Source organism: Meles meles, chromosome 7 (genome assembly GCF_922984935.1).
Source record: "Meles meles chromosome 7, mMelMel3.1 paternal haplotype, whole genome shotgun sequence".
Lineage (NCBI taxonomy): Eukaryota > Metazoa > Chordata > Mammalia > Carnivora > Mustelidae > Meles > Meles meles.
The window spans coordinates 91,245,777-91,309,651 of NC_060072.1; the positions used below are offsets into that span (position 1 = coordinate 91,245,777).

Below are 63,875 nucleotides of genomic sequence, written 5' to 3' on the forward strand. Positions count from 1 at the left end.
GTACCCTACAAAAGCTTGTAGGTACCCTTCTGCTCCGCACAAAAAAGGTTCCCTGCATTTCAGGTCCTACAGAGGCTGGGGCATAGGGGTTTGGGAGTGCATACTGGGGCCTTCATCCAACATCCTCCAATGTAACACGGGAAGCAAAAGAGAGACAGAGGCCGAAATATAGGACAGTGGTCTCCCCTCCCTGAAGACCCCTCCCCCTTCCTCATATTTCTAAGGAATTTTTCTGGTCCCTGTGGATAATTCTAGCCTCAGTATTCCCAGGGAAGGGTGATGAGGGAAGGGGGACATGTCTCAGGCTGGGAGAGATCCCAGAGGTCAGGGTCAGATGGGGGCAGGATGTCCCGGGGGCAGGGGAATTGGGACTATGGGAATCAGGGGTGACAGGAAATCTCGCAGATCTGGCAGAGCAGTATCCCCACAGGAGACTCCCCCAGAGGAGCTGTCTGGAAGGGCCCTGAGGTATGCCGCAGCCCAGACCCTGCCCGCCGGCTGTGGACCAGGGCCACCACTAAGGCCTGATGCCAAGCCACTCAGGCTGACTGAAGGAGAGGTGAGAACCGGTTCTCCCAGGCAATAAGCAAGGAGAAAAGATACAAAGTGGAGCCCATACAAGGAGAAACGAAATGGGAAGGGGACGCAGGCACAACTCCCCAGATAACTGTCCTTATCTGTGCTGCATGTGAATTAAGCTCCCACCTACTTAATGTTCTCCACTGCCCAAAGCAGCCTGCAACGTTAATTCTTTCTTCCATATAGCTAAACTGAGGGTGCCAGAGGCCAAGGAAGGGGTCTAAGATCACGCTTATCTGTCTAGACCTGACACCAGTCTGCTTTCTCCCGGGGAGGGAAACTCTCTGGATCCCGGCATCGAACCGCTGTTGAATTAGATACCCCCCCCCACCCCCCAGCTTCCTACATCTGGGCCGAAAGGAGCCATCCATGCACCTAACCTGAGGAAAACACAATATTTTAGACTACGGAGGTCTAAACTCCTCATGGGACAAGTGGAAAACTGGGGAGAAGGTAAGCTGCTTGTCCGGGATCAAAGAGCCGCGAAGAGTCAGAACAGGGACCTGATCCAGTTCAGATGGATGCTGTTCCCTGGGGCCAGGTCCTCGGCGATTTATACACACAGATGCCAGGCACCGTGTTGGGACATGGGAAGTAAAGAGGAATACAGACAGGCCCTGCCTAGAGAGGCTCAGAAGTGAGGATGGAGGCCCCTCACATCCTAACCAATAGAAAGATTTCTCCTTCGAACATCAGAAACCAACCTAAAAAATAAGTTGCTGTAAGTGGAGGCAATCAAAAAGGCCTCCTGGAGGAAGCAAGCTTAACCCAGTAGAGATGTGAATGGGAAGAGGGCATGGCCCCTGGGGAGCCAGGCAGGAAGTGTACGTGACCTGGATTTCTTTTTTTTTTTCTTTTAATATTTTATTTCTTTATTTGACAGAGAGAGTGAGATCACAAGTAGGCAGAGAGGCAGGCAGAGAGGGGGAAGCAGGCTCCCCACTGAGCAGAGAGTGCAATGCAGGGCTCGATCCCATGACCTGAACTGAAAGCAGAGGCCTAACCCACTGAGCCACCCAGGCACCCCAAGTGACCTGGATTTCTTTAGGAAAATACTCCTGTGGAGGATTATGGGAGGTCAGGTTAGAACCAGATCAGAGAAGGCCTCAAATGCTAAGCTAGGGAGTCTGAACCTTACCCCATGGGCAGCGGGGAGTCATGAAAAGTTTTCATCTGGGGTAAGAGGGGGACCCACGCAAGGGGGTTTATTCGGAAATTTGCCCTAGAAGCAGCTTCCAGGGCAGACTGCCTGAAAGAAAGCCTGAGACACCAGGAGCACTGGAGCAAGGACCCATGTGCTGGCTCTAGGGGTGTGTGTATTGTGCGTGGTGTGTGTGTGTGCATGCACGCGCATGCCCACATCTACACATAAGCGTGATGCTAAGATCAGGAAAGTCTGGTTTCACAAAACCACGCCAGTCCACTTGACGGGAGAGATGACAGAGCACCAGCTCCCTGTCTCTTCTGTCTCCTTCTCATAACCACCCTGAATGGACAAGAGCATTGCACCCCAGCGTGCACATGAAAAGAACCCTCCTAGAAGCAGAGACACACACCTAGGACCAGAACGAGCCTCTCCCCACCTGACATTTCCCCCAAATCTCCCGCCAGTAGTGAAGGACACCCAGGGCTGACCATCCAGCAGCCCATGAGCTCAGAAAGACAGTGAGTCAGTTGGGGGGGCGGAGTGTGGGGGCACTGCTGAGGACAGTTCAACCAAGACCCACATAAACTCAGAGAGGAGGGGAAAGCATCCTGGAGAGGCAGAAGAAGAGATGGGAGAACCATTTGGAAGAGAGGTCCCTGGGGGGCATTAGGAGCCCATGTGCTCCTAACCTTCCTGCTCACTAACCTCCTCACTACAGGCACTGACTGATGTAAGGAAGAGCCCTCCCTTACTGGGAGAGCTGTTTTATTTTGTCCTCCTGTGGGAGCTAGAGTGCCAAGGGGCTCAGCCAAGAGCCCCTCAAGAATGGGGGGATTGTAAGTAATGAATCCTGGTGGGGTCATCATTGTTGTGACCCACAGAACGTTCATTAGCAATGATCACAGCCACACCATTACACCCACTGGTGCCAACACCAGCTCTCTGCTGATGTTCCCTGGTTTCCCTTCTTTTTATTCATTTTTTTTTAAGATTTTATTTATTTATTTGACAGACAGAGATCACAAGTAGGCAGAGAAGCAGGCAGAAAGAGAGAGAGGAGGAAGCAGGCTCCCCGCCAAGCAGAGAGCCTGATGCGGGGCTCGATCCCAGGACACTGAGATCATGACCTGAGCTGAAGGCAGAGGCTTTAACCCACTGAGCCACCCAGGCGCCCCTTTATTCATTTATTTTTATTTGTTCTTTACTTTTTAAGGCATTCCTTTCTCCTCTTTTTAAAGTTTATTTATTTTAAAGATTTTATTTATTTATTTGTTTATTTGAGAGAGCATAAGCAGGGGGAGGGCCGAGGGAGAAGGTGACACAGAATTTTAAGCACTCTCCGCACTGAGCGTAGAGCCCCCCCATAGGGGGGCTCCATCTCACCACCTGGAGATCATGACCTGAGCTGAAACCAAGAGTCGATGCCTCACCAACTGAGCCACCCAGGCACCCCTATTTATTTATTTCTAAGTAATCTCTATGCCCAATGTGGGGCTCGAACTCATTGACCCTGCAATCAAACGTTGCATGCTCTACCAACTGAGCCAGCCAGGCACCCCATTGGTTTCCCTTCTTAAAACCCATGGAGATTCCAGGGCACCTGGGTGGCTCAGTGGGTTAAAGCCTCTGCCTTTGGCTCAGGTCACGATTTCAGGGTCCTGGGATGGAGCCCTGCATCTGACTCTCTGCTCAGCGGGGAGCCTGCTTCCTCCTCTCTCTCTGCTTGCCTCTCTGCCTACTTGTGATCTCTCTGTCAAATAAATAAAATCTTTAAAAAAAAAAACATGGAGATTCCTATGGAGATTTCTAGGATCTGGGAGGCAGCACAAATCTTGTAGGGGTCCCACCCATTCGTAACCATCTGTTTGCCCATCTCCAGTCTGGGCATCGAACCCACAGGTCACCCATTGCCCTGTTAAATTACTGAAGACAAATACCTGCCCCTTAAGTCCTTGGTGGCCCTGTGGAGAAGGCTGGAGGAGCTCTTTCATCTTCACAGTCGCCAGCTCTTCCCCATTCTTCCCCAGGCAAGCCCAGACATACACAGCCTCCCACGCTGCTCTGCGGACCATCTCTTTGAACATCCGGTTCAGGGTCACCCGCCAGACCCTACCCCACCACTGCAGGATCATTCCATGGTCTCCCTCAAGCCCTGGGGCTTGAACTCCAGCCTGCTTCCACACTTACTTGCTGGGAGCCTCCCACCAGGCAAGAAAAGGATGATCTGATTTGCCTGCCTTCTAAGAAGTCCTCCAAACTTCTACTTCCGCCTGTCTTTTGCTCAAGTGTATCTTATCCCGGACTATCAGGAAGTTCCCCTTCACATTTAACCTGAATCTTGCCCTCAGTGGAAAGGACTCAGAGAAAGGTCATTTATTCAAAGTCCTAGCTCAGCTTTCTGGGTCACTGGTAGTGTGCTTTCCTTCCCTCCATCAGCCTTCCAGAAGCACGCCCCCGACTCCAAACCCCAGGCTAGGGCCCCAGCACCCCATTACCCAGAGCAGTTCAGGGGAGGCCCGCCTCCAGTCCAGGCTCTAGCTCAGGATGTCAGCCTTGGCCCCAGTGGATCAAGGGGGGGGGAGCCGTAGTACAGCCCAGCCCCCACCCCCCGTCTGGAGAAGGAGGTAATTAGGAGCTGCTCAGTCCCTGTCCCCCAACAGGTACAGCTGAGCGGCTGCATCCATCATCCCGGCAGCTGCCAGAGAGGGGGAGGGTCACGTGGCTGGGCAGGACCAACGGGAGGGCGGGGGAGGTGGCGGGGCTGGGGATTGGCTGCTGGGCAGCGGGAGAGTGGAGAGCTGTAGGGGATAACCTGAGAATGACCTTGTGGGGACTTTAGCCCCCAGTCTCTGGTCCTCCCTAGACGCCCCCAGCTCCTAACCTACGGCCCACCAGTAGCCCTCACCTTGCCATTCCCTCTCTCCTTTCAGTGCCACTTCTCTAGGGTGCATGGGCCCCTCGGACTCATTTTGTTTAAAGGAAAAAGGCCTCTTGCGTGCTTAATAGGTTTGAAGGAGAGAGTGGGGGAGGGGTCGCGGAAGAGGGAGTTGAGGTCTGGCCTAAATAAGGGCTGGTGACTCTATGAGAAACCCTGCGGGAAAGTTAGGGTTCTGGGAGAGAAAGGAAAAGAGGGAGGAAGGGAGGGGACCGTGTTTGGATGGAAGTGTTGGTGCAGGTGCGTTTTCCTCTAATTGCCTGCTTTGGTGCCAGGGAGTGAAGGAGTGTGTGCTGGCAGCCCCATGCCTGGCGCATCTCGTGGGGGCGCAGCCTGGGACGTGTTCTGCATACTTGCATTGACCTGGGTAAATTACCACAAGCTGCAGTACACTTGAGCAGAGATGGGCATGTTGACCTTGACCTTCCTTCTGTGTGTGTGTGTGTGTGTGTGTGTGTGTGTGTGTGTGTGAGCGTGCGTGCGCGCGCACAGAGGCTCACGCTTGTACACATGCAGTTGTACGAAGCACACTGACACGGGGCTCTCACCTGGGCTGTTTCTGACCAAAGAGGGGAACCCCACGACTTGCCTGTGCCTGGGACCCCCTCCTTGCTTTTTGCAGCTGAGGAGCAGGAACACCCCCCCCACACACACACACACACACACATACCCTAAGAACCATAGGTCAGGGTGGCAGCTGGCAGGAGAAAAGAGGAGGGGCAGCTTCTCCAACACCTGTGAAGGTTCTTCGTTATATATGCAAATGTTCTCATTAGAGATGCAGAGCGCTTCCCGGAGCTAATCGCTGCCGGAGCCGAGTCTCTGTGGCACCGCTGAGCAGAAGGGGACTGCGGGCTGGCAGGGATGGTGGGGCCAGGACCGCTGCCCTCTAGCTGAGCAGTGCCAGGGCCCTCATTCCTCCAAATCCCTCCTGGGTTGTCCTGGAGGGGCGGGTAGTGAGCCCACGGTCAGAGCGAAGGCCCAGGGCAGGCATGGCTGTATAATCAGCCTACCACAGCTCTGGCACTTGGATCTGCCTGGCGGGTGGGCGGGCCTGAGGCGGGCGGGGGGGGGGGGGGGGGGGGGGGGGGGCTGGGGAGGTGGGGGGCGGGCCAGGGGGCTGGGGCGTCACCCCCACCCTGGATCAGGCTTCCCAGCAGGTCCTTGGAGGAGGGCTGTGGTCAAATGCACCCTCCCCCACCCCCACCTCTCCACTCAACCAAGCCCAAGAGGCCTGGAAACTCTTGACCTTGGAGCCGGGACCCTAGTGGACACTACTGGCCCAGCCTGACATGGACCACCACACAGTCTGCTTCCTAGGCCTCCGCTCTTCCTTCTGCTGCCTCTCTGGGAAAAACAGTTTCTTTGTCGTCTTTTCCTGTCACCTCAAACAGAGAGAAAGGGGCCTGATTCTAGTAGCTGCTGCCTCTCAGCCCATTGGACACCCATTGACAGAGCAGCCATTCCTTGGGGCTGCCTGGGGCTTTTTCAACCTCACTGCCACCAACGCAGCACCAGGGACAAACACAAACAAGCACACACAGTCAACTCACACACATCCTCAGAAACATACAGACAATCATGCTCCTCCTCACTGGGGCACACACTGCCCTGTTTATCCTAACTTGCCCTCAGACACACACCCACACTTCAACAGTCTTGCCAGCCTCTGCTGTCCTTGAGCCCACATGTCACCCCATTTTGGGGACACAGTCCACAGAGACCTCCCCTACCCTACCCCCCACCTCTCCTTTCTTCACTTCTCCCTCCCCTTCCCACCCTCCTCCCTGGGCACCCGTTTGCCAGGGTTATTTATAGAAGCAAGCGATAAATTCAGTGTGTTTCTCGGCGCGCAAAGCTATAAATAATGGCACAGATCATTAAACCCCGAGAGCAGGCCCAGCCGCCCCACAAACAAGATGAAGTACAAACCACCACGTGAGAGGGAGAGCGGGAGGCACAAGGCAGAGCCCCAGACCCACGGCCAGTGGGCTCCAGCCTGCACCCTGCAGCCTAGTCCCTGTGAACTTGGGCCTCCAAGGGGCCTGCCTGGGTGGGTGCTTGGGGAGGGGAGAGAGTGGAGCAGGGTTGGGCTTGTGGGCTAGTAGATGGAGCTCACCCCCACCGGACTGCCACACCCTCCACTCCCCCTTTCACCCTCTGGCCCACTTCCCCACCCTTTGCTTCTCTTTCCACCTCCCTCTCACTAGGTTTTCCTCTCTCCTGTATTTTCTCCTCCCAGATAGCTCCTCTTTCCACCTCTCCCTTCATCTCTCTATTCTTCCTCTTTCCTTTACCTTCAGCCCTTCACCTCTCCCTCTCCACCCACTGTTCTCCCCAGCCCTTCCTCCCCTCACCCCAAGTCCCCAGGCTCCAGGAGGGGCCCTGATCCCACCAAGGAGCCCTCAGAGGCAGAAAGTCCCCTGTCAGCAGAACGCTGAAACTGGCTGCTGATTCAGTGTCTGTAATCTCCCAGGCGGAGGCAGCCATGGCAGGGGGGCAGGGAGGGGGACAGCGAAGATGGATGAGGAGTAGAAGAACAAAATGGCATGGACACCGGGGACAGGCTCCAGGCTGAGAGGGGCTCCAGGGAGTGGAACTGGAGCCCCAAGCTTCAGCCCAACCCTGGTCAGTCAAGTGACAGAAGTACTTTCTGGGTACAGAGATGGTGCCATGGGAAAGATAAGGCATATGGGAAGGAGCAGAGGGGACCAGGCAGGGACAGCAGGGAAAAGACACTGGAGGAATCAGAGAAAGAGGGGTCAGAAGGAAGCCAGGAAAAACAGGGGCAGTGATAGAGGGATGACCCTACCCAGTCCCACCTATCCCAGGCCAATATGGACATCTGAGCAGCCATATTGTGCTCCTGAGTCTGGGCCATGGTGTGGAAGGTTTGCAGGTCCTGACCACAGCTCCCACAACCCTCCCTCCTTCATTTTTAGGAAGTACCTCTCCCCTTTGGGGTTGACCCAACCTGACTCAAGCCTATTTTGTGGAGGTCTCCCTCACTCAGCCCCCGCTCAGGTCACCTACAACCTGGTGTCTTTCCCTCCTTCTCACTGGGAAGTTCTTACCACTCCCTGTTTCAGTTTGAGCCGCTCTCTCGGGAGGGCAGAACCTGGGTCCAATGTGCACGAAACAGGGTCCCAGAACACCCAGCAATGTTCTACTCTTTGAAGCCTAGTCAACCCCAGGGACCATAGGCAGATCTGTCCCGCTCCCATGATGTCAGGCAAGTAGACTTCAGATGGGACAGCAGGGATCAGGTTCCACAGCGACCAGAACCTGCTGGTGCTGAGGGTAGGGAGATGGCAGGACGGGGCAGTTACAGCTTCCAACAGTGAAGGGGGAACCCCATGGGCCAGAGCAAGGTGCAGCCCGGCCTTGGGGCCAGCAGTGGATAACAGAGCCTTGGAACCTTCCCTGGCCGTCCCTGCCCTCCATACCCCATGGCCAAAGCGGCCATCTGCTCCCACTCGCTCCCCTGTCGGCCGCTATGATGCAGAGCTCGGTTATTTGCCGGGGGATTTATAGTAGGAGCCAGGACAGCAGCTAAATCCCCCAGCCACTGAGGTAAATCAGCTGCTGCGATGGGCCGGAACGAGGGAGCTGTCAGGCTGGGAAGCGGCACAGCAGGGCTGGAGAGGAAAACACTTGTCCCTGCTCCCCGGGGGCAGCAACCAATAAATCCCCTCAGGCACCGATTAAGGCCGTGGCCTGACCAGATCTGGAGAGCTGTCCGTGCTGCTGGCAGAGGTAACACCACAGCAGGCAGTGCCCATGGACACGGGCGGCAGCCCAGGGGAGGGCTGATCACAAGAACCTCCCAGAACAGCTGGGCTGGCAGCAATGGGTGGGAGACCAAAGCTGGCCTTCCCGAGAGCTGGGTGAAGCAGGATGACAGCTTAGGCGGGCAGGTTTTCTAGAGCCGAACACCTGGGCTCAGATCCTGGCTCTGCCACTTATGAACTGTGTGACTGTGGGGCAAGGTACTTCCTTCCCTGTGCCTCAGTTTCCTCACATGTGAAATGTGGATGCCAATAGGAGCTGCTTTGCAGTCATCATGGTGAGGACCTGAGGTGACAGGGGCTGTTAGTGGCGCCATCACATGGAATAGACTCATTTTTTTTTAAGATTTTATTTATTTGACAGAGATTGAGATCACAAGTAGGCAGAGCAGTAGGCAGAGAGAAAGGGGGAAGCAGGCTCCCCACTGAGCAGAGAGTCTGATGAGGGGTTCAATCCCAGAACCCCGAGACCATGACCTGAGCTGAAGGCAGAGGCTTAACCCACTGAGCCACCCAGGTGCCCCATGGCTCTTGAGGTAGTTTAGATCTGGCCTCCTGCAGAGAAAGGAGAAGGGGCCAAATGACATTTGGAGTTATCTGGGGATGCCAGGATACTGTTTAAAGAGAGAGAGCTCTCAGGGGGCGCCTGGGTGGCCCAGTCGGTTAAGCATCAGGATCCTGATTTTGACCCAGGTCATGTTTTTGGGCTCCTGGGATGGAGCCTCACCTTGGGCTCCGTGCTCAGCAGGAAGTCTGCTTGAGATTCTCTTCCTCTCCCTCTGCCTTTCCCAACTCCCTCTGCTTCTCTCTAAAATAAATAAATAGGTGTGCCTGGGTCGCTCAGTCGTTAAGCGTCTGCCTTCAGCTCTGGTCACGATCCCAGGGTCCTGGGATCAAGCCCTGCGTCGGGCTCTCGGCTCAGCGGGCTCCCTGCTTCTCCCTCTCCCACTCCCCCTGCTTGTGTTCCCTCTCTTGCTGTGTCTCTCCCTGTCAAATAAATAAATAAAATCTTTAAAAAAAAAAAAAGTAAATTAAATAAATAAATAAATCTTTAAGGAGGGCTCTCTGAAGCTCACTGGACAGGAACATGAGAACAGTCTCCCAGGGGCCAGTATTGATTCCTGTGGCTAAGAGCACAGGCTCCCTAGTCAGGTTTGCATTCAAGTTCTAACACTTACCACCTGTGAGACCTTCAGCAACTTATTTAACTTCTCTATACCTGGCTGTCCTCATCTGTAAAATGGGGATAATAATAATACCTCACAGGGCTATTGAGAGGATTACACAACACGGAAATTCATACATTAATTGCCTTGTCCGTAGGAGGTGCTCATTATATTTTAGTCTTGTTCTTACTATCATTTTAGCAAGTGAATGAGGGCCACACAGTGAACCCTAAATCCAAGCAGTGAAGCTGACAGGGAGAGGAATGCGGGGCTCATGGGGGTGAAGGCTGGAGGTAGGGGCAGGGGCGTGAAGAAGGAGAAAGGGAAGAGGAAGATAGAAGCAGGCAGGAAAGATGGGAGACTTGGGGGCAGAAAGAGAAGAGTGAATGGCGCAGAGATGAGGTAACGGAAGAGCTGGTGGGGGGAGGCTATAGGGAGAGGAACTGACGGCAGATGGGGGTGTAGGATTGGATCTGAAGGACAATGAATGGAACCTCAGAGCAGGAGTCAGCTGTGTGGGAGGGCGCTGTAGGGAGTACTAAGGGGAAAGAGAAATGAGAAGAAATGTCTAGGACAGAAGGGAGAAGAGAGGAGACCAGAGTCCAGGCTGAGAGACAAAGGAGGAAGAGCCCGATGTGGAAAAGCAGCGAGCCAGAGCTGGTGCAGCTCGTCATGCAAACGTGATTCCAGGCGCCTCCAAACCCCGCATTCCCCCTTCATTTTCAGCTTGGCTTCCTCCTGGTCCCCCTCCTGCACCCGTCCTGTCAGCCTCTACCTTCTCCCCCCAGGGCAGATGAGGCAGCAGGGAGGGTGAGGGGCTTGGACTCTGCTCACCAGGGGGCGAGAAGGGGAGAAAGGAAACTGTCCCCAAAACAGAACAGAACCCAGGGGTCCATGCCTCCTTATGAGGCTCCCCCTCATCAGCAGTGGAAAGAACTGCAGGAGTGGAATACTAATAATAGTAGCTAAATCATTAGCACTTTACTATTTACAAAGTGTTTACAAGCCCTGAGTCTCACAACAACCCTTGTGATGTAGGCAATATTACCCCATTTGTTATTATCATTAACAAGCAAGTATATAAGGCTTACTACCCGTTAAGTACTTCACCCATGTTAACCCTCTGGTTTCTGGCAACAGCCCTATTAGCCCCATTTCACAGATGACAAGCTGAGGCCCAGATCCTATGTCCCTCCACCTTTGTCTCACCTCTGATCTCTCCTCTTTGCTTCACCCATTTTCTAATTCTCTCCTCTTCTCTTGTCTTCCCTCAATTCCCCTCTTCCGATCATGCTTCCTCACCAAACTTCAAACTGGATTTCTGAATGCTCTCTAGGCATCCCACCACCACCAACCCCCCCAACCCTGCCCTGTGACCAGCAGGACCCCTTGCGACTGCAGCAGATCAGCAACCCCTTTGTTTGGGGATCCGCCGTAGCAACCAAAAAGAAATCACAGTGACTGAAGTGAAATGTGACAACATCTTCAGAGATGCTGTTTTTTCCCACCCCACATTCCTGCCCAAAAGATCTGAGATAATCTACCATCCCAGACACAGATATAACAGAACATCAAAACACCCATGAAAGAGTAAGGAGAAACAAGGGGGAGGTAAGAATGTTCTGGGAAAGGAAACCTAAGGATGGAGACTTACCCAGGGGAACCTAAATTTAGCAGTCAGTGTCCTAATAGTGAAAATGAATGAAACAGGTTGTGGCCTAAAACCTCCTTGCCTACACCAGAAGTTCCTTCATGTGTTTATTGATCATGTATTGAGCACCTACTGGGTGCTGCACAGCAACGTTGTGATCGACACCAAGAACACAGACCTCTCTCATCACCCTACAAGGTGGAGATTGTGCCTGAGATGCGCAGGGCACAACTGCTCTAGGAGACTCAGCTAAAGGAGCTCAAGGGCAGGGGAGAATGTAAAGGTCAGAGGTCCTGGGACCCAGGGAGAGGCAGGGCCCGTAGGACGCTGTCCCAGAGCTGAGAAACGGCTGAGGTATGTCCAACACTGGGACAGGTTTCTTGCCCCCCTCCCAGCCCTCTCACCCCCCCCCCCAACTCCTGAGTCGCCTGTTTGGGACGAAGTCCCTGCCTCCCCATCTACCTATCTCTGCCTGTGTAAGAACACATGTGAAACTTACAAGTTGGTTCTTAGGAAGGCTGACACCTGGCCTGGCTAGCGCTGGAGGTTCTTAAGCAGGAAAGCCTCCAAGCATACGGCACTAGTGACATGCCCAGGGACACCCACTCCAAGCCTTGAAACACTCTGAGGGCATGGTGAGTGGTTGATGAGACAAAAGACTTTAGCACATTCCTGGGTGAGTGTGTGTGTGGGGGGGGGGGTGTCCAAGCGTTCACTAGCATGGACCAGCCACGCTGTTACCTCCTCAGCTGCCATGAAAAACTGACCTTAACTTTCCGGCCCTCTCCCTTTCCTGAAACAGTTTGTCCTTATCAGGGTCTCCTGCTTAAAAGAACTGGAGTTAAGGGAGAAGTTCAGAAAACTTCCCACACTGCAAAATTAGCTTGTCCCCACAATGGGGGAGGAAGGGACCACCCCCAGCTCTTCCCAAACCCAGACACCACCCTCTCACCTTCAAAGCCTGACTGAGCCTCCAGTGAGTGCAGACAGACTAACATGACAACACACAGAGATGGGTCCCTCCCAGGTAGGTCAGAGGAACCAATAGGAGGAAAAGCTTTCCAGGAAGCATGTCTTTCAATACACAGATCTCATGGCTCCCTAATGCATAGAGATTAAATCTGCAGTCACACAAAAGTACTGATTCTTCAGATGGGCATTTAAAGCCAATTAAACCCCTTGGTGCAGACCTAGAAGAGGCCCTACAGCTTCTCCTTCCTCTGTCACTCACCCTCTCCCTGCTGCTGGTCCCCTTATGGCTCAAGGAACCTACATGCTTCCAGCCCATTTGGCCTGGATTGCCCTCTCTACCAGTTCCTGGGGCCCCCAGATGCTCATCAAAGCTCTCCCCCATCTTTCTCCAAGACCAATTTCAAATTAGCGTCTCTTGCTCATGCAAGTTGTCTTCCTCTCCACTAGCTGGGCCTCCCAGCTCTGGTTCACTCGCGGGCCTGGTGCTGAGAGGCAGTCTGGGTAATATTTGTGGAATTGAACAAAAACTCCAATCCTGTTCTCTGCCTAGCTTTCTTTTCTGTGAATCATGGAGTTCTCAGAAGTAGAGAGAAATGCAGGGACACAGGGTGGCAGCTGTCTCCAGAGCCCCATTCCCCCAAGTCAGGGCTGGGGCCTCCGGGAGACAAAGGCTGTGCGGGAGATGCTGCAGAGCCTCTGGGCTTCTGGAGGCTGTTGGGATGCAGGCTTCTGAGAGGCTTTGGGGGTCTGAACCAGTGGCGGTGGCCTTCCTTTTTCCTTTGGCTTCTCTTTCACTATCTCTGTCTTTCCCAATCTTCATCATTCTTTTAGATGGGGTGCTGTTGGGCTGCAGGCTTCTGAGAGGCTTTGGGGGTCTGAACCAGTGGCGGTGGCCTTCCTTTTTCCTTTGGCTTCTCTTTCACTATCTCTGTCACTATCTCTGTCTTTCCCAATCTTCATCATTCTTTTAGATGGGGTGCTCCTTCCATCTGAGAGACACCTCCCCTTAGAGCCTTGTTACTCAAAATGTGATCTGAGAACCAGCAGCATCAGCATCCCTGGAAACGTGCTAGAAATCAAACTTCCAGACCCCAGCCTAGATCTGGTCAGCCCAATTCTCCAGCTTAACAAGATCCCCAGATGGTTCGTGCACACATTAAAGTTTGAAAGCACTAGTTTAAAACACCACAAAGGCCAGGCCAGGGACCCAGCAGGAAAGCTGAATGCTTAAGACATCAATTCAGTCATTCCTTTATCCTTTCAGTAAATATTTAATAAGCACCCACTGGGTGCGAAGTGCTGTGCTAGGCACTGGGGATAAAATGGGGAGTGATTCAGACCCAGGTGCCCAGGCTAGAGAGGATGAGATCAGTGTTTCCCCATCTGGTTGCTCCAGCCCAGATGGAGTGGGAGGGAGGCCTGGGTCAGGAACAAGGGTGCCTTCAACAGGAGAATCTAAGAGTCCGATGTTCCTGGGAGAGGCTTCTCATCCCCCAATCCAAAGAGTCAGTTGGTGAGACAGAAGGGAAGGTGCTATGAGAATGAGGGAGAATGCTGAGTACAAAGAAAGAGAGAAGATGGAAATGAGGAAAAGTGGGTCTCAGACAAATCCCTTGCATGCTCCCAGCCACTTTAGAGACACCCGCCATCTTACTTCTCAACCTCTCCATTGAGTGCCCCTCTAGGAGAGTACGACACCCCATCCCCACTGCAGGTGGATGGCCTCCCACAAAGGGGTCCTCAGGGCTCTCATGAAGGGGGAAGACAGCCCCAGCCCCTCTAGCACCCTCTACCCCAGGAGCCAAGAGGGGAGAGGTGAGGTCACACACTGGGCAGGTGGACTGGTTTGAAGGGCGCAGGACTAGTAAGAAGCACACAGACTTAGGAGATGGGCTGGGGGCTTCAGGGCAGAGACGGCCAGTGGAGAATGTGCAGGGGGATAAGCAGGAGGCCTGTCAGGGACCTGTCACGGTCAGCAGTGCACATGGGACAAAGAGTGTCTGGCTAGGACTGTTCAAGTAGAGATTAGGAAATGTGGTCAGATGTGGGATATACTTGGTGATAAGGCTGACAGAACTTGCATATGGACTAAGTATGAGAGATGAGGGAAAGAGAGCTAAAGATGCCCGACCCTTAGGTGTGGGGCCTGAGCTACCTAGTGGTAGGGTAATCCATGGTGATCTGGGGATACTTCTAAAAGAAAGTGTTGGAGCAGGGTTGGAGGGAAGGAAAGACCTAGGGCATAGAGTGGGGGAAAAGGAGAGACCATGTTGGGGAGTCATAAGGAATGAAAGTGAAGAGATAGGCAAAGAATGGGAAAATTAGTCAGGGGACCTTAGTTCAAGCTCCTGAGGGAAAAACTTCCATCATCTGTTTCTCCTGGGGCCCTCAGAGTCCTCCATTGCTGTTCTGCATAGCAGAATCGGACCCTCAGTAAATATTAGTTGAGTAAACACGTTGCTGAGATGTGGTCCAAAAGGCAGCATGGGGAGGTATAGAGAGTGCTCAATTATGTCTCAGGAGCCCTGGCCACCTACTGACACAGGGACCTTAGACGAGACACTGTCCTCAGGGCTTCAGTTTCCCTACTGGCAAACCAGTAAAGGCAAACCAAGATCAAGTCCTTTCTCACCCCAATTCTTTTTCCCTAGCTCTGAGATCAGAATGCTGAGCTTCGGCAGCTCTCATTAGTCTCTGAGCAGGGGTGGGCTGAAGTGGCGGGTCTGGCTGGTGTGTGGGGTTTGGAGGGGAATACAGTCAACACCCAGCGAGTGAGTTGGGACTACCTAGATACAGGCCAGTGACAGGCTGCCCACCCCACCCCCAAATCTTTCTTACTGTGATGTCTCAGCATTTGGGGGGGAATTTTTGTTTTGCTTTTTTTGCAACTCCACAACTTTTAAATATTGAAATTCTTGGACTTAGTCATTGGATGTCCTCTATTTCCTAACTGCGTTCACTCCTCAGAGCATCTCCTTCAGTGTCACTGATGCCTCCCAAGTTTGTGTCTCCAGCCTGACTCACTTCCCTATTGAACTCCAGCCCTGGGTATCCATCTTCCCACCAGAGACCTCGGCTCGGTATGTTTAACAGGCAGCTCAAACCTATCACAGCCCACATGGACCCCCTCCCAAAGCCAGCGCCTCCTGAGGTTGTCTCCATGTCAGTTCGTGGTAGTGACTCCCTGCTTTTAGTCACTCAGGCCAGATCCCCAGCCTCACCCTGACTCCATTCTCTCTCACACACCCCCCATCTGGCCCATCAGCAAATTCCTTGGCTCTCTCTGCAAAGTATAACCAGATCGTGACTCCCTGGTCCCTACATGGTCTGGCTCCCCTTAGCTCTTGGACCCATCACCTAGTCTCTTCTCTTACTCCCTCTGCTCTGCGGCATCAGCCTCACTGCTGTTCCTCCAACATGCCACACGTGCTCTCATCAGGGCCTTCGCCATTGCTGCTCCCTTTGTCAGGAATCCTCTTCCTCCAGAAATCAGCATGGGCACATAGCATCTGGTAAATGGCAGGCTCCATATGCTGAGAGGCCCGAGCAGGGATCAGAAAAGAGAGCGGAGAGGAAGAGGAGACAACCGAGTCTGGTGCCGCCCAAGAAACAAAATGGCTGGTCTTGCTTGCTCTGTCTTCCTCCTTAGAGGGGAACAGCCCCTCTCTGGTTCCTCATAAAGGACCCCACTCTCCGGCTGACCCTCAGAAGGGCAGAAAACTTTGATAACATCACTTCTTTCTGGTACTCTGTGGACCTCCAGACGCCAAATGTGGCAGTCCTCTCTGCCCCGCCCCTAATGGGTGTAGGGAGGAAGGGATCTCCTCTGGTCATTCACTCGTGACTCCCTATTTCCACCACCATCCAGTAGGGCCTGGGCCCATCAAGCCCCACCCCTTACCCTACGCTCCGCTCCCCTCCTCTGCCCCTTCTTGCTGCTCCCAGTCACCAACCCCCCAATTAGCACCCATGTGGAAGTAGGCTGAGGGGTGGAGGCTGGACTGGGGAGGCTACAGGGCCCAGCCACAGGCCCCTTGAGTCGAGGGGAGGGCAAGTGAGCTGGAGGAGACGGCTGTGCGAGTGGGAGGGTGCAGAGGCCACAGGGGCAAGGAAACCGAAGCTGTGAGAGGGCACTGGCCAGGAGGAGGGGGTCACAGTCCGAGGCAGAAATATGGGAGAGAAGCAAAAGGTGACCGAAGGCAGGAGCCGGAGACACGAGGTGCAACGGGGAGTCAGACACCCAGAGCGAGAGGCAGACTTCGGGCAAGGCCGAGGGGGAGTCCGAGACAGCCCCGCGGAGCGAGAGCAGGGAGCCAGGGGCGGCCAGCGAGGGAGGGAGGGCAGACGGGCGGGCGGCCCCGAGCAGCCAGACAAAGAGAGGCGCGGCAAGCCGAGGGGAGCGGCGCAGGGGAGCGGCGCGCGCGGACGGAGCAGAAGGCCGGAGAACCGGCGCGGGGCGGGGGGGGGGGGGGGGGCGCCGGGGGAAGGGGACGGGGGACGGGAGCGGAGGCGGCGGCGCGGGCCCGGGGGGCGGGGGGAGCCGAGGCGGCGGCGCGGGCGCGGGCGGGCGCAGCGGGGCGGGGCGGGCGCCGGGAGCCGGCTCGTAAAAACCGCGCCGAGCGGGGAAATTGCCGCCAGAATCGCTGAGCTCCACAAAACGCCGCCCGCACGGCCCGCCGCCGCGCCCGCTCCAATCTCCAGCCTCATCGCCGCGCGGGCTGGTTATGCATTTAAATGTTATTTAATTGGATTGCGGAGGAGCTGGGGGCCAGAGCGGCCCCCCGCCCCCGCCCCGCACGCTCCGCACGCCCAGGCTGCTCGCCTCCTCCGCAAATCTGTTTTCCGAGTCACAGATTGCAGCGCACCCCCCCCCCCCCCGCGTCTGGGCTCCCTCTCCCGTCCCCCGCCCCGCCACAAACGGAGCCAGAGGACACTCAGAACAAGTCCCCTGAAGAGGCACGGAAGAGACACACAAAGACATGACAGCAGCAAAAACGGGTCACACCAAATGACACAGGTGTCCCTCTGGAAGGTTAAAAAATGCCAAGACAAAAAAGACCCCATGGATCACAAAAGTACACAAATGTACTGAGTACACTGGAAACCCACACTCCAGAGCGAACACATCACCCTACCCCTTGGAACTGTAAGTGACACTACTGCACACAGGAGCAAGACAAGTGCTGAGTGACCTGCCAGGGTGACTCACAACTCTCCTCAAAGAGGGGTAAGACCCTCCTCAAACACACATTCACTCTCTCACTCAGTGTGTGATCACACCCCTAATCGCTTGACTGTGTGTCTTTCCAGGGGTGGAAGGCAAACCCTTCCTCCAGAGACATCTCCTTCTCTCAGGCCACAGTAGAAAGCATCACAAGATGGAGTCCTGAGAGGTAACTGCATCAGTCATCAAATTTCTTAAAATTGAACCAAGAAACAAACAAATCTGAGCCCAAGTTACAACAGGTAGGCTTGAGGGTAGACACTGGGAAGGCCTTCCTAAAAACACAGGAAGTTGGAGATAGCAAGAGGTGAAGCTGGGCATGTGTATGAGGCTGGACTTCTTTCCTAACAATAGGAAACCCATTTTTGCAGCCTGGACTAGGAGTTAGCACCATCAAGGTAGACGGAAGGACGGAATGACCGGCTGAGCATGTCCTCTGCACACTCCCAACCAGCAGACAGGAAATTGCTGGCCTGAAATGATCAGGGTCAAGCTGCTTCAATTAATGAAAATGGAAATGGCAACCCGGCTTGGCACAGGCCACTGTGAAGGACTGTTCTGGGCTCTCAGCCACCCCCTCTACAAGCCAGGCCTAGAGACTGAAATGGGGCAGAGATCCTTGAGCAGGATCTAGGGGCAGAAGAAGGGCCAAGAAGATATGCAGGAACATTCTATTACCGTTGTTTTGTTCTGCTTTGGACAGAATAAGGGTCAAAAGAAGGAGGGAGAGAAAAAAGGGAGAGAAACTCCCCCAAAATACACTACAATTCAACCTTGACTGGTAAGCTTGGGCTGAGGCCAGGCTAGCATTAAGGCCTCTGAAGAAGAAAGCAATTCAACTTCCCCTTAAGCAATTTATTTCTGCATCACCTGATGGTCATAGCTGGGAAGTTTATCCATGTGTCTAACCTCAGTGTCTCAGACTTCACTTGAAATTGTTTCCTTCTTTAGGGCATTAAGAAAAAATAGAAACCAAAACAGCTGACCTACATCCTCTTAAACAAGAATATCTGAAAAGTCAAGGGATACCTGTGTGGCTCAGTCAGTTAAGCATCTGCCTTTGGCTCAGGTCATGATCCCAAGGTCCTGGGATCATGAGGGATCATGATTGAGTCCCTCATCAGGCTCCTAGCTCAGCAGGGAGTCTGCTTCTTCTTCTCCCTGCCGCTTCTGCCTTCTCTCTCTGTCAAATAAATAAATAAAATCTTAAAAAAAAAAAAAAAGAATATTTGAAGAGTCGAGACTGAGACTTAGTCTAGCTGGGCTGCAATCACCTTCATTCCACTCATGTTCTCTGCCCAGCTATGCCCAGGCTGGGGTTCTGGTCTTTTTTGCTCCAGCACCTGGACATCCCCTGACACAACCTCTTGCAGTTTTCCATCCCAAAGTTTCATGGAACAAGAGATCAAATTAGAGTCTCCCACAGAGCTACACCCAGCCCGGAGTGGTGCCAGTTCCTTGCCTCCAGCCTCTCCCCTCATCATGTTTCTTATTCCCTTGCAGTTGGGGCTGAGAAATTCCTGGAGATCTGCCATCGGGTCCCCTCGGCAGAGGCAGCAAGACAGCAAGGGATGTGGGAACGCTGCAGTCACCGCCCTCCCTCACAGGCACTCGCACCTCCTGTCCACACTCGGAGGGCTAATCATTTCCTCAGTCCCTGTGCCCAGAGCACTGTGTTTAGAAGTTGCTCACAACACGTTTTCCTTTTCATTATAATTTTATGCCTGCATCTCCCAGCACTGGGCAGTGAGCAACATGAGGACAATGACAGAGGTCATCGCATTCACCTCTGTCACTCCCTACAGAGCCTGGCATGGGGACTGGCACAGAGCCCTCATAAATAAATGCTTGTTGAATTGAGAAAGGAAAGTGAAAGACCACGCAGTGGTCAAACCCAAGACTCCATCTTCTTTTACATCATCCTGTTTCAGCAAGAAAAAAAAGAGTAGGAGGAGTCTTTTTCTTTCTCAACACAAGTCTAGCCTTCCATCTCAGAAGCACCCCAACCCAAGCATAGCTTGGCTTCTACCGCCGCATACGTGTCCACGTGGCCGTGTGTGTGCATGTGCCTCCATCAGTATAAGCCTCCGTCACTCCTCTGAACCAGAATTTCAATCACCATCACTGGGCAAAAGCAACAAACTCGGGACACTTGTGGTACTGGGACAGGCACCCTAGGGTAGATCTCCAAGGCCAGATTCATGCATTACTTGCAGAGTCGTCCTGAAGCCTTCCTTTGTGCCAGGTATTGGGTTACCTACTGGGGAAGGGAGTAGAAGGGACACTTTCCTGGCCCTTGAGGCACCCACTGCAATCCTGCCTTAACCTTGGCTGCGCATCCGTGGCACGAAGAGGGAAAAGAGATAAGAGGCTGCATTGTAGACCTCCCAAATCAAAATCTGGGGATTTTAAAGGGGAACTCAGACAGTTGCCTTTTTTTTAAAACCTCTACAGGTAATTCCATTTCACGGGCAGGGCTGTAAGCCACTGATCTCTTGATCAATGCTGCCCCAGAGAATTTTCTGCAAAGATGAAATGTTCCATATCTGTGGTGTATGTGTGGCTATTGAGAACTTGAGATATGGCTAGTGACTGAGGAACTGAATTTTTAAATTTTACTTCATTAACTTAAAACTTTTTTTAAAAGATTTTATTTGTGAGAGAGTGGAGTGGAAGGGAGGGAAGAGCTGAGTAGGGAACCGATGTGGGGCTGGATCCCTGGGGACTCTGAAATCATGACCTGAGCCAAAGTCAGAAGCTTAACTGAATGAGCCCCCCAGGTGCCCCATTAACTTAAACCGCCACACACGGCTAGTGGCTACTCTTGTCAGACTGCAAAACTCTAGATAATCCCAAAGCACTTCAATTTGGCTTTAAAATATTTCTCACAATATTGCTTTGTTGCGGTTAAAGTCTCCGTTTCCTTTGGCTCAGTAGAAAACAGTGAGCTTCCCCTCCTTAAAGACATTTCATCTGCACTGAAAAAAACTGTTCTAGAATGAATTGGAGGACATGGGTGGCCAGTCAGGTGGCCCTCTCAGGTAGCTGAGCCACTCCACCACCCTACCCCCCTAGACTGGAAGAAAGGTACTCCTGAGTAACCTTTTGTTACCAGCTGACATAGGTTGGGGACACGAAAATCACTGACATGACCTGAGATGCCTGTTATGAGCCAAATTGTGTCTCCAAATTCATGTTAGAACCCTAACTCCCGTGAATTTATTTGGAGAAAGGGCCTTTAAAGAGGTAACTGAGGGGCGCCTGTGTGGCTCCGCCAGTTAAGCGTCTGCCTTTGGCTCAGGTCATGATCTGAGGGTCCTGAGATGGGGGCCTTAGTCAGGCTCCCTGATCGGCGGTGAGTCTGCTTCTCCCTCTCCCTCTGCAGCTCCCTCTGCTCGTGCGCTCTCTCACACACATTCTCAAATAAATAAATAATGAAATAAAGAGGTAACTGAGGTTAAATGAGGTCGTAAGGGTGGAGCCCTACTCCAATGACGGATGTCCTTGTAAGAAAAGAGGCAGCAGGGCGCCTGGGTGGCTCAGTGGGTTAAGCCACTGCCTTCGGCTCAGGTCATGATCTCGGGGTCCTGGGATCGAGTCCCGCATCGGGCTCTCTGCTCAGCAGGGAGCCTGCTTCCTCCTCTCTCTCTGCCTGCCTCTCTACTTGTGATCTCTCTCTGTCAAATAAATAAATAAAATCTTTAAAAAAAAAAAAAAAGAAAAGAAAAGAGGCAGCAGGGAGACACACGCAAAGAAAAGGCCATGGGAAGACTCGGTGAGAGGGCAGCTGCTGTCTGCAAGCCAAGGAGAGAGGCTTCAGGAGAAACCAAGCCTTCTGGGAGCTGCATCTTGGACTCCCAGCCTCAAGAGTGAGAACGCTGAGAAAATAAGCATGTTTAAGCTAACCGGTCTGTGGTATTTTTGTTAGGGCAGCCCTGGCAAACTACTATAGTGCCCTTAGGAAAAGGCAGGCCCAGAACCCTACTCAGCCTTTGTGGACAAGATGTACCCCAAAAAGCAAGGACGACCGCTCTACTAGAAGCCAGATCCAGCACTATGTCGGCACCTAAGTCTTCAAGCCACCACCCTGGTCATGACTGTTCTAGTGCCCCTATGCACTGCCCAGCCCTACCCCAGCTCATGAGTCTTGCCCCCAATTCCAGGCTCTCACCTAGACCATGCTGTCCCACCAGGACACCTTCCCTATAATCACCTCCCTGTTCCCTTGCTGACCCCACTGCACCTACCCTGCGTCCTACGAGGCCTGTTCCTTCATCCCCGTCTGTTGGGTGTTCTAAGTATGTGTGATCTGTGCATCTCACTTTCCCCAATGGACTTCCAGTGCTCAAAGATTGGTCTAGCATTCAAGATCCTTCAGAAGATGGCTCCGACTTACCTCTCTCTAGCTTTTCCTCCCAACCGGGCAAAGTCAGCTCATCTACTCACCACCCCTTGAATATAACAATGTTCTCCCGAACTCCCAGTCTCTAAGGCCACCGGAAATGCCACCTCCTCCAGAAAGCCTTCTCCACCTCGGCTAAATACAGAGGGGCACAATGGCTTCCCTCCCTGTGCACCTAGCCCAGGGTCTCAGCCAAGGCCCTGCACCACAGGACAGGAACAGCTCAGCACCATGGCCCTGACAGCAGAGAGAAGAGGAGTCTAACCTGTTGGGGGAAGGGGGGGTGGGGGGGTGAAGTCTCAATGCCATTCCGATGCTAACTCCCCAGAGTCAGCACACTCTCCACAGGTCTAAGGGGACTGTCCCTAATAAGACCTCCCTCACTTCAGGTGCCAGCTGCAAGTTCAGGGGTCCCCAGGCTATCTGTACCTCTAACGGGCTACAATTCAGGAGTTCCCATGATGCCCTCAGGTTCAGTAATTCACTCGAATGACAGAACTCAGAAAAGCACTTTCTTAGAACCACGGTTTTGTTACACGGGATACCGATCAGGAGCAGCCCAAGAGATACAAAGAGGCAGGGATCTGAAAGGGTTCCAAACCTAGCCACTAGTCCCAACTTCCCCACCGAAACGGGACAGAGCGCCCCACACCCATTGTGTTCACCACCCAGGAGGCTCGCCAAAGTTTGTGTCCAGGGTTTCATTACATAGCTATTAATGATTGAAATCACTGACACCCATGGTTGAATTCGATCTCCAGCCCCCAGTTCAAGCTGGTATCACCTGGCTCATAGCCCCAATCCTCCAATCTAACAGTTGGCCTTTATGGCATAGGCCCCCGCCAGAGTCAACTTCAGCATAAACTCAGGTGTGTGGTCTGAGCGGCCCTCCGTGCATAACAAGGACCCTCCTATCACTTGGGAAATTCCAAGGATTTAGACACTTGCCTCCCAGGAATCAACTGACAAAAGCCAGTTAAATTCTTTATCATACAAATGATAAAGGGGGACACTTCCACTAAGAAAATGGTTTATTTTTAAGTTTATCATATATATATGTGTGTGTGTGTGTGTGTGTTTAAATTAATCTCTACACCCAATATAGGGCTCCAACTCGCAACCCTGATATGAGTCTCATGCTCCTCTGAGCCAGCCAGGCTCACCTATACTAAAAATCTTTTTCATTTTGGAAGCTGTCCTGTCCCAGGAGCTAGAGTCCAATCATGTGTTCCTCATTAAAGTCGCAAGACCTACTCTATTCCCAACTTGAGTCACCTTTCCAGTCCTATTGAAGGGCACACAAACCAGTCATCCTACAGACATAAGAAATGAGTTAGACAGAAATAGCGTGCTCCCATCCACTCATCGCCTGCTCCCCACAGGGCCCTGAGTAGCAGACAAACCTCTGAGACACTTAAGCTCTGGTAAGACCATGAGAGTTCTTTTTTTCATCATCTCCCTAGAGACCCACAAGAACCCTTTGCAAACAGTGAAGAGGTAAGAGAAGGGAAAATCTAAACTAACCCTCCCATCTCGGACATGCAAGAGGGGGGAAAAAGGACCCACACAAAGGATTTAGGAGACTTTTTTCTTATTTATTTATTTATTTGAGAGAGAGTGCGTGAGTGGGGGTAGGGGTAGGGGCAGAGGGATACGAGAAGGGAGAGCCAGACTCCCTGCTGAGTGGGGCATCTGAGCGATGATGACCTGAGAGATCATGACCGCACCGAAGGCAACCACCTAACTGGCTGAGCCACCTAGGCGCCCGGTTTGAGAGTTTTTAATGCTCGGACTGAAAAATCACAGGCTGGGTTTTTCATAAAGTTATCGGTCCACCTGTAGCAGGACAAGGATCCACCGCTCACCCAGCAAGGTCTTCGGAGTGGGGGTGCTCCCCCTGTAGTGTGGTACAGTGACACCCCAATCCCAATCAAGAGGCAAAAAAGCAAGAAGCAGGAGCCCCCAACTGCCAGGCACGATGCAAGGCACTTTCAAGTGTTATCTCACTTAACCCCCACCAGCCCAGGTGGCAGGGAGCCCCATTTTACAGACGAGGATCCCAAGGCTTGGAGAGGTTCATCAAATTGGTCCAAAGTCATAAAGATGACAAAGTCATGAAGTCTCAAAGCCAACATGAAGAAAGCCAGTCTTCTGGTCTTCCCCACTCGGCCACGCTGAATCCTTTCTCTGATTCAGCTTCCGCTCCCGGAAGAAGTTCACTCGTTAACACCCACAGCCCTCCATTTGTCCTGGTCCCTGTGAGGAAAAGGCTCAACTTGAAGGCAGCTGTTCTAAGAGGACAGGTGAGGATCCTGGCAGGCTCTTCTCTCAAACACAGCAAACACAGCCTCAGAAGTCACTGCTCAGGCCACTCACAGCTGACCGGAGGCTCCCCAGGACACGGTGAGGTAGAGCAGTCTACAGACGCCAAGCCTCCGTGCAGCCGGTTACCGCAGGGGCAACGCTCAAAGAAGGTGAAGGATGCAGGGAGTAGTGTCAAAACTGCCACGGCAGGTCCCAGCAATCAGGGAGCCCAGAAGGAGCCTGTGGCTCCAGTCTAGGCGGGGCACAGTCCTCTGCTTGCCCCGGGATGACCTGGGGGCCTGGAAAACCTCCTGTGCTGGGCTACAGGGGCCCTCACTTTGTTAGCAGCGGCAGCAGCCCCAGCTCATTCAGTCTCTCTGTGGCTGCTGCCTCCCATCCCCTGTTGGCCTGGGGGCTCCGAGGTGAGGGATGCAGGAGCCCCTCCACCTGCACTTCAGGCATCAGGCCTGCCAGAGCCCGTCGCGCCCGCTGCTCTGCCAGCCGCCCCACACCCACCACCAGCCGCACCCCCAGCAGCTGCACCTGTCGGCAGAGGGCCGCTTCACAGGCCCCAAGAAGCTGTTCTCGCTGCCTGGCAGGTAGCTCAGCAGGCGTGAGGTTGCGCCCACTGGCAGTCAAGAAGAGCAAAGGACACAGATTGTGGACAAAACAGCGACGGAAGAAGACCTCAGGCTGTCCACAGAAGTTCCGGAAAAAGCCCCAGAACCGGGCACCGCTCACCTCTGACTGAGGGCACTCTAGTCCCAGCACTGGTCGCTTCGGGTGCTCCTGGGGCGGGGTCAACACAGGTCCCCCAATGCCCAACCAGTCCCGGACTATACTCACTTCCCCAAAGGGCACCTGCCAGAGGGGGGAAGAGACAGGAGGGTTTCAGTCTGAAGATCGGACACCTGGGTTCTGCACCAGCTGACCCCTCCATACCCACCATGAAGTTCCAGCCTGGACACCCCACCCCCACTCCCACCACTTTCACCTAAGGCCTGAGACAAGGATGACTCTGGCCCTACAATTTGATCCTGCCCATCCTTCCAGTTTTTTATTGTGGACTGTGGTGCAGAAGAATCTGTTTGCTTCTATCCCCACCTGCCTTTGGAACCACATCCAGAGAGTATATGGGACTACCTGGCCCTCCACAGGATGTGATGGGTGGTACTGGGGCAGACAGATGGTCTGAGACAGAAAGACAGCAAGGGTTAGAGGAGGCACAAGGACAGGACTGACCAGCGCTCTCTGGGTGCCCTCTCAGCCCGGAGCCTCAAGCTGTCATTTCCATCGATCATCATTGATCACCTTTCATCCCCCAGTTGGGGTCAATAAAAGCGATTGAGCCTCCTGCCCTGAAGCCTCATCCCCTCCCCCATCTGCCAAGCACCCCCACTGAGGGGCATTCACTCATCCCCAGGTCTGAAAAGAAAGCAGGCAGGCCCCCAGAGCAGGCTCTGTTCTGAGCCTCTCCTCAGCTCAGACACAGAAGCAGGTAAAAGCTCTGCACCTCTCCCACACCCACCTCCATCAGGCAGTCTCCCTGAGGACCCGGTATTCCCGGTCCCTCTCTGACCACAACCACACTCCAGGGAAAGAGGAGATCCGGCAAGGTATGGATGGGGCCAGCGGAAGGAAGGGCTCGCAGAGGCAATTAGTGGACAGCTCACAGGGGAAACGGAACTACCATTAATGTGCTTGGTTAACTCTGGGCAGCGGGGCCTGGAGAGTGTCTGAGACCACAGGAGCCAGCGTGTGTACTGGGAGGGGCCAAGGGGGCCCGGCCCCACATGCGTCCACAGCCAGGCACATGCTCCTCCCCCACCGCACCCACAGCCAAATATCCACCTCGGAGCCTCCCCCTCCCCATCCAGGGGAAGCCAAACCCTTTACCCCAGTCTGGGCCATGCCAAAGGGTCCGGGGTTCATGCCCAGGAAGAGCACTTCCTTGGGGCCCTGGCAGTAGCGGGTCACATAGCTGCGGTGTGGTTCCCACGCATACTCCACAGGATTGTAGATGATGCCCACGGGCTCCGAGAACTGTAGCTGGCTCAGCTCAGCATTGAGCCGCAGCTCCTCCTCCAGGAAGCCCTCAGCCAAGCTTCGAGGGCAAGGCTGGAGATCCATCAGGGTACTGGCAGGCTCATGGAGGGGCCCCGGTGGAGAAGCCTGGGGCACAGCCACGTCACTGCCACCTGGAAAAAAGAGATGGACAGAGGCTCCATCAGCCTTCAGCCGGAGAGTGAGAGGGATCCAGACTGGCCAGGGCTAAACTTTCCAGGGCGCAGAGGAGACTGTCAGTCACCCCCCACGCTCTAGGTCTGACAGAGCTCATCTCAGTTCTTGGTAGTGAAGGGCTCTTCCATTTCCCGCTTCAAGCATCCCTCCTCTTCCTATGTCACCTGATGAGAATAACCCATCATTCCCCCCACTCCAAACCTCCTTTCCATCAGGTATAAGCCTTGAGTCACTAGTTCCTAGGCCATGCCAAGCATATGGGAGGTTTTCAATATATATTTACCAGTGGCAAACTTTCCGCACCTCTAATGTCATCCTTAATAAAACAAGCTCAGCCAGGATGGGCTGTGTCCTGGAAACCAATGTGCTGAAGAATGAGATGCAGGTGCACAGCCAGAGCCCAGAGACTAATTACAGAAGGCTAATTACAATTGCTTCCAGGTGGTGAGCAATTGCTCTGTGCCAAGTACACCTCATTGATCCTTGTAACAACCCCATGAGGCGAGTGTTATTGCTCCCATGTTACAGGTGAGAAGACTGAGGCTTAGTAAGATCAAGCAACTTGCCCAGGGTCACGCAAGTAATGAAGCCAGGATATGAACCCAAACTCTCTGACTCAAGGCCATGCTCTTAACCACCCACCTCATCTTGCCTGAGATGATTCAATCAGCCACCCTGCAAATCCAACACCCCCACCACCACCACCCACAAGCCCAGCCCAACTTCTTGCCCACATTCAAGAATCCTCAGTGCAGGATGATTACTGGACTCAGAATAGACCCTTATAAGCTATGTAACCATGGTCAGAGCCTCAGGTTTTCTCATCCAAATACTCAGAATAATAATATCCATTCAATAATAGCAATACAAAGGATAGAATCAGATTTAACACACAAGTGAGGGCTGGGAGGCAAGAAGGAAGTGGAGAAGCAGAAGAGAAAGAAGGAAGAAGTGGGGAGGAGGCAGAGGGAGCACTCCAGCAAGTTCTATAGCCTACAAAGACCGTTCCTTCTAATCTTCCTCCTCACAATTCCCATGCAAACCCAGTGTTCCAGTCTGACACTTACACTCTTTCAAAAATGCCTTTCCCACCCCAACTCCCAAAACTCTGCACATGCCATTTCTTCAAACCCAACCAAATACACTCCTTGAGCCAACCAGGACTGTGACTCCTCTGCCTCTACACACACCATTCGAGATGCGGCTCCAATGATCCCACTGGTAAAGCCTGCCCTCCTTAGGACATTGCAGCACTGTTGAAACTTCCCAGCCCCATCCCACACAGGAGTAGGGCTGGACTGAGACCTGGGAATCTGTATTTCAAACAAAATTCCTCAGGTGACTGTGATGATTGATGAAAGTTCAAACCACTGCATGTCACCATGGTTCATGGCTTCTTCCTGAATTCACACCTTGCCTCCCTAGACTTAAGATCAGAAGCCGGGTCCCATTCAACTTCTCTCTGTTATCTTTGAGGTCCTGGCTTTTATTAGGTAGTCAACAAATACCCACTCAACTCTGTCCATCCTACCTTTTTCAGTCCTCTTTAAAAGGACCTTCTAGGGGTGCCTGGGTGGCTCAGTGGGTTAAGCCCCTGCCTTTGGCTCAGGTCATGATCCTAGGGTCCTGGGATGGAGCCCCACATCCAGCTCTCTGCTCAGCGGGGAGCCTGCTTCCTCCTCTCTCTCTGCCTGCTTCTCTGCCTACTTGTGATCTCTGTCAAATAAATAAGTAAAATCTTTAAAAACAAAATAAAATAAATAAAATGACCTTCTACCGGGGCACCGGGTAGCTCAGTTGATTAAGTGACTGCCTCTAGCTCAGGTCATAATCCCGAGTCCCAGGATTGAGTCCCACATCAGGCTCCCAGCTCCATGGGGAGTCTGCTTCTCCCTCTGATCTTCTCCTCTCATGTGCTCTCTCAAATAAATAAATAAATAAAACGACCTTCTACCAAGGAGTTTTTCCTGATGGACTCCTCTCCATTTCTACAGCCCAAGTTCACTCAAGGCTCAGCTGCCCACTTTGCACTCCAATCGTTTCCGAGGGTTTGCCAGGCTCTGAGTGTGTTCCCATCATGTCTGGGCCTCCCATGGGGCAGGGATCAAGGTTCTTCTCCCTCACGAGACCTCAGAGTTGACAGAACAGCTTGATCCATCAATCTGTTCTCGGACCCTGGCTTAGGGGAAGTGGGAGAGAAAAAATATCAGGGCCAAACTTGGAAACCCTTCCCCAGACTGATCCCAAAGTCTTTTACTGTTTTGTCCTGATGGCTAACCAGGGCCAAATGGGCTCAAACAAAAGCCAAGAAAGAAGCCATGTAGAACTCAAATATCTCTGGAGCCCTTGCTGTGCACATCCCCATGTAGTGCCCATGTTAGGGGACTCGCTGCTCCAGCTCAGGGACTTCTCTCAAGTCTTAGGTTGAGCTGTGCTGGAGATAGCAAGGCTGCAGGGTACAAAAAAAGAAAGATAAGGCTTTATTTGCAGCGTTCCAGTTTCAAACCTAATCTAAGAGCAAAAGACACAGTCTGGGTGTCAACCAAATCCACTTTTTTTTTTTTTTTAAGATTTTATTTCTTTATTTGACAGAGAGGGAGAGATCACAAGTAGGCAGAGAGGCAGGCAGAGAGAAAGGGGAAAGCAGGCTCCCCGCTGAGCAGAGAGCCCATGTGGGGCTCCATCCAAGGACCCTGAGACCATGACCCGAGCTGAAGGCAGAGACTTAACCCACTGAGCTACCGCGGCGCCCCCCAAATCCACTTTTAATTCTGGTTTTATCTCTAAGTTTCTCTTAAACAAATCATTTAACTCTCCTCTCTCTGAAATGAAAACCACAAATTCAATCCAACCTACGACCAACTGTTAACTCTTTTTTTTCCCCAATATTTATGAGTCTTTTCCATGGTAGGCACTGTGGTCGTCTCTGGACGAGGAAGAAATCCAAAATAAGTAAAATGTAGGACAGGCTCATAAACTACCGAGAGAGGACACATAAACAACTGCAATACACTGTGGCTTGAGCTTTAACTTCCAAAACAATACACTATGAGAACCCAAAGGAGGAACCTGAAAGTCCTATCTAAAGCCACGAAGAACCAAAGACTTAAGAAACGTAGATATATTATAAATTACAGTGTCATACTAAATGCAAAGAAAGCTCAGCGTGATCCAGCAATAAGTTTGGCCATCTAGGGTCTCTGACGCTAAGTTCAGTAAGAGAAGAAGGAATCAAAGACACTATCCACTCCCCTTGGAGGAAGTCAAGGAATCGACAGGGACAATCAGCAAATCCTCAAACTAACAGCAGTAGTAGTAGAACTTGGATTTTAAAACACCACTTATCCCTCCTACGGGTTCTGGGAGGGTCACCGGCTAAGGGTCCGTAGGATATCTCCGCGCCCGCCCTCGGGCTCCGCCCGACGGGAAAACCACGTCGCCGCAGGCTCTCCGGGCCGGTTCCGTGGGCTCGACTCTTCCTCTGCCGGGGCAAGCCCCAGACAGAGCAAAGATCCCCAAAGCACAAACATTCCGACTCCCAGCCTGACACCGCCCGGCAAGCCTGAGAGGCTCATCCCTGCCCCTCAGGACCCCAGGTTCCCAGGCTCCTACTTCCTCACCTGGTTCAGCTCTCTATCCGGTTTCCGGTTCCCTTCCCCGCCCCCGGGCTCGGAGGACAGTGGGAGTCGTAGTCTACTTTGTTTATGGAAAGAGATTGGCGTAGCCGCGGCAACTTCCGCCGGAAATACTTAAATCCCCGGAAGGCTCGTTAAATTAGCCCTAAGTGACTCTGGGGAATGTAGTATATCTCTTATATCAGGGCATAAAAACCAAGAAAGTTTTCAGGGAGGCCAGGCTCAGTAAGGATCACGAAGGCCCTGGTTTCTAGCCCTAAAGGGCAACACCCTTCCAAAAATTAATCGACAAGACTTGTCCGAACAGGATTGCGAACCAAAGAACTTCAACCATCCCCAATCTCAAAACTCACCCGAGAGTATTAACAGTGGTTAAAAGACCATTTCTAGTCCTCCCGCTACCCCACAGATAAGAGATCTCTCTTTTGCAGCCCTCCAAGGACTGTATCTAAAACATCTACAGAGGGGCGCCTGGGTGGCTCAGTGGGTTAAGGCCCTGCCTTCAGTTCAGGTCATGATCCCAGGATTCTGGGATCAAGTACCGCATTGGGCTCTCTGCTCGGCGGGGAGCCTGTTTCCCCCACCCTCTCTGCCTACTTGTGATCTCTCTCTGTCAGATAAATTAATAAAATCTTTAAAAAATAATAAAATAATAATAATAATAAAACAACCACAGAGGCACTTTTGGAATCTCCTAACAATTCTTTACTGATGGTTTTGAGACTCTTCTATCTCCCATTACTGCCAAGCCTATGTCTCCATGGCTTTCACATTTGACTTCTCTCCCTCCTCTGCCATGCAATCTACCCACCCCTATAATCTCCCATCCTTCCCAATCCTTCCCCTCAAATATTCCCTGAATATTCCTAATCTCATGGCTGCACCTAATAATCCATTACCTCCCAACTCCCCAATCCAAAACAATGTCCAGAGCTGTCCCACTCCTAATTTTGTTCTTTATTTTTTTTAAGATTTTGTTTATTTATTTGACAGAGAGAGAGAGAGCACAAGCAAGAGGAGCAGCAGAGGGAGAGGCAGACTCCCTGCTGAGCAGAGAGCCCGATGTGGGGTAGGCTCCAGGACCTGAGCTGAAAGCAGACGGCCAAAGACTGAGCCACCCAGGCACCCCCACTTTTGTTCTTGTCCTCCATCTCAGTATATTCTGTGTCCTAACTATAAGGTTTTCATTGTACTGGAAACTCCGTAAGGCTGATTGCCTTCTGGATATGGCCCACCTCCTGCACACCTCAGCACAGCCATTCCTGAGATCTGGAAGAAGCAAGGTCTCCCTACAGGTGGTAAAGAAGGAGACCAGTAGACCCTAGAACAGTAAAAGGTGAGAAAACAAGGATGCTACCCCCTCGCCAACCTTTCCCTGGCCTCCTACCAACAGACAAAAGCAGCATGGGCTTTAGGGAAATGTGAGCAACAACCCTCTGACACCAAAGGTAGAAACCAACCCCACCTTTGCCAAACTTTGGAAACAGACTTAATCATCCACCTCACAAAGTCTGTTATTTCCTGAGCTTTTGGTTGTGCCAGATTCTTTCCCTTTTTGTGTCTTTGTCTCTCACCACCTATGTAAATGTATCTCTACCCTTACTCTCTAACTATGGGGAGTTTTGTTTTGTTTTGTCTTTTAAGTAGGCTCCATGCCCAGTGTGAAGCCCAACATGGGCCTTGAACTCACAACCCTGAGATCAAACCTGAGCTAAAACCAAGAGTCTGATGCTTAACTGACTGAGCCAGTATAGCTTTTTCTCTGTATCTATGTATCTGTCCCCCTCTGTGTAGAACTACCCTGTGCCTCTGCTTCTTTCTCTGAAATGTCTGAAATAAGAGTATCCCAGGCTTCTAGAACTGACTGACCTCTCAGGTTCTTCTGTCTTCATAAATCTATGCATTTGTATGTTGCCAAACAAAAATAGGCTGGCGGGGACCCACACTGTGCTATCATCTTATTACTTAAATTCTAGGGGCCTCACCATCCCTTGGACAGCCCTTCTGCCCACCCTACCCCTCTGCCACTTGCTTGCCAACCACTTCCAGCTTATCACCATGGCAGCCCCTCCAATTTCCAAGTCTGCTTCTGATAAGAAAGTAATGAGGGAAATGTGTGGCAGGCAAGCAGAGATCCTCCAGGACCCTAACTCCCAATGTCAGCTTCCAGGAAGAATTAGATAACTGTGTCTGTCCCCATTACCCCATTTATCCCAGGAACCCAGAGATAGGAGGTCTGAACATAGGGAGAAACTGAGTCTTGGGCAACCCCACAGTGAGTCCCTGCAGTTGACCCCAGAAGGATCTGGGAGCCTTCTCTGTCTATGATGCCTCCCCACCTGGTCAGTCCTTCTGAGGGAAGATGGAAGTGAGAAACCCTGCAGTGGGAGTGCTTAGAAACAGAGACCCATAAATTTTCAAGAGGTAGAGCCTGAGAGAAGAAACTTGGGCTAGGGTGGAGCCCTCCCAACCTGTCTGGCCTATGTCCCAGGCTCCTAGCCCTCTGGGAAATCTCCAAAAGCTGGCTGACTGTCATTTATGGATAGAACTTATGGGGTAGGAACAGAAGAAGACCTGTGGCCTGAACAGAGCCTAGAGAGTTGGGTCACTCCTTTGGGGCTAGCTGGGCCTGGGTCAGGGCCCTCTGCTGCCCACTAGGCTGCTCCTGGGGCCGGAGCTCAGGCGGGAAGGGGTTAACCTGAGGGCTTGTTTTCCGTCGGTTTCGGCGAACTCCTGAGGCTGTGTTGGGCCATGAGCGCCATCTATCGGCCTCTGGTGATCCTAGCTCTGACTCCAGGCTCACCGGCTCTTAGAAGGATCTATCCGCCCTGCCCCTGCCTCCATGCTCTCAGAGTAGGGAGGGGAGTTGTCCAGCTGCAGGGCTCGGGTGCAGAAAATAGATATTGGGGATTGGAAAAGGTGAGGGCCATGTTTCCCTCTCCCCAAGTACCAGACGTGACCCTTGGTAGCTCCTGCCACCTCTGCCCTAGGGAACCCCAAAGGGCTTCTGGTGTTTGCCTTTCAGTGGCCATATCCCCAAGCTCCACTATGATGCTGGGCACTTTCCCTCTCTCAGCCCAGTAAACATTAAAAGAGCAACGGAGAGGAGAGGTGGCGTAGCGGAGGCCTTTAGAACATGGTCTTGGGACTCAGACGGCCTGAATTTGAATCCAGCTTTGCCACTTACTAGCAGTGACCTTGGACACGTTACTTAACTTCTCTGTGCCTCAGTTAGCTCAGTTGTAAAATGGGATTATCACTGTAAACCATCTCTTCTTTTGTGGTAATTAAATGACTTAATTACATGGTGCTCAGTAGAGTGCCTAGCTCAGAATGGTAGCTCCCTAAAGGTTAGTTATTGTTGTTATAACCATGTGTCAGGGTCTCAGGCAGACGCTAGTCTGAGAACCCAAGATCCATACCACAGAACCACATCACTCACACACACACACACACACACACACACACACACACACAGAGGACAAGACTGGGCACACATCCCTGGAGATTTCCACAAAGACAGTGACCCAAATGGGCAAGTCTAGGGGCCGGAAGTTTAGGATTACAAGAGAAGTAAACTACTTTTCAGGTCTCCAAGATCAGCAGGAAATTGGATAAGAGGGTCAGAGAAAGAAAGAACTCGAGGTAAAGATGTAGGAAGGAAAAGCACTAAGAAAGAGGTATTAACAGGCCCTTAAAAGGACCCTGATTTCTCCCCAGCCCAGTGGGGAGGGAACTCATAGAGGGAGAAGGCTATCTGCAGGTCCCACACGTCCCGCTCCCCACTCCCTCCCAGAACTGGAGAACCAGGAAAGCCCGGCTGGTGCAACCTTCCATGTCTTAACACATTTAGTCATGTCCCTGTCCCTGTGTCTCCTGTATCTCTGCCTTCCTCTGCCCCACTGGCAAATGGGTACAGAGGATACTTCTCCAAGGGGTAAGATGAGAGGCAACATGACAGCCTCTCAGAGGAGACAGAAATGTATAGCCGGAGGGGTCCCTGGCCAGCCTTACCACTCCCAGCCCTTCCAGCAGCCCAGACCAGCTTTACGGATTGATGGCCACTTAACTGAAGGCGGGTGACAGCTTCCAAGTCTCTCCAGCTCGGGTGTTCTCCCATTCCTGGGGCTCGGATGACTGGGTCCCCAGGAGAGGAGCAGGACAGGCTGGATGGTCTGATTTGCATCGCTTACTTGGGAAGCAATTATCGGAGGAGCTGTCAGCTCAGCACGGCACTCTCTTCACTAATCGGATTTCACCAGGGCCCCAGGCTGGGGGGCGCCGAGTAATTTGGCTTGATGCAGTGGTGGGAGATGTCGGGGCCGGGAGGCCGGACAATTCGTCTGAGCGGCGTTCGAGTTGTCCAGAGCAATTCTCCTGAGGAGACCACACAGATATCAGATGGACAGCCAGCCAAGGGGCCTGGCCTGATCCCCAAGGCCTCCAGCAGGACTGGGGGCCAAGTGGGAGGAGCCTCTCCCACGGGTGGAGCCAAAGAGGAGTCAAGAGTCTGGGAGAAGGGCTGCATAGAAGGGAACCAAAGATACCTGCTTCCAGCCTGCCCAGCACCCAGGCCCTGCACTGCCCTGCACTCCCAGTGTACCAGCACAGAGCGGGGACTTGACGGAGGATGAGTCCTCCCAGCCTTGCTTCTCCCACTGCAGTGTTCCCAGACCACACTTCCCCTGCCCTTGTCTCTGGCTCTGTCACTTGCCTGCCTTCTCTTGTCCCCGCAGCCCTTGTGAGCCTGTCCCCTCCTTCCACCCATGCTACCCAGCTCCCTCTGTCCCCAGGTTCACACTGGACAGCTGACCCCTCTCTCAGCCTATGGCTCCCATTTCACACCTTTCAGAGCAGTGATAAGGATGATGACAGTAACGAACCCTGACTGAGCTCTCCTCCCACACCCACCATGCTAAGTACTTCCTGTGGGCTCACGGTTCTGCTCCCCAGAGTAGCACTGTGAGGGCCAGACTCCATGTCCCCATGACTGACGAGGACACTACTGCTGATTAGACACCCCAAAGGAGGGAGCACACCTGGGCTTTGCCTCCTGAGCTACCTGGGCACTGCTGACCCGTGTCTGGTGTACAAGGAATGTCTGTTGACTGGATCAAGGATGGAATGAGTGATTTGCCCTATTCTGCACTCCTGGCTGGCCTCCGGGTGACACCTGCATGCCTGATCTGGCCTCCCCATGCTCTCATACCCTGATCCCCCATTGTCACCTCAGCCTGACCTGCCTCACACCTCTCCACACGCTCCATTCTGGCATGTGCTGGAAAGCAGCACTGACTCCTTCTCTCCTGCCTTTGCGCAGTGGCCCATTTTGTCTCCTTTGCCCAGAATGTGCTGCCACTGGATAAGTTCCTCTCACTCCCCAAGGCCCACTCAAATGCTGCCTCACCTTAGAAGCGTTCTCTGATCCTCCCGCTGCTTGCACCTCCCTGGGGACCCTTGTCACCAACTGGCAAGCGGTTCACCTGTTCCTAAAATGCTTTATGGCCCCTGCCAGATCATTCCGAGAGGTCAGCACTCAGTCTCCTCTCTCTGAGCATAGGCCCACTGCCTTGTACCTCTTAGGTGCTCAATGAATATCTGTTGAAAACAAGAGTATCTGCTCTTTTTTGTTGTTGTTGTTGTTTATGTCATTTAGAGATGCTCCTACAGTGGGTTGAAAGGAGCACTCAACTTTCAAGGAAACTTGGAGTTGGGGGCTTGGCAGTTGCCAGCAGTCCGACCTTAGGAAGATCATTACCCCTTGGAACCTCAGACCAATCGTTTCATTCGTCACCTGGAAGAGAGGGTGACAAAGCCTACCACAAAGGACATGCGACACATCCTCCTCTGACCAGCTCAGAGTCTGTCTGCAAAGCTATGGAGATCTGTCTCTCTCCATCTTTCTGCCTCACGATTGAGCCTCTGCCTCTCTGACCCCCGACAATTCAGGCACAACCCAGGACTCCGACCACTCAGCTCCCTCAGGGTCACCAGGCCTGTCATTTTTCCTGATATTACCATTCCTAGGGGTGACCCCACCCTTCTGCCGAAAGCCCAGAGGGCCACCAAGCCTCACCTTGACTTCCTCACACCCCCCCTTGACAACTAAGACCTTGAGTCGTCTCTCTGAAAATATTAATAATAAAGAAACAAGGCACTGGGCATGCAACTGGATGCAAATTGGCCCCAATTCTCAGTCTGAGAAATAGAATGCCTGAGCTGCGGACCCAGAGAAATCCTGTGCTCGTTTGCATGCTATTTGCATTATATTTACATGCGATCAATTTCATGTTCAAATGCACAATCCTCCCTCCCCAGTTTTTCTCCCCCAGGGCCCCCCTCAGCCTCTGGCCCCCATCACTTCCCCCAGCCCCTACTCCACTTCCCCTAGCGCCTATCACAACCCTCCTCGTCCTTTTCCTTCTTCCTGCCAAGGTCCCCAGTGCCCCCTCCCAGCCCCCTCCAAGTCTTCCTCCCAGCTCCCTCCGGACCAGCAAGGACCCACTTGCCCCACACCCAGAATAGGTTCCTGGGGTCTTACCCCTTAGTTCAGGAGGGGCATCCCTGCCTGCCCCCTCCCGCCCTGAGACAGGCGGGCGCAGCAGACAGCAAGCGTGTCTCTCAGCAAATCCCAGCCCCATTCAGCCTGGTGATTAATGGCGCTGCCCTCCCCATGAACCTGCCTTTAATACTGAGGAAGTTATGAAACCGCTATACATCAGCAGCTCCAGCCCCGCTGCCCCCACCCGCCTCCTCCTTGCCTCCACCCCCCACCCTCCAGCTCCCTCTTCAAAATCTCATTTGGGCTCCTGCCGCCTGGGCCCACCCCTCCGATGGCCTTTGCTGGGGGGAGGGGGTGTCTGCCCCTGCTGCCATCCCTGGTGAAGACCCTCATCTCATTTTCCCTTCCTCTCTCCCCCTGCTCCGCCCTCTCTCCCTGCCCACCCCCCCACGGCTGCATCTCCGGACCCATTTAGAATTGCTGACATTTTATCTGCATTACATACATCACTCCGTCCCCAGCAGCCATCTCTCATGGATTGGGGAGGGGGGTGGTCCTGAGCTTGGGAAGATGGTGGGAAATAGGGTGGAGGTGGGGAAAATAGATAGCACTTCCTCCACACCCTTTTCCCTTGGGGCCCTCTCCCCAGCCACCTGGGCAATTACGAAGCTGGGAACTTCCATAGCTGGTGTCAGAGATTGGTAGGTATGAGAGACACCTCATGCAAGCCCCCCTATCTTACACCGTTAAAAGACATTTTCTTAGACTATATGGACTGGGAAGGTCATGTTGCCCATCTCCCTTCCATGGGGCTCTTCCATAGGAGATTATGAAGGTGGTTGCTAGATCGTTGAGCTGACCTGTTGTAATGTTTCCACACCTCCCTTTTGGGAAGTCCCTTTGGATATCTAACCACTGTGTCTCATGCTGCAGTCATTATTTTTTCCTTGCTTTGTCCTTAGAAGGTTGGAAAGCAGTATTGTCTCCCCAATGAATTAACCCCTTTGTTCTAATGCCTGAGCAATCATAAATATGGTCACCCACCCACACTCCTGGTTCTCATATACATTATAGGAGGCAGAAGATGGGGCCATCCCAGAAAGGAGGGAATTGAGACCCAAATTCCAGAGGAGGAAGAAAAGTAAGAACGATCCCAGTGAGGAATTTTCTCTCCCTGAAGAGAGAGACAAGGCAGAGGGCCATGACAGACAGAGAGGTCTGGACCAACAGACAGACAGCAGAGAGGGGTAGGAAGGAGAAGCCCAGAGAGAGACAGGCAGACAAAGAGACAAACAAACAAAGAACTAGACAGACAAAGGGACCGTCAGCCAGGGACAGGCCGACAGGCCAAAGAAAGCTGACAGAGGCACTGGTGTCTCAGGCTGGACACATGAGCAGGGCTCTGTCTGTCTGTCTTTGTCAGTCAGGGTCTCTGCTGGAATGTGTCTCTCAGGATCTCTGGGGCTTTGTGTTCACAGGATCCAAGGCTATCCATTTCCTGGGAATTTTTGTTCTCTTCAGGTCTTTCCTTGCCCTGTCCCTTACCCTTCCCTTGCCCACTGATGGTCCCATCCCAGCAGCCCCTTCCATCTCCAGCCATCTTTCTGACCTGCCCTTCACACACCCTCTCAGTGAGATCAGACACTTCCCGGAGCTTTGAGGAGGCTCCCACAGGAGCCAGGCCAGTCAACCAGGGATGGACAGGAGGGGTAAGGGCTCCAGCTGCAGGGATAGCTCCTGGGCCTGCAGAACCGAAAGAGCCATATAGGACTGTGTCCCCCATGCCTGGACAGGCTTATCCAATGCAGCAGGAGGAGCCCCAGCAGGAAGGTGAAGGCAGGGAAGGTGAAAGGGCCCAATGCTCTCCCCATGTCCTCCGGGTTAGTTAGCTCTGCCCCAGACAAAACAGACCTGAGGCAGGGGTGTAGCTAGGAGTGGCTCATTTGCATACTGTTTGCATCTCATTTGCATGTCCTTGATTCCCAGTCATCCCGCAGACCTTGTTCCTCCAAGGCCAGGCTCTCTCTGGCTCAGTCTGGCCCCTAGGAGGGTTGGGGGCAGAGAGTAGGTGGGTGGGAGGGCAGGTGGGGTTCCCACACTGGGGTCAGTGAGTCTTTGTCATGTACCTTCTGCCAAGGGCCCTGCTAAGGGCCACCTACTCTCCCCCCACGACCCTGCAGCCAGTATCTCAGTCCCATGCACTAGCCCCGCACTGTCCTCCCTCTGACCTTGTCCCCACGTTGCCCCCAACCTTCTCCACCTTTCTCTCTTTAGTTCAACATTAGCCATTCTTTAAGGGCAGGCACCAAGCCCTCCTCCTCCATGAAGACTTCCTTGGTCATACAGTCCAGAGTGGTCATAATACTGTCCTCAATACTGGAAGGCACCTCAAGAATCCACACAGTTTTGTCTTACCTATCTCCAGGTAAATGATGCATCACTATCCCCATTTTCTAGATGAGGCAACTGAGGCCCGGGATCAGTTAAGTAAGTCTCCCAGCGCCATACAGGCAGCAAGTAGGGAGAAAACGAGAGCCCAGACCACTCTTCTCAACGTCCCCTCTCCTACCCTGTCCTTGTTGTTCATTTGGTCCTGAGCAAGACCCCGTTCAGCACTCCTCTTCTTGTCCAATGAGCTAACCATTAGATATCATTGCTTAACTTCTACATTGGGATTTTAGTCTCCCACAATCTCCCTGGGATCCAGCCACACAAAATCCCTGGCAGTTCCCTGAATTCCCCTTGCCCTTTCTTGGCAACATACCTTTGCCCATGGGGATCCTGCTAACAGGACTACCTTTCTTCCCAGCACCTCATGAACTGGAAAATTCCAGCTCATCCTTCTCTGTGAAGCCTTCCCTGCTGTTCCTCTGAGGCTCCCCGCCCCCCACACACACCATATTTAAGCCCTGAAGGCAGTACTTGTCACACTGCTACTGACAGCCCAGCCTCTCTCCCTAACCGCAAGTCCTTCAAGGGCAGGAGCTCCCATGTCCAGTTCAGCCCTTTCCCCAGAGCCTACATTGTCTAATTGGACCAAATTTCATTACCACCTGTTTTCTCCGATGCAGACCGCTGGAACAGAGGCATCAGCCTGTTAGGGAGGTCAAACAGAAATATGCAATTGCAATATACAAAAGGAGTCCCAGGAGGTTGTCCAAGGGTGCAGGATGGCAGCATTTCTTGGTTTTCTAAATAATCCCTTCCACCTAACTTCATGCTGAATGAATGAATGAATGAATGAATGAATGGAGAGAGGAAGGCAGAGGAACAGAGGAACTGAACTGAAGGAGAACAGGAGAAGGAAGAAAGGGAGAACAAACAAGAAATAAAAGAGGTGGAGTAAAGGGCAGAAGGGAGAAGAGTCAGAGAAGGCCAAAGAAGAAAGAAGGAGGGAGAAGAAGGGGGAGCCCAAACTTTTAATTCTCAAGTGTTCCCAGCAGAAACCCTGGACTTGGGCCTTAGTAACACTCCTGTCCCTATTTTCCTGTCTGGGAAATGGGCACATTTCTCTTTCTCCAAGAACAAGTGAGGCTGGGGAGGGGGCAGAAAGCAGAAACCCTTGCCATTCTGTGTGCCCTGAGGCTTTTTAATGCACACTACCTCAAAAATTTACCCAAGAGGTAGGAGTTATTCCCCACCACCCCCCAAATGTAGGCACCCAGACAGGGAGCTGCTCCATTTGCCTCCTTGACGTGGAATCTGGGTCTGAAACCCTTCTCTTCCCACAGCCCCAAGGCCCTCTCAGCATTGAGGACAGACAAGAAAGAGAGGCAGACAACATTTCACATCACACTGGGAAAGTCGAGGTACAGGGGCTGGGGGGATCCAGTCACCTCCACACCCCATGGAGGAGTGCGAGGCTGTGGTCTCACTTCCCCTTCTAGGGAGAGGGTCCCTGCAATTACTCAGTCTTTGCCTAGTAGGCAGATGATGTTCAATCCAAGATTCTAAAGATTTAACAAGGGTTCTGAAGATACACTTAAGCGGATGCCGAAAATGGCTCTGTTATTTCATCCTTTCCTCGGCCAATGATCACCAGCGGGGGAGAGAGGGATTCAGGTGTTTGCTTTTGTTTTATTTTTAAGATTTTTTTTAAAGATTTTATTTATTTGTTTGACAGACATAGATCACAAGTAGGCAGAGAGGCAGGCGGAGGGGGGGGAGCAGGCTCCCTGCTGAGCAGAGAGCCCGACACAGGGCTCCATCCTAGGACCCTGAGATCATGACCTGAGCCAAAGGCAGAAGTACACCCACTGAGCCACCCAGATGCCCCCTTTTTAAAAAAGATTTATTTATTTATTTATTTATTTGACAGAGATTGAAAGTAGGCAGAGAGGCAGGCAGAGAGAGAGGAGGAAGCAGGCTCCCTGCAGAGCAGAGAGCCCGTTGCGGGGCTCGATCCCAGGACCCTGGGATCATGACCCGAGCTGAAAGCAGAGGCTTTAACCCACTGAGCCACCCAGGTGCCTCAAGATGCCCCCCTTTTTAAAGATTTTATTTACTTGAGGAAGAGAGACAGAGCACAAACAGGGGGAGGAGCAGAGGGAAAGGGACAAGCAGATTCCATGCTGAGCAGGAAGCCTGATGTGGGGCTCGATTCCAGGACCCCGAGATAATGACCTGAGCCGAGGGCAGACGCTTAACTAACTAAGCCAGCCCAGGCGCCCCTCAGCTGTTTTCTTTTGAAAGATTGCACACAGATTTCTCCCTCATCCCCATCATCTAAAGGCCCAGAAATATCCATGGTTCTCCACAGCTCAGAGATGCAGTGACAGGTGAATACACCCAGCTCCCCTCTCTCCTCTCTAACCCTGGCTAGGGCAGTATAGGTAGAACCAAGGATCGCAAAAGACTCTCCCAACCCCACAGAACCAGAGTGTCACCCCAGGTAAACAGGCAACCGACCTGTGTACATCACCCTTCAGAAGCTCATGCCCCTCCTTTCTGTTAGGAAGTCCCTCCTAATGTCTAGCTTACATCTTTCTTGCTGCCATCTCTCCAGTCCTCAGGTATGATGGCAGAGCAGAATCAGAGCTCTAATGGTCAGAGAATGGAAAGAGAATAAATACTTTATTTTAAGTGTGGGGAGGGGTGGGTAAGAAGAATTGGTAATGCAAAAAAAAAAAATGTAGCTCCTTGAGCCCCATCTCCCCCCTCCCCCCACCACCCCAGTAGCAGTAAACATGGAGGGTAGACAACTGGGAAGACTTCCTGACAGAGAAAAGAGGTACTTCTAGGATAGGACTATGAAGGGCAAAGGCCACATTCCCACTTGGTGGCCTCCCAGCCTGGCAGAGACCCTTCAAGAGGCACTTGCAGGAGGATGGCCAACACTTCCAGAAAAGCTCTGTGTTGTGGGGCTGCTGGGAATCCTTGCCGCTCCACTGGAAAAAAAAAAGAAAAACCTGAACCCGGAGCCCCCTTGTGGCCATGTGGAGGCAGGACAGGCAGCTCGGCCTGCTGCGGCCCCAGCCCTCCCAGCCAGGGAGCAAGGGACCAGGGAAGCACAGCCCCAGTGGAGGCAACCCCTGGCGCCCCGCCTTTGGAGAGAACCCCAATCTGTAGCCCTGAGCTCATCACACCCACCAGCTGATTCCAGGGGCGGGGGTGAGGGGCAGGGCAGAGACCAGAAGGACCTCTGCAGGTCCTGGGCAAGGGCATGGGGGACCCAAGCATGCCCACACCCTCACCACAGCTGCTCACAGCCCAGCTCCACAGATGTAAGGGTGCACACACAGATCTCTTCAGGGAGAGGATGGCTCTCTGCCTACTCCCTGTGATAAGGGATGGCTGTTAGGAATGGTGAGAGCACAGGTCCCAGAGCAGGAACAATGAGCGAGGCTGCAGCAGGACGGTGCCTCAGTCTGTCCTTCAGCATCAGTGGGGCCCTAAGGAAGCCATGACCACTGGGCCCTCCCCCAGCATCCATGTACAGAGTCACCCTATAGGGACTTGGGATGTGTGAAGAGGAGGAACTAGGGAAAGGAAAAGGATCATAAACCTGGATAGAGACCAGGCTTCCCCATACCTCCTGGAATCCACAGCCTCCTTCCAGGACTGTTTCCTTTGGCTATTTGGAAGTTCTTCCAGGCATCTAACCTCAGTCCTTCCTGCTGGGACTGGAGAGGATTTCTCCCTGGGGTTTATTCTGGCTTTTTGCCTCTGTTATAAACCAAACAAATAATTCTGAAACCTGAATTGGGGATGGATGAGAGGGAGGGAGCAGGAGGCAAGGGGGAGTCAGGTAAGACAGGTGACCGTCAGAAAGATGATGCGTATGATCCTCTATCCTGCCCATCTATAAGGAAGGAATGGGGAATATTGGACTCCCCTTGGAGGAGGCACCTGGAGCAAATGACACAGAAGACTTCCCAGAAAAAAAGGACATTCTGTGAAACTCTTTAAGATGCTCAGAAACTGGAAATGATAGCAAGAGAGAGAAAAGGAAAGGAAGATGGTGGGAGATGGAAAAGGGTAAGGGTTATTCATGAAGAGAAGAGAAACCAACACAAAGAGAGGAGAAGAAAGTCATCGACCTGAAGTGGGGGCTTAAAAAGCTCAGGATTGTTTCCTGTAACAGAGCTGGGCTTCGGTTTCCTCCCCACAATGGGGGTGATAGTGCCTGTCTGGGATCGAAGCTTCTGGAACTGTCACAAGTCAAGCACAGTGGCTTCCTCCCGATTGCAGGCAGATGAGTGAATCAGAGCTGGAGGCAGGAGGATACTCAGGACATCCTCCAGCCTCCAAGCTCCACAACCCATCACTGGCTGCCCGTCCAAACCACGGCAGGCTTCGGGGAACAGGGCTATGTCCTGACACCAGAGCTCCTGGATCAGAGAGACCTGGGAATCTGGATCCTAACCAGCACCCCCACTACCCCAATCCCCCCGTGATTCTGAGTCAGCATCTGAGAACTCTGACTTCATCTCAAACTCTCCCTTTTCAGGGGAGAGAAGTGAGGCCCAGAGAAGCAGAGTCACCTGCCCAGGTCACCACCCACACACTAGAGCCCACACGTGCAGGCAGGAAGGGCCTCTCCCCTCTCCACACCTCCTCAGTCCCCAGCTCTGGGAAATCTCTTCCTGGCCTTGCCTCTCAGTGCTGATGTGGCTGAGACCTCCCTTCCACTCTGGGGCTCAGGTACGGGCTCCTTCCCCTTCTTCACCAGGACCTCAGTTGAACCTAAGTATGTGATGTCCATCCCAGCACCCAACATGGAAAAAGGTCCATAGGCCTTGGAAGAATGAATGACTCCATCAATCAGTCCCTCCTGGCCTCTTCCCAGGATGCAGAAACTTCTGTAGAGTCCGTGGGGAAAGGCCAGGAGAAGGGCCTCAGCCTTGCTCAGGGACCAAGAGCAGCAGGGTCCAGTTCTTCTAGGGGGCTGCCTTGACAGGTGGCTGGGCCACTCCTCCTCCAGATAAACATGTGAAGTCAGCAAACCCCTCCAGAGATCAGGCAGTGTCAGAGGCATGAAAATACCAAGGGTTATGGGTGCTTCGCTGCACCCCCTGCCAAAGGCCAGGAGAGAGATCGACCTAAGTATTGCCTCTGAAAGCAGGGGTGAAGCCCGGCTTCTGCAAAAGGTCCATCCCCAGCCTGGATGGGACTCACCATCCTGCTCTAGACCCTCCCAGACAAGCAGATCCCCCTCTGTCAACCTCAGGACACTTGTTCCCGCTGAAGGTCTGCTGGAGAGCACAGAGCATGGGGAGACGAGACTGCGCTGGAGAAAGGGAGAGTGGAGCTGTCCATGCAGATTGGTCAATGACCATTCGAAGTCACACGTGTAACTCTGGGTGTTGGCAGGCTGGGAACAGGTGGGATAGCAAGTAGATAGAGAGTAAAGACAGTAAGAAGCAGAGAGGGAGGAAGGAAGGAGAGAGAAACCGAGGCTGATGGGATAGCACCAATGAAAGGAGGGCAACCTGCTTCTAGGTACCTCAATTTCCCTTTTGAAGCTATTGTCCTTTTTAAATTTTTTTTATTTTTCTTAAGATTTTATTTATTTATTTGACAGAGAGAGAGAACCCAACGAAGGGGAGTGGGGGAGGGAGAAGCAGGCTGTTCTTTTTTAAAGATTTATTTATTTAAAGGTTATTGTTTATTTGAGAGAGAGTGCAGGCAGTTAAGGGCAGAGGGGGAGGGAGAAAGAGAAACTTAAGCAGACTTTGCACTGAGCGTGGAGCCTGATGTGGTGCTGCATCTCACCACGTTAAGATCTTGACCCTGATATCACCACCTGAGCTGAAACAGAGAGACGGACCCTTAACCGACTCCACCACCCAGACTCCCTGAAGCTACTGCCCTTAACAAAAACTCACACAGACCTTCACAGGACCCCCCAGCCCTTCCACTGCCTAGCAGTTCGGACTCCCTGTGATTTCCGAGAGCACCCAAGGCCCTTTCTGGAAGAGCACTGAGCACCTGGCTGGGAATCAGGAACATGAGTTTTGGTTCCATGCCTGCCACAAATGTCCTTTGTGATTTGGAGAGAAGACCTACCCACCCGGGGCCTCAGGGGTCCCAGCTGTTAGAAAACGGGACACACCAGGAGGTCTTTAAGACTCCCTCCCCGTCCTCCTCTCTGGGACACCTTGCCGGCACTGAGAGATAGCATAAGGTAATGGGGGGAAGATGGAGAGACTCTGAACTCAGAATCCCAACTCACAGATGCTCTTTTACAGATGGGGACACAGAGGCCCAGAGAAAGCCCGGAATGCTGAGACTGGGAGGAGCCTTGGGTCCTTAGTGCTCCAAGTCTGGCCCATGTGCCAGCAGCCTCCGGCCCCTGGAGGGGCTTGTAGAAAGACGGTGTCTCAGTCCTTGCCCCAGGCCTATTGGACCAGCATCTACCTTTGAACAAGATCTCGGGTGATGTAAAGTTTGAGAGCACTGTGTCAGCAGATAGCTGAGTGCGTGGGTTTCACATGGAGCCAGTCAGAGCTCAGATGGAGGCTTGGCTCCCCTGCTCACCTGCTGTACTTCTGCTCTCTGCAAAGCGGAGGCGATCAAACCTGTCTCACTGGGTTCTCCTGAGGATGAAAGCCGATGCCTGGTGAGAAGAGCTTGGCCTATGGTGAGCCCTCCAGCAGCAGTGGGCGGAGGGTGTGGCTAGTGCTCTCCCCGCTGTAGGATACCCTGTGCTTAGTGCCTGGAGCTCCCCCAGGACAGCCTCATTACCTGCTCGCTGTGTGATCTTGGGCAAGGCCTTTGACCTTTCTGTGCCTCTGTGTCCTCACGTATAAAGTGAAAGTGGTCAAGAGTGCCTCCCTGGTAAGGTTGTTGAAGGATTCTGTAATTAAATGATCTGATGCATGTGGGCAATAACCACTCTACAAATGTTTTAACTGTTATTATTATAAGGGCTTCAATCTCCAGAGACCCAGATTGTAGGGAAGAAGGCCAATCTTCATCTGGCTGGGCCATGAAGAAGAAAGCCAGGGCAGAGCCTCCCGGAAGGAAAGGGAGAAGCCAGGAGCCAGGGAAAGCGAGGACAGAACCACTTCCCAGAGGCAACCTCAGGTGCTGGGAACTGAGCGCCCACTTGTTCGGAAGCCCAGCCTTTTTTTTTTTTTTTTTAAGTTTTTATTTATTATTTGACAGAGACACAGTGAGATAGGAAACACAAGCAGGAGGGGTGGGAGAGGGAGAAGCAGGCTTCCCGCCAAGCAGGGAGCCCGATGTGGGACTCGGTCCCAGGACCCTGGGATCGTGACCTGAGCCGAAGGCACACCCTTAACAACTGAGCCACCCAGGCGCCCCAAGCCCAGGCTTTTGACTGGAATGGCACACACACCCAGATCACGCCAACACGCACAGATGCACTAGTAAGAGCAACAGAGCAGGAGCCCCAAGGCTCCGCCACAAAACTCACTAGGCAAGCCGCTTGCCCTCTCTGGGCCTCGGCCTCTTCCTCTGAAGAAGGAGATCAGACCATCAGACAATCTCGGAGTCCCTTCTGGCTATAACATGCTGATTCGGTGGTTCTGGTACATTCTAAACCACATGCCTGTGCCCATACATGTCATAACATGGGCAACAGACAAGTTCCTCCCCACCTCCACCCTCACAAACAGAGAGGCACGGGGGCAGGAGGGAAGGCCCCAGGACTCAACCTGGCCTTGCCACAGACCCACAACCATTGGGTCCTCCTCAAGGCCCTCCTTGGCCCCTTCCCCCAGCAGGGCCCGGTAGCTGGGGGACACCCCTTCCTGCGCATCACAGAGCCCGAGCATCTGCTGCCCCCTGCTGGCTAGAGAAGGGATGGCCGCCTGGCCTGCGGATGGGACATCCAGCCTGTACCGGGTCCTTAGAGCCACCCTTCCCCTCAGCCACTTCCCTTCCAACATGCCGGGGAAGGCTGTGAGGAGAAATTAGAAGAAAACCCACTGGCGCACCCGGATCCCTGGGCAGGAAAGAAAACTGGAACAAACACACTCATCTTTATTATATTAATAGACAGGTAAGCACTTAATATGAGCCAGGCACTGTCTTAGGTGCTTTACAAATACCATTTATCCTCTAAGACAGATGCTAGCACTGTTCCCCGTTTTACAGATGAGGCAAACAAGTCTCCGAGTTACAGAGACAATGGGCTCAGGGGAGCAGCGGGGTCGGGGGGCGGTGTACCAACGGTTCAGAGGGGCCGAGAGCAACCAAGTCAAGGGAAAGACACATGGACACAGCTATAGAAAGGTGGGGGAGGAGTGGGCAGGGAAGGGGTAAGGAGACAGCAGGATGGCCAGGAGAGGGAGGAGAGGGAGGCGGGCTCCCCTTTGACCCCAGGGCCCCAAAGATGCTATCAGACCAGACCCGGGGGCCGGAAAATCCTTCCTGGATCCCTCCGCATTCCAGCCGCGCTGGGCTGGTTTTACAGCCTCACCGTGCGGCCGGACACTGTTTATGGCAGCCCCATTCTCCAGCTCTTGTCTCCAGGCCCCAAAGGCATCTGGCCAGGCTGAGGGAGGCTTGTGGGGGCAGGTGTCCCCCGCCCAGCCTCCCAACTCCTTCTTTGAACCCTGCTGGGTGCCGGAAGGAGAGGGGGTTGGGTGGGCGCCACAGGACCCCTTCCAGTCTCCTTACTCCTTACTGCATGTCTCGGAGATGAGGCCAACCCCCACGCAGGGGCCACCTCCCAAGGACCACTGAATCCCAGCTCGGCAGTTCCTTGCTTGTGACCTTGGGCACATGTCTTAACATGATTTAACCTTCCCAAACCTCAGTTTACCCTTCTGTAAAGTGAAAATAATGGGACCTCGTGCTTTTGTGGAGAATTTGACATATTATAAAGTGCAAGCCCTCAATTGTAGCCAACGTTATTGGCTACTATAGAGTTTGTAAATAAGGCAAAAACTAAAGATTCCCACCCCATTTAGTGATCCTAGAAACTTTCCACTAATTCTGCCCCAAGCCAGTCCCCAGGCTGCAAGCTTCCTCTGTCCCACCTCTCATCTCCGCCTTGGCCACCTCGGACCCCCTGAGCCTCCACACCCTTCTGTCTGGGCTTGTGTGTGTTGCCCTCTGCTGGCGATGGGGAGAACGGCACACTCACCTCCCCTCTGCTACTGAGAAACCCGAGGCTTAGAAAGGAGAAACAGCTCAGGGAGGCGGGAGGTTCTCTCCAGCTTTCCAAAAATGTGGGACAAGACACCTCCTTTGCAGCAGTGTCCCAGCCTGACCAAGACTGGGGACAAGAGAGGACATGGAAAAGGAAGAATGTCTGCGATGCCCCCAAAGACATAAGGAAAGGGGGAGCTGCTAGGGGTGGGAGGAGGCTGCCCCCCCTCTCCACACACACACACACATACATACACACAGGGAGGGGAATAGTTTAACTGAGTCTGTCTGCAGGCGAGATAAAGACTCTGGCAGGACTGGAGCTGGTTCCCTGGAGCGTTTTCCAGATAACGCTCAGAACCTGGCTGAGATGAACAACTCCTGGTGTAATCTGCAGGGAAGACCAAGGAGCCTGCTTCCTCCACCTGCTCCCAAGCCCCCACCCCCACCCGGTCCCTGACAGCCAGAGCCATGCAAGTCAGACAAGAAGAAGGACTGGTTACTATGTCTGAGACTGGGCTGCACTCCCCTTCCTGACCCCGAGGTGCTGAGAAGCCCCAGATCTCTCTTTCCCTGCTCACACCCACCCCGGCCCACCACTGAGTGGTTTCATGCAAAGGCTGGTCTGTCTCGGGGGACTTTGGAAGGTGGGCCTTTCCTCAAAGTCACCAGCAACAAGTCCTCGAACAATGTCAAGGGCTGCAGGGCTGCGGTCCCCTCTTGCTGTGCCCCTAGACCCTCCAGTGGGTCTGCCCTTCCCCCTTCAATTCCTTTCCCACCCACGGGTCCCTCCCCAAAACCGCCACCCCCCAGCCACCAAGAATTCCAAACAAGAGGCTGGTTCCAGGCCCTGTGTTTGTGTTTATCTCAGGACAGGCTCTGTCTTGTCAGAAGCTGCCCCTGTGCCTGACCCCGGCCCTGCCCCCGGAGCTCTGCAGAGAACATACACTGAACAGGGATGTTCTGCGGACAGGCCCTCCAGGGGCCAGGGCTGGAGGAGGCTGGAGATCCCTATTCTCACAGCAGCCTGCACCCCAACCCAGTGCACTGGGCACATAAGCCGTCTTCTTCTGGAAGGCCTTCTCGGGAGCCAGGTTGCCCCTCTAGCTTGCTTCTCTTCCTCAGTAGGTATCCCTACATTCAGCCTCGCCAGGCCAGGAGTCAGAGGCACCACCATTCCCCTCCTGAGCCCTCTCTTAGCCCCGACATCTCCTCAAGCAGCAGGATCCCAGGAATCAGTCCCAGGCCCTCCCTTGCCCTGTGCCCTCTCAGAGTGGGGTCTTAGGGAAGAGCCTGCAATGAGGGGCCCCAAGCAGAAGAATAAACACACAGCGCATGGGAAAGAGACTGGAGATACAAAAATGAAACTGACCCCAGGCAGGTCATAAACAAAGCAGGACCTTCTGTAAATAAAGAGTGAAATTTACATAAACAGAAAGTGAAATGGGCTATAATAGAGGGATGCCTAAAAACCACGACCCCTCCCCAAGTGAGTGGTGAAGGGAAGGGGACCTGAGAGCACCTGATCCAGGGAGAAAGGGGCTTGGGAGAGGGACAACATGAGGAACTAGAGCTTACTACTATCTGAAGGGGCCCCATGCTAGGTTATGAGTTGATAGGATTGCTAAACAGCAAACAGATGGAGATGATACTTACAGAATGACTTGCTGGTGTCAAGGGCAAGTGTAATCTGCCACCACTTCACCTTCCTTTTATCCTCCCATCTCCCCTCCCTCCAAGCCCATTGGGCAGCGGACAGAGTCCCAGAAAAGAGCCAAGGGGAAAGATTCAGAAGCTGAGGCCCACTCCAAACGTCAGGAGAGAGAAGGTCCTGACTAGGATAGGTTGTGTGAGAAAGAGGACACACAAGGAATCATCAGATGCCCCAGCAAGAGAAAAGGAAGGAATACTGGAGCTGGCAGTGTTCCAAATCCAGAGGTCAAGAGCTACATCCATCCTTCCCTCCTCCCTCTTATCTTCTGACTCTCTTACCTTGTCCTTCCTCCTCCCTCCTCTGGTCTCTCCCTCCCCGGCTTCTGCCCTGTCTGGTGGCCTCTACACCATGACAAAGCATCAGGTTCAAAGGTGAAACTTGGAGTCAATCCCAGCACCGTTCCACTATATTACCTGACCAGTCAGACTGAGAATGTTGGACAGCTGGCACAGTTAGGACTTGCCCCGGTCTCTCCATCTCCCCCACCATGTCCGCCCTCTCCTCACCCTATGCACGCACACACACTTCCAAGTGCAAGTTCTCATTTCCCTTCCACCTCTGTGTGCCTGTCCCTGCCTCCATGTCCTGCAGCTGTCTGAATCCTGCAAGTCAGGAGGAGAAAGATGAAGTTAGTGCCTCCTCTTGTGAAGGGATCTGAGTAGACCCGGTTCCATTCCGGACCTCTAAGCATAGGGGTGAGGGTAGGGCAAACGACAGGGCCTGTGAACCTTTACAAAGCTTCCCAGGACCCAGAGAAGGTCCAGATGCTGACAGACCCTAGAGCCATAACCTGCGCCACGGCTGCCCCCCACCACTGCCACGCAATTACTATTCATAGTGTGCAGCTGGGTGATTAATGACCTGATTAATAATTACTCAGGCTAATAAAATAATTAATTAATTTGGCAAGCCATTATTTATCTGTTCATCCTCAGCCTGCAACTCTGCAACTAGGAGTTTGGGAATCTCCCCTCCAGGCTCTTTTAGAAATGTGATCATTAATATGGGCAGGGAAGGGGTGGGGGCATGGGCCTTCTCCATCCTGAGACCCTCCCAAGGTAGGAGCTGGGAAGGCCTGGGGGCTTTCTGAGAATGCAACTGAAGGACTGCAACAGACTGGCCTGGCAACCTCCAGCCTCCAGCCCTCAAGCTCCAGACCAGGGAAGTCTGGGGGATGGGTTGGGTTATGCTCTTTTAGGTGGGGGGCCACAACAGGGAGATTGGGGGGGCGGGTAGCTGAGCACCCAGGTTTGGGGAATTCCTGGATGTGTTCTCTCCAGTAAGTGATTGATGACACCATTTTCAACAAATGATCTTTATCTCGCATCTTGTCTCCCAAATTTATGATTTTGCCCCCAAGCCCCAGGCTAGACAAGCAAGGACGGGGTGAGTTCTGCAGTGGGGGTGGACTGACTTGGGGTGGGGTCCAAGAATAAGTGGGGTGTCTCAGGGGTCTCTGCAGGGGAGAGAAGCCTCCTCCTACCAGCTGTTTCTAGGCCCTTGAGAAATAGAGCTCTGCACAGAACTTAGATCTGGGTCTCCAGAATCCAGAAGGTCTGGAGCAGCCCCCTCCCAGTGGGGAGGGGAGCAAATAACAGGGAGAAAGAAGGGACAGCTGGTCTCCTGGGGTTGGGAAAGGAAGGAGAAGCCCACCCCAGCAGTGAGGGAGGAAGATGACTGCGGTGTCCAGTCGGTCGGTAAACAGGCGGAGCTATCTCTGCCATTTTCCAGGCCCAGGGCCAGAAACAAGACACGGATTCTCCTTTTTTTATGGCACTTACCACGGGGCATTCACAAGTCTGTCTCCCTACCCCCCCCCGCCACCCCCCGCTTACACACAAGTACTTGAGCTCCTCTGGGGCAAGAGCTGGTTTTTATTTGTCCTTGTACATCCTGGCAGTCCAATCTAGGTCTGCTTGGTGAATGACCCTCTTGTGTGCCAGCTCTTTCAGAAGTGAAGTGTGTATAAAATCCATGGGAGCACAGAAACTTTCTGCCTGGGGGTGTCAGAGAAAAAAGTCCCAGAGAAGAGGGAACATTTGACCTGGGCTTGGAGAAATGAGTAGCAATTTGCCAAGAGAAAATGGCAAGTATGTGCAGAGGTGCAGAAGAGCAGGAAGTGATTGGAGAACAGTGAGCAGGGAGGCAAGGGGGTAACCTGATGAAATAGGAAGCCAGGTTGCTAAGGACCCAGGGGCCCAGAGCAGGAGTCTGGACCCTTTCCTACAGGCAAAGGGAAGCTACTGGAGGTTCAAGTAGGAGAGTGACCTACACTGATTGATGTTTTAGAAAACGAATATGGAAGGTGAAGAAGACAGAAGGTAGGCAGAGGGCTCAGTTAGAAGGCTGAAGCACGTCTAGGCTGGGAGATCCTGAAGGGCTGACAGGTTGAGACCAGGTGGTGGCCAGGGAGAGCTGGAAGCAGGCAGTTTGGATTTCAAGCCTCCTTAAGTCATATACAGGCTATAAGCATGAGGCTGCTAAGATTTTCCTTGCTACCCACAGCCTTCTGTCCAGCATGTATACAGAGATGAACAGGAACATTAGGACTTTAATGAACTCACACTTCCAGGGGGTTAGATGGAACTGGACCCTCCTCCAGAGAGCTGAGGTAGAGCGAGTTAAGAGTCAGGCCTGACTGGAGAGTCGGACGTCTGGCGTCCGTCAGGCTTCAGCAGGGGAGCGTGACCAGAAGGACAGATATGCTGAAACCTGCCCGAATGGTGGCCACGGGGGGAGGGGGCCGCGCGGCGGTGCCCCCGGTGGCCAGCAGAGGGCGCGCGGGAAGCGGGCGGGACCCAGCGAAGGCTTCAGGTGGTGGCCGTGCGGGCCTGGGCGCCCTCTGCTGGGAGCCGGGTCTGGAAGCTGGGACTCGGGACGCTTACAGTGGGGTCTCCCATCCCAGGCTTCTGAGGCCGCGTCCAGAATCCCACAGGAAACCAGGGTCTCGCCCTGGAAAATCGGACCCTAGGGACAGTCGTCTCATTCTTGGGGTCCCTGTCTAGCTAGCATCACTAACAGTTGGCTCTCCAGCTTTTACATTGATCGTCTCCAGGACCCTAGCACCTCCAAGAGCCTCAACATGTGTGTATGTGAAAATACCTCTGCACGCCGTGTCTTCCGTGGCTTGACCTCCCGCAGCTCACAATTTGCACGAAACGAAACGCTATCACTTCCATTACCTCACAAAGTCCTCCTTGCAACCGCCTGGGAAGGGAACACGACAGTACATCCCCATTTCACAGATGAGGAAATGGAGGCTTCAAAGCGCGATCACACGGTTAGTAAGTGCAAGACTTAAAATCGGGCCTCCACCCCGCAGGCTATATTTGATGTCCCTACTATGTGCTAATCAAGGTGTGGTCACTGTTCACAGATGAAGGGTCACCCAGGAAAAGAAACAAAAGGAGAGAAAGGACTCCCGGTCCCGCCGGCGCGAGTAGCTCCAGCCTCCTGAAAGAGCCCTTTTCCTTGTGCAAAGTGGACATTTCAGGAGGTGCCCTGTGCGCGTCAAAGTGGTGGGCGGGCGGGTGAAGTGCCGTGGGAGCCCACGTGCAAATCTTGGAGGAGGTCGGTGCCGCCAGCCTGCGGCTGGAGACTCGGGCTCATCCAGACACAGTTCGCCCCATCCGGCTAGGATTGGGCCCCCAGCAAGCTCCGGGCGGGGGGCGGGTGGAGAGGCCACCCAGGAGTCTGTCTGGGTGGGCGGGACAGAGTGAGAGCACCTGGTCGGAAGCTCGAGCCCTGCAGCCGCTTCCGTGGGGGAGGGGAAGTCGCCTCACCTAGGTTTCTAGTACCTGCATCCAACCTTTAGCTTTCTGTATTCTCTCTCCTGTCTCCACCACCCCTGATAAGGTTTTCAGGTAATTTGTCTCTATACCCCGAGAACGACGTCATCATTTCCTTACACTACCACAATTCCCCGTAGGACTCCAGCCAGGAAGTCCTTCTTGGTGTCTGACCACTATTCCTCCTGCTGCAGGTGCAGCTAGGCCTAACAAATTCTGTCCTCACGGAAGAAAGTGAGTGCCTTAACTTTCCTTCCCTAAGCTAAGCAATGCATACCTCCTGTCCCTTACCCGCACTGATATCCCATTTTCCCATCCTGGCAAGGCCTTCTGTTAAGGATTGGATTCTTTTCTCCTGCCTTTCATTGTCCAAGGTTGTTTCTGATTGGCTGCTCCGGCGCTTCCAATTTCCCCTTCTCAGTACTGTACCTCCCCAGCTGTACCAATATCCAAGTCCCACGCGCCAGGGCCCAAAGATGCCCTCAGTTTCCCCGGGAGGGAGCCCTCCTATTCTCAGGGTCCTGCTCAACCGCATCTAGGTCATCTCGTCCCTCCCCTCAGCTACTAAACAGGACACGGCCACATTCATTCATCTCAAAAACATTTATTGAGTGCCTACTATGTGTCTGGTCCCAGTTCCTCCCCTTGACTCCCAGCCCTCTGGCTCCTCCAGTGCCTTAACGAAAGGAGAAGCAGGGATCCAGGAGTGCCGTTCTCCAGTCCGTGGCGCGTGGTAAGAGAGCTGAAGGTCGTCCCCGATTGGGTCGAGTCTCCGGGGTAGGGTTGGGTAGTCGGATGCCTGCAGGTCTGGTGTTCGGGGACCGCAGAGAGGACACTGCGCCAGGCGTCCCCGCCTGCGCTCACTCCACGCGCTGGATTTCCCATTCTTGGCGCAAGGAAGACCCCTTGTGGCTGTCGTGGGAAAAGCCAGCAAGGAAAGCGGGCTAGAGCAGAGTGATGACAGTCCCTTCTAGGTCTAGCCTGTGGTAGACTTGTTCCCTGGGAGGGCTCGGTGGCTACCTGTGCCCAGCAATCCTTCACCCCAGCCCCACACCCTTAAAACCCAACTGGGATTTCCGGAATAGAGTCTTCTTTCCAAATCACGGGAAGAGAAACAGAAACAGGGACGCCTGGGTGGCTCAGTGGGTTAAGCCTCTGCCTTCAGCTCAGGTCATGATCTCGGGGTCTTGAGATCGAGCCGCCCATCAGGCTCTCTGCTCAGCGGGGAGCCTGATTCTCTTTCTCTCTCTCTCTCTCTCTCTGCCTGCCTGTCTACTTGTGATCTGCCTGTGAAATAAATAAAATCTTTTTAATAAAAGAAAAACAGAAACAGTAGCAAGTGTGACTGTGGTTAGACGTCTGGAAGGAGTTCTCTAGAAGCGGATGGGAAGAAAGGACAGATCGCAAAGAAGGGATGAAAGAAGACAGGCTTTCCGACCCTCCCCTTCCCTTCCCTTCCCGGGCGTTGTGGAGAGGGACAGCTCTGAGGCCCTGGGTGTGGGATTATTAGCCCCCGCCCAGCGGCTGCTTCCCGTTCAAAGGGGGAGAAGCACCACCAGCACCGGGGTTCAGCTAGCGTCGGCGCTGCTAGGGGCCGCTCTCCCCGCACCTCAGGCTGGGTGCAAAAGGTCACCAAGGGGACAGAGAGAGGACCCCATATTCGTCACAAGCAACCGTCAGGGTCTTGAGATGGGACCTTCTGGGCGGGGAAGATGCCCCCACCCACCCTGTCTGAACCCCTTTGGGGAGCGGAAGAGCATGAGCCAGGCTGCGCCCCCTCCCCCAGCCTTTGACGTGCCTAGAGACGAGGCTCGGGCAGTGTAAATTTGCATACATTTGCATACCCAGCTGTGCACAGCTGCATCCGGCCGTGGGACATAAATTCTTGGCGGGCGGCTCCGGGCACGCGGGCCCCACGCGGAGCGGAAGCTCTCTCCGCGCCCCTGCGCCGCTCCTGTCACTCCCCAGGTGCCGGCGGGTTCTCACCGCTCGGCGAGCCGTGGCCGGCGCAGCCCTGCCCTCCACACCTCCCCCGGCGCACGCCACCTTCTGGGCATTTGTGTGCCCCGCACGGCCGCACTCCAGGCCTGAAACCCCGCTCCCGGTTTCCCCGTCTCCCTGGGACTCGACCTGGTCATTGTCTCCTGCACGAAGTCACCTTTCTCTGATGCCTCTGGCCAGGGGCTTCTGGTCAGGTTTTCCTGCCAGGACTGGTGTGTGTAGCCTCTGAGGTAGTCCGTGCCTCCAGGGGTTCCTTTCTAAAAAACAGATCTGATCATGGTCAAGAGCTTAAAACTCCGTGGACTCCCTAGGCTTGGAGAAGCAAGCTTATATTGTTTACTCTTGCCAAGGAGAACCCCTCACGTTCTGGCAGCTTCTTTTTAACTGTAGCCTTATAACCTGCTCTGTAGTCAGCCCCAGGCACACAACAGCCTGTGCTTTGGTTATACCAAACCGGAGATCCACTAAACTCCCCCAGAGCTCTCTCCATCCACCTGCCGTTTACCTGAGCCTGGTTTCCGCCTGGACTGCTGCTCCATATTGTTTGGCTGACAAACATCCTTATGTCGTAAAACGTTCCCTCCTCTGGGGACATCTTAAGTTCTCTCACCTCTGGAAACTTTAAATGACGTCTGCCACATACACATTTGGGTAGTTTCACCCACCAGATTCTGGGGCCCCCTCAGTAAAACAGGAACCATGTCTGTTCCTTACATTTTCCCAGTTCCCATGCACAGAGCCAGGCGCCTAGGAGATGCTCAGAAATACTGAAGAGTGGAATGAATGAATGAAGCTCGTGATTCTCCCAGGCACTCTTGAATGTGTGGAATACCGCACACATACAGAGACACTCGGGCTTTGCAGAGTGCTGTCCCTTTACATGATGTCTGTGAGCCCACAGGTGAGTCCCTCCTCCCTCTCCAGGATCTTTTTGGCCCAAGCACCCCTAACACTGTGAGAAGTGAGAAACCAGGAGGACGAGTGGAGAGCTGATGCAGGGAGAGATCACTGGACTCAGGAGTCAAGAGGTTTAGGGTTAAACTCTAGGGCTGTATGACCTTGGAAAAGCGACTTTCTCTCTCAGAGGTTCTCTCCTCAACTGGGAATAATGAAAATATTATTGACCACTTAATAGGGACTTCATAATGATTGAATGAAATAGTTCATGAAATGCTTACTACATGTGATTGCAGGCAGATGATATGAGGATGCAGCTTGCCCATTTCCCTGGGGAGGAGAGCACCTCCACAAAGTGACCCACGCCAAGAAGCTTTAAAGGATTGAGGTTTCAGGGTGCCTGGGTGGCTCAGTGGTTTAAGCCTCTGCCTTCGGCTCAGGTCATGATCTCAGGGTCCTGGGATCGAGCCCCGCATCGGGCTCTCTGCTCAGTGGGGAGCCTGTTTCTCCCTCTCTCTCTGCCTGCCTCTCTGCCTTGTGACCTCTCTCTCTGTCAAATAAATAAATAAAATATTTTTTTTAAAAAAAGGATTGGGGTTTCCAGGGCTCAAATTTCACCAGTATGCATTCTGCAAGAACCTGCGTGGTGGCAAGACATTTCTCTCACAGGGTGGGGGCCAGACCTGCTTGTGGGCTCAATGGTCCTCACTGCTCTTCCCTCAATGGCTACCAGGGGGCAGCACAAACCCCCAGATCACTGCAGGCTGCCTAACAGCTAGAGGCCAGGCCACTCTTCTGGGCCACCTCCTGAAAACTGATCCCCAGCTTCTTCCCCTGTTCTTACCGTCCCTTCTCTGGCACATCTCAATGTCCTCTCCCTCCCCTCCCCCCATTCCCAGTGCTTCCTGCTGCTTCCTGGGGCTTTGTGCTCCCTTGGCCAATTTACAGCAGGCTCTCCCAGGCCCCTTAAGTGCCCAGCCTGCACTTGATTGTGAACAGTCTTGCCTTAAGCATGCACCCCAGCGTTGGGGGAGGGGCACAGGCAAAACCTCTGGGAACAGAATATAGTGGGGAACTCTGGGGAAGGCAGACCTGGGTGGGTTCCAGGCTTGGCTCTTCCATTCATCAGTGGGTACCTGGGCAGATCACAAAGGGCAGAACTCTTGAGTTGTGAAGTGTAAATGCATTCAACGCAGGAAAGCGCCAGTTTGCAGGATGCTTGTCTTATTAAACATTGGTCCCTCTGACTCTGATGACAAGACCCTTCATTCTTTTACTATTTTTTTAAGTATTCATTTATTTTAGAGAGCAAGCAGGGGGAGGAGCAGAGGGAGAGGGACCAGCAGACTCCACTCTGAGCACAGAGTTCCACGCAGGGTTTGATCCCAGGAGCCCAAGATCATGAGCCGAAACCGAGAGTCGAATGCTTAACCAACTGAGCCCCCTAGGTGCCCCCAAGACTGTTCTTAATGCTGACTTTATCCCCCAAGAGATGCAGTCTGGATCCAGCTTCACACCGGAGAGGAGTGTGCCCAACATGGAAGGAATTCATATAGGTTTCCAGCCCACTCCCACCCACAGAGCTTCAAACGGGCATTTTCTGGGTGAGACAACCAGCAACTTGGTTAGCTTACAAGAGGCCATGGGTATGCGTGTATGTCAGGGATTCTGACATTCCTCGGGGCTGGGAACTGCTGGACTGCCCCACCCTCTCCTCCTACTCCCCCAGACAGGAGGACTTGCTGAAACTGTCCCTGCTAAGACTCTCATCACCCTTTTTGGGTGGTGGTTGTGTCCAGGTGGTAGTGCACCCCTCCCTCACATGATGCTTTCCCCCCATTCCCTACCCATAGCTCACCTTTCTTACCTTTCTGTTTCTTCTTTCCTCTTCCTCTTACCTTATGCACCCACCCTTTCCATTCCCATTTCCCCTCTCATTTCTCCCAAGCTTAGTTTCTTCCTTCTTACCCTCCAGAAATCCTATCCTTTCTCAATCTCCAGTGCTTTCCCCTGCTCTCCTTGGGGAGCTCTCCATCACCCTCCTCCAATTCCGCCATTCTGTCTTTTGTGCTTCCCCACCAGGGCCTGAATGATTTATGAGCCACTTTTTTGGAGATCCCAAACTCAGAAACAGCCGTCTGGTGTTTCAAGGGACATAATGCACAAATTCCACTGATGGGAAAGCCTCAGTGATAAGGTTATGGAGACCAGGACAGTCCCATGCCAAAAGCAGGAGGGCAGGAAGAAGGCCTGTGGGGCTGAAGCCAGGGGTGGCCAGAGAGTCTGGGCAGTGAAGGTTTTGCCAACTATTGTTGGTGTTCTCGGTGAGTTTCATTCCTGTTTGTGATGATGAAGACAAATCCAGTCTCCCTTGATGTCATATCATGTCATAATTTTTTTAAAGATTTTGCTTATTTTTTGTGAGAGAGAGAGTGGAGAGAGAGCATGAAATAGGTGATGGTCAGAGGGAAAAACAGACTCCTCACTGAGCAGGGAGCCCAATGTGGGGCTTGATCCCTGGACGCCAAGATCATGACCTGAGCCAAAAGCAGAGGCTTAACCAACCAAGCCACCCAGGCACCCCACAGGTCATTCTTTAAATTAGGTTTGCATCCTTATTCACTGTTCATCCTTCACACCGTCTGCAATGACCACCCCTCAAGCACCAACTATGTCTTAGACCATGAGCTCCAGAAGGCAGGGATGACATGGAACTCCCATTAGGAAAGTTCTTGGCTTTGAGAACTCTCCAGGATCTTCAGAAAGAAGCAAAAGAAGGCAAGTGGATACAGGGGAAACAAGAAACAGTTGGGGTGCAGAGATACAGATCTGGGGGTCATGAGCCTTATTGTAAGCAATAGCCAAAATTATTAGTGGATGAACTATCTCAGGAGGAAACAGAGCAATGAGAACAAGAGTTGAGAAGGGAAACCTTGGAACCACCACTATTTCAGTGTAGAAAGGTGTACTATTTCAGTGTAGAAGGGTGAGATAAAGCAGCCAGAGAGGTAGAAGGGGGCCTTGCAGACCCGGGATCCTGCTAGAATCCATACCTCCTACCTTCATGATCATTTTATTTTTTTATTTTAAAAAATTTTTATTTATTTGACAGATTTTTATATATTTATTTGATCATGATAGATCATGATCATTTTAAACAGTGATTGTGGGCGCCTGGGTGGCTTAGTCTGTTAAGCATCTGCTTTCGGCTCAGGTCAGGATCCCAGGGTGATGGGATCGAGTCCCACATCGGGCTTCTTGCTCAGTGGGGAGTCTGCTTTTCTCTCTGTCCATCGCTCCCCCTGCTTGTGCTCTCTCTCTCTCTCTCACACAAATAAATATATAAAATTTTAGGGGTGCCTGGGTGGCTCAGTTGTTAACTGTCTGCCTTGGGCTCAGGTCATGATCCCAGGGTCCTGGTCTCCCTGCTGGGGGAGGGGAGGAGAGTCTGCGTCTCCCTCTCCCTCTTTCCCTACCCCCTGCTCATGCCTGAGCACTCTTGCATGCTCTCTCTCAAATAAATAAAATCTTTAAAAAAATAAAAATAGTGATTGTTATGAATACATAGTGCTATGGAACTATTTTATAATGTTAAGTGGAAAAAAAATACAAAATGGTATACACACTACATAAAAACAAGAATTTATCTCATATGGACAAAATCCAGTCAAGCACACAAACATAAAAATATATTAATTACATTAACATGATAGAATTATACTTTCCAATTTTTCCTTATATCGGTTTTATTATAATAAAAGGCAAAATATTTTGTGAAAAATGAAATTATTACTCAGTATTTGATGCAAGTCCTTCCCCCTCCCTGCCCCCACCAGGAAACGCATACCCAGAGGGGGAAATTAATTTACCCAATATCACACAGCCTCTGAATGACAAAAGCCTGACTTGAACTTTCACCTAATGATTTTTTCCCAGTACTAGGGCTGTTCTGGGCTGGTGCTTTGGCCAATTCTAGAGTGAGGTCATTTATGAGCCTCTATTGCTCCTAACCTCTCTCAATCTACACTTCATCCTGCCATTCTTTGTGCCTTTGGTCTTCCAATGTGCTGACTCGCCTTCCAATCACACACTGCCCCTGAGGTCCTCTCCAGCCTCCCTGCCTTTCCACCTGAACATACACACTGCCTGCAATTTTCTGCTTCTGAACCATATGGCTGTCCTGGTGCAGAGCTGAGAACAGCTTTCATTTGCCTCTATTAACAACTTCTTCCTCTTGGCCCAGAGAAGCCCACAAAGCACCTTCCAAAGCCTGTGTGCCATCCAAAGAACCTTTCAATCATATTCATAAATGATTCGAGAATTATCTGCTACCTTGAATTTCCTAGACCATTGCTTCCCCTTCATTAGACTCAACTTGGACTCAGTGGAGTTTAATAGATTCATATGAGCACAAATGTATATTGAGAGTTATTTCCGAATTCTCATATACACACAAACCTGCCATTTCCTTGGGAGGGAGGAGGAGCTGCTGGCCTCCTCTCCTTTGGCGACAGCAAGAGCTGGTCAGTTGTGAGGGATTGGGCATCCTCTCTGCAGCCAGTGAGACCCCTGCGCTGCCAACCCCCAATCTCTTCTCCCCCTATACTTCTTGAGACACTTGAAGCAGGACCGGGGATGGAGGGCAGAAAACAGGAGGATTCCAGGCCCTGCAACCCTCATGCCAGGGTAGAGATTGAAGCCATTCAGGATGCTGCGGAGGACCTCCTAAAGTAATCAAAAATATATTTTAGATTTTCAGGGCACTCGTCCAGTTCAGAGCAAAGACTATTCTGACTCCAAACACATGAGGGTAAATGCTAAGTTGATTCATTGCCCAGAGCTCTTCAGAAGTAAAGTGCCAGCTCTCTGTGTCTGGGTGATGACATTGTGCCCATAGCCTCGGAGGGCTCTGCAGGCCCCTCTGTGAGCTTCCATGGTCCTCACATCTGGGCTGGGGCACACACACATCCCTGCACAGCATCTGGTTTTTCCAAGCCTCTCATCTCCCACCCTTCCTCATTTCATTCCATCCTCCCAGTTTCTCACAGGGACAACCTTGTGCCTCCTTCTCTCTCTCTTCCACGCCCTCTATCCATGCAGTGTCTTTCCTAGCCACACCGGACCCAGATCCCTAATCCAAACCGGAAACCCTCTTCTCTGCTTTGAGTAAAAAAAAGCAAGGTGGGGATAATACACCCAACCACTGTTCCCTGCCTCCCTCTATCAGCAGGCTGGGCCTGCCTTTTAGGGATGGAGGAGGGAATCAGGGAAACAGTTTCTACCTGCCCTATGATCCCTTAGGTTGATGAATGGAGAACAAGACACCCTCCGCCCCTAGAAGGAAGTTTATATTCCTATGCTGAAAGGGAGCCACAAATTCAGACAGAAATAAGGATGCAATTGGTGTAGCTGAACAGCAACACCCCAGACTCCCATCACCTCAAGGAGGGTTATGAAATCATCAAAAGTGAACATCTAGAAATTTTCTACCAGAAAAATACCACAGAGAACTGACTCTGCTTTTGTGGGGATGACAAGGGTCTCCCATACACAAAAATGTGAAGAACCCAATTAAAAATAGAAGCGGTAGGGCGCCTGGGTGGTTCAGTGGGTTAAGCCTCTGCCTTCAGCTCAGGTCATGATCCCAGGGTCCTGGGATCCAGCGCCATCTGGCTCTCTGCTCAGCAGGGAGCTTGCTTCCTCCTCTCTCTCTCTGCCTGCCTCTCTGCCTACTTCTGATCTCTGTCTCTCAAATAAATAAATTTAAAAAAAGATAGAAGCGGTTTTTCAAGGTTAAGAGTCCCTGTTGTAGACATCATTGCTGAGAGAATCAGGAGGGTTGAGGGTGGAGAGATGCTCCAATTCCCCTGGAGCAGAAGAAAGGGGAAGAGGAAAAAAAATCTGTACTTTCGTTCCCTCTCAGTTCCTTCCCGTGAGCCCTCTTATTAGCTGTCTATTCCTAGAAACATTGAAATTAAAACACGGAGAGAAAAAAAAGGGAAAAAGGTACTGAGAAAGGACATGAACAGGAGTAAAAGGAAGAGGCAGAAAGGGCGGAGAAAAGATGGGGAAAGGGAGCATCCTGTGTGCTGGTGTCAGAGCAAGAGAGATTTTCCCCATCCTCCGCACTTCCAAGAAACAGGTGGACCAGCCTTGCCCCCTGCTGGGAGCATCCTGGTGGCTCCTTCCCCTCTACCTCCCAGCTCCTCTGCAGGTAAGACTGGAACTGGGAGGCAGAAACTAGAGGAGGGGGCTACTGGACGAGGGGGCTGCATGACAGGGCAAAAGGGGCAGAATCAGGCCCAGGTCTCTGGGAGCTGAAACATAAGGCAGCAGAGGGTTCCAGCGGGGGCAGGGCAATCGGGGAACAGGCAGCACAGAGGTGCTTCATGGTGTTGGAAATGGTGGGAAGGTATGGTCCATCCTGTGTGTGCGCAGCGCAGCCAAGGGCTTCAGTTCACCTGCCCTCCTCCCCCGCACTGCAGATCTCACCTTGCTGCAGACATGGAAGCAGAATTTCCTCGCTGCAGTCTGCAGCAGCCAGGGCCCATCCTTCAGCTCACTGCCAGCCTCCTCCCCGAAAGACAGCAGCAGCAGGAAGGGGGAAGAAAGGAAGAGGTGCAATGATAAGCCCAAACCTTTTCATCTCAGCAGCCCCCAGATTTATCAGCCAGCGCAATTCTCAGCCTCTCTTCCTCTCTCCTTGGCTCATAACCAAATGATCACACAAGGCTTTGCTCAGAAAAGGCATGAGGCATCGCTTCTCCCCATCTGGGAGGAAGCATCCCATTACACACAGAGAGAGATGCACCTGTTTCCAGAGGTGGCATGGGGTAAAAAGAGCTCGTAAAGAGTCCCAGATTGTTGCAAGAAAGATAATAATTTGATGGGGTTGAAATTAAATGTCCAAATTGAGGCTGCTTATGAAATTTAAAGGGGGTGGAGAGAACATGGGGTGGAGAGAACAGAAATGAGAGGAAAAAAGACAAAGAAAGAGAAAAACACACGTGATATAGTACACAAAGGGGAGAAACGATAAAAAATACACACACACATATAAAGACAGAAGCTGAGAGAGGAGGGAGCCGCACCTGGAAAGCAAGACGTTAACAGCTGCAGAGGGGGTGGGGGAAGCAGAAGAGCTGAGGGAGGGAAGGAGGAAACAAAGGCCAAGGAACCGGAGAGCCCAGGACCAGACCCCTCCCAGCCTGTGCCTTCAGCCTGTCCCTGACTTCAAGGAGGGTTTTGAATGAAAGCGTTCCTGAGCTTTCAGTCTTTACCTCCCCCACCCCTGCTGTCGGAGGAGCCCCCCAGGCCCGCGTGGCAGGCTTGTCATACCAACTGGCCCCAGCTTTTGCCTGGCTTGT

At 52.7% G+C, this 63,875-nt stretch overlaps 1 protein-coding gene across 6 annotated transcripts; it reads right to left on the reverse strand.

Moving 5' to 3' along the window:
- Nucleotides 1–23,444: 23,444 nt before the first annotated feature.
- SMUG1 (single-strand-selective monofunctional uracil-DNA glycosylase 1) lies at nt 23,445–36,677 on the reverse strand. Of its 6 annotated transcripts, none has more exons than XM_046013517.1 (6): nt 36,586–36,677; nt 34,238–34,421; nt 32,077–32,133; nt 26,065–26,366; nt 25,273–25,359; nt 23,445–25,029 (listed from the first exon to the last, which is right to left on the reverse strand). In XM_046013517.1, the coding sequence occupies exons 3-6, from the start codon at nt 32,102–32,104 to the stop codon at nt 24,502–24,504; spliced, it is 945 nt and encodes a 314-aa protein (XP_045869473.1). In that variant the 5' UTR covers nt 32,105–32,133; nt 34,238–34,421; nt 36,586–36,677; the 3' UTR covers nt 23,445–24,501. The 6 variants fall into 6 exon arrangements, with proteins under 6 accessions (XP_045869473.1, XP_045869471.1, XP_045869472.1 ...); XM_046013515.1 differs by having other exon boundaries at nt 34,059–34,421; XM_046013516.1 differs by lacking the exon at nt 25,273–25,359 and having other exon boundaries at nt 34,059–34,421.
- Nucleotides 36,678–63,875: the final 27,198 nt, after the last annotated feature.

What these genes read in the sequence shown, in the direction of transcription:
- SMUG1 (XM_046013515.1), bottom strand. Translation starts at nt 34,230, where the DNA reads ATGCAAATCAGACCATCCAGCCTGTCCTGCTCCTCTCCTGGGGACCCA. An exon ending in AAGCTGGAAGTGGTTGGCAA is followed by an intron (nt 26,367 to 32,076) that starts GCAAGTGGCAGA and finishes TCTTTTTTCCAG; the next exon opens with GTGGCAGTGACGTGGCTGTG. An exon ending in TTGGCATGGCCCAGACTGGG is followed by an intron (nt 25,360 to 26,064) that starts GTAAAGGGTTTG and finishes TTTCTGTCTCAG; the next exon opens with ACCATCTGTCTGCCCCAGTA.